Genomic DNA, 71,514 nt, shown 5'->3' with positions numbered 1-71,514 from the left:
ACATCAGAGTGTCCTGAGGTGGATCAGGCGTCCCTCTCTGTAAGCGCATGCAGCTCTCCTCACATCACGGCCAAATCAGTGTGCCGGGGATAGAGGGATGAGGGGGAAGAGGAGTGGGATCTGCAAAGAGAGCTTCTCTTCTCTCTTCTGCTCTGTCGTTCTTTTTTTCCCCACTCTTTTTCACTGTCTCTCTCTCTCTTTTTAGCTTTCCTTTTCACACCCGCGCACACAACACGCACATACACACACCCAGACACACAGAGTGGTAACATTGTTTTATCTGCTCTCTGCAGCGCGTGGCGCTCAGTCTGGAGGATGACGGATTCCTCTGAGGGGCACGCCTTGTCCCCGTCCACGTCCTCCCCCTCCGTATCCCGGGGCGACCACACTGCAGAGGAGAGGGGCACAGAGAGAGAGAGTCTGCTCGTACCGTATCGTACGCCCCCCCCCATGGACAGGGGGGTTATCTTTTACTTATACGTGTACCCCTCAACCCGTGTCACTAAAAACACGTCCCTCTCTCTCTCTCTCTTACTCCTAACTATAACTTACTACTACATTACTACTACTACCACTACTACTAGCTACTACTATGCTGTCCTCTGCTCCTCTCTCAGCCCCGTTAGTTAGTAAGTTACTGTAGTTACCAGTAGTGGTGAATGCTGCTGTCTGTTTTAATGATGACTAACATCATTGCCCATCAGAGCGCATGTAAATAGATGCTGACTGGACCTCCCTGGGCACCTTGCTGTAGTCTACTGTGCCAGGAACAGAGGAAAGGCCAGCTGTGTTTTAATTATTATTTTGTGTTTGACTTTATTTATTGTTAATGTTTTGCTGGTGTAAATATGATAAGCCGGACCAGGCCTGTGCCACTGAGGATAGGCTATGCGTGGGCTGAGCCAAGTTGGATGGTGGTGAGGGCGGTAAGGGAGGGGGTATTGTTGGGAGGGACTCTTGTGCCAGAGGGCAGCGCCAGAAGAAGAAGCAGCAGGGCAGAACTCAGGGGAGGGAGGATTATGGGTAATCCGCTCTGCTGGCATCAGAGGTACACAAAAGTTACTAGATAATGAACAGGTGTACAGGGGACGGGTGGGATGGGGGTTGGGGGCCGGAGGCGAGAGAGGAGGGGGTCTTTTTTTAAACTAGGAAGTGTACAAGCCCTGCTGTTGTTGAACTCTGTCTGGGAGTCAGTAAGACTTTGGAAGAATTGTTTTGAGTGACTCGGTAGAAGAGGGTTCAATGTCCCAACTTCAAGCACTGGATTTAAATATAAGGGAAATGGCAACATAATAGTGCAAAAATTCTGAATATGAGGGACCAATGGAGAGGCAGAACATGGCTGTCGGAGTTCTCCTGTGATAGTCATTGCACTGTTGATGAGAAAAATGAGAAGCAGCTAATTGAAGGTACTGAATTCAACTACTCCATCTGTTTTCTGCAAGAAAGCACATAGGCTTGAACTGGTACACATTCTAGTACATGCACACACAGACACAAAGAAAAACACATTTCAGGCAGCCCAATTCTGTTATTTTTTCCACTAATTGGTCTTTTGACCAATCAGACCACCTCAGAAAAAGATCTGATGTGAAAAGATCTGATGTGATTGGTCAAAATAAAAATTAGTGGGGGAGAAAAATCTGAATTGGGCTACATGTCTAAACGCAGCCAAAGAACCACACACATACGAACATAATTTGGCAGGCTGCATTTGTAGCGCTCACAGCACAGCTCACTGGTTGATTGGTTGATTAATGATAGCTATACATCATGGCTCTCTGTCTTCCAATAGAAATGTCTGCTTCCAGGTGATTCCAGGGTCGGGGGGGGGGGGTGGGGCGAGATGAAGAAAAAGAGGGAGAGACTTGCAGAGGGGCATGAGAGAGGGAGAGGCAGAGAAAAAGGGGAGAGATACTGACAGGAACAGGAAGGGTCTTCCAGGATTAGATCTGCCCCCCCCCCCAGAATGGACCGCTCTGCTCCGGAACTCTGCTGAAGATGAATGGAAGTGATTTATCTCTGTAGAACACTGCTGACATGGTGTCCTGCTAATCTGACACACATTTCCACATAGCCTTCAGTAGGCAGTTACTGTAGCATCGCTACACTAGCTACTGTCTGTAGGTTTCAATAGGGAGTTAGTATCTTTCCGCTACTGTTGTGTGGCCATATAAAGATCCATGCCATTTGCTACTCTACACATATAAGTGGATTTGTGGTTATTGGAATGTATTTCCATTGAGTGAACTGACCACCTTATGTGGAACCCAGAGCTTCCAGAACCCACAGTTGTCTCTGTGCTGCAGTGTTCAGAGTACTATTTTCTTCTCACATTTTACTGAAGGAGACATTTTACTGAAGGAGACATTTTACTGAAGGACAGTCTAAAATGATACTATGTTCTTCTATCCTTAACGCCTCTCACTATTCATCACACAAGGTTGTAGTATGTGGACTCCATCAATTCTCAAAGGCAATACAAAGTAACAGTGCAGCGTTTACAGTGCACACCGCCCTCTTGTCTGAGCTTGGTTTATTTAACACGTCTATACTTAGATAGTTTGTTTATGTCGATTTAATCGATGGTTTTGCTCTCAGGCAAACTAGGTGATCTAGATACAGTGCCTTCAGAAAGTATTCACACCCCTTGACCTTTTCCACATTTTGTTGTGTTACAGCCTGAATTTAAAATAGATTAAATTGAGATTTCGTGTCACTGATCTACACACAATACCCCATAATGTCAAAGTGGAATTATGTTTTTAGAAATGTTTACAAATAAAAAAACGAAAAGTTGATATGTCTTGAGTGAATAAGTATTCAACCCTTTTGTTATGGCAAGACTAAATAAATTCAGGAGTAAAAATGTGCTGGGACTTGTGTGCAATAATAGTGTTTAACATGACTTTTAAATAACTACCCCATCTTTGTACCCCACACATACAAGTATCTGTAAGGTCCCTCAGTCAAGCAGTGAATATCAAGCACAGATTCAACCACAAAGACCAGGGAGGTTTTCCAATGCAAGGGGCACCTATTGGTAGATGGGTAAAAAAAAAGCAGACCTTGAATATCCCTTTGAGCATGGTGCAGTTATTAATTACACTTTGGATGGTGTATCAAGACACCCAGTCACTACAAAGATACAGGCGTCCTTCCTAACTCAGTTGACGGAGGAACCGCTCAGGGATTTCACCATGAGGCCAATGCTGATTTAAAAACAGTTACAGAGTTTAATGGCTGTGATAGGAGATAACTGAGGATTGGATCAACTACATTGTAGTTACTCCACAATACTAACCTAAATGACAGAGTGAAAAGAAGGAAGCCTGTACAGAATACAAATATTGCATCCTGTTTGCAATAAGGCACTAAAGTAATACTTCCAAAAATATGGCAAAGCAATTCACTTCATGTCCTGAATACAAAGTGTTATGTTTGGGGCAAATCCAATACAACACATTACTGAGTACCACTTTTCATATTTTCGAGCATGGTGGTGGCTGCATCATGTTATGGGTTTGCTTGTCATCGGCAAGGACTAGGGAGGATAAAAAGAAACGGAATAGAGCTAAGCACAGGCAAAATCTTAGATGAATACTTGGTTCAGTCTGCTTTCCAACTGACAGTGGGAGAAAAAACCCACTTTTCAGCAGGACAATAACCTAAAACACAAGGCCGAATATACACTGGAGTTGCTTACCAAGACGACATTGAATGTTCCTGAGTGGCCTAGTTACAGTTTTGACTTAAATCGGCTTGAAAACCTATGGCAAGACTTGAAAATGGCTGTCTTGGAATGATCAATAACCAACTTGACAGAGTTGTAAGAATTTTTTAAAGAATAATGGGCAAATATTGTACAATCCAGGTGTGCAAAGCTCTTAGAGAATTACCCAGAAATACTCACAGCTGTAATTGCTGCCAAAGGTGATTCTAACATATATTGACTCAGGGGGTTGAATACTTATCTAATAAAGATATATTAGTGTTTTATTATCCATTAATAAAAGAAAAGTGTTCTAATTTTCCTTCCACTTTGACATTATAGTATTTTGTGTAGATCGTTGACAGAAAAAGCCAATTAAATCCATTTTAATTCCACTTTGTAACACAAGAAAATGTGGGAAAAGTGGGTGTGAATACTTTCTGAAGGCACTGTATCTGTAAATTTGTGCACTGCCTGCCCGTTAACTGGCACCTTGTGTGTTTTTTTTGCATTTCTGTGTGTATGTACTTTAGGATAACTATTTTTTATGATCTGGAACTCCATGCTAGATCAGCTGAGATCTATACATTGCATTGAGAGCATTATATAGAGCATTGGTCTTTATATAGATCTTTTAGTGTATTTAACCCTAGTGGCCAGTATCCTTGGCAACCATGGAGTGTGTCCAGAGCCTTGAGAGGATCAACTCAACATGGAAGCGTTCAGAAAACTCCTGATGCTTCAACATCTCTCTACTACTATATGCCGTTGAAGCACAGAGATCTTTTAAACACTGAATGAGTAGTTCTTAGTTTCTGATGGACACTAAAGAAACAGTGATTTTACAAGGCTCTGGATTCTTCATGGCTCCACAACTGGCACAAACCCTCAGTAGATTTGTTTTCCTAGTCCTTTCTGACCACCCTCTCCTCACCCATCCTTGTATCTATGCATGTCTAATGGTGGTTCCTCACAGGGAGCCAGACCCATACTGCTCCATCATCAGACTGTATTGCGACTAATACCACTCACATCATATCACCTCTCAATTCAACTCTCGCTCAATCGCTCTCGCCTCATCTTGGCCATTAACACTTTGTTTTCACAAGGGCTATCTTTCTGGAAGGGTAGACTGAACACACTGAAAGAACAGGAGGAAAAGGAACTACTATGGAATGGAACACACCCCTGAGCTCAACAACCCTCACCAACACTCCGGAAGTGGAACCCAGAGGACTGACCCCAGTACAGTGTTTGTCTGTGAAAGGAACCCTACATGATTCTGGAACCCTTAGTGATTCTCCTCCATGGTCTCTGTCTGTTGTTATAGTTGATATAACCTAGTGACTCTCCTGCTGGTTGGTTTCTCTCTGTGTGAATAAGACATAGTCATTGTCCCTCCTCAGTCCTCACAACAACACTAGTTAATGTTTTACTGGATGTGTATTACTTGAAGGATAATGTTCAGTTCAGAATCCTTTTAGTACCTGTCAGTGTTGTAAAATGGGTGTGGTGGGGGATATGAGGTGGCTTTTGGGTGTTTCAGAGGGCAGTGTTTGGGAAGGGAGGGAGAGAGGTGTTCGTAAAGAAATGTCAAACGTTCTGGGTCAAACCTTCATTCCACAGCCATATCATATCAGATACATTTTGTACGTTGTTTGTTGCACAAACTTTTCAAGAAGCCTTCTGCACTGTGTAAAGGGGTACATAGGAGGAGTGGGGAGGGGTGACCGATCGGTACAGTCCAATGGTTTTGAATCATGAACTTGTAAATACGTTTTTATACAACTGAACTTTTGATAATGTTTTAAACATACAGTGCCTTACAAAAGTATTCAGACCTCTTGGATTTCTTCACATTTTATTGTGTTACAAAGTGGGATTAAAATTGATTTCATTGTCATTTTTTTTGTCAACAATCTACACAAAATACTCTAATGTGAAAGTAGGAAAACAAAATTAACATATTTTTAAAGATTGATAAAAATTCAATAACTAAAATATAGTCCTTGCATACATATTCAGCTCCCTGAGTCAATACATGTTAGAAACATATTTGGCATTTATTATAGCCATGCACGTGCACAGATAGGGCTCTACCTGTGCAGAGCACATGCCCCTTTGCCCTTCCAGTCTCCAAAGTGCCATTTTCGGTGGTGGCAGAAATTGTTTGGTATACATTTTGTAAGCGTTGTTCTGAACCCACTGGCAGGAAGTCGTTGTCAAGAACAGATTAGGGCATACCTACGTTTATGTTATCCATATAAAATTTGATTGATCATTTTCATATTTCAGATCGTTTGGGTGGCTACTGGCTATACAGTATGTATAAAGATAAGCTGCTGTAACGTCGCACTGACTTCAATATAATGAGATGAATATGTAACATATTCTGGCAAATTTATTGCGATATTTGTGAGGAAGAACAGGGCTACCCGGCTGGCAACGAGCACTCTGCAGGCAGGCTACCCTCCAAAGTGATGCATTGGTACAGACAGTACATGCTTTCATTCCGTTCGTGCAACCTTTGCTACAAGTAGGCCTTTGCTTGCTCTGGACTCCAGAGAAGTGTCATGATATATCCATAGTTGATATTGGCTGCTAACATGAATTAATTTATTTTCCAAATGCAGGTGTAAAACGCAGTTTATTTGTGTTTTGAAAATTGATCGTTTATGGCTGTAATGGCAGGCTACATTTGCACAGCGATTGCACACGTGCTTGTGTTTGCTCACGGGTCACAGGTTTTGTAGCCTACCACTCTTTTGGGGGGTAGAGGGTCAAAAAGTTTGAAAACCACTGCGATACATGATAGTCGGTAGCAACAAATGGAGTTGGGTTGGATATAGTAATGGTAGCCCACTGGGCACACACTGGTTGAATCAACGTTGTTTCCACGTCATTTCAATGAAATTATGTGGATTAGACTTGATTGATATCTGTGCCCAGTGGGAGGCTACAGTATTTCTTACAATCTTATATTTTGAATGGAATTGTGTGGTCATTGTTAATAAGTGAAGCACTTATTCCAGTTCAAAATAGTTTTGCCAAAAACTTTACTCATCAGATTGTGCAGCTTTCCACTCTTCTTGTAATAATTGCTCAAGGAGTCTGTGACCAGGGATGCGGAAAATATTTGCCCATTATTCTTTGCTAAATTCTTCAAGCTCTGTAACTTGGCCACTCAGGAACATTTACTGTTTTCTTGGTAAGAAACTCCAGTGTAGATTTGGCCTTGTGTTTTAGGTTATTGTCCTGCTGAAAGGTGAATTCCTCTCCCAGTTTCTGGTGTAAAGCAGACTGAAGCAGGTTTTCCTCTAGGATTTTGCCTGTGCTTAGCTCCATCCCGTTTCTTTTATCCTGAAAAACTCCCCAGTATTTGCTGATGTCAAGCATACCCATACCATGATGCAGCCACCACCATGCTTGAAAATAAGGAGGCAGTTACTCAGTGATGTGTGGTGTTGGATTTGCACCAAACATAAGGCTTTGCATTTAGGCCAGAAAGTGTATTCATTTGCTGTATTGCTTTAGTGCCTTGTTGCATACAAGATGCATGTTTTTGAATATTTTTTATTCTGTATATTTGTATTCTTCTTTTCACTCTGTCATTTAGGTCATTATTGTGGAGTCACTACAATGTTGTTGATCCATCTTCAGTTTTCTTGTATCACCGCCATTGTAGCTGTTTTAAAATCACCAATGGCATCCCTGAGCAGTTTCCTTCCTGTCCTGCAGCTCAGTTCAGAAGGACGACTGTATCTTTGATGTGTCTGGGTGGTTTAATACATCATCCACAGCATCATTATTAACTTGACCATGTTTAAAGAGATAGTCAATGTCTGATTTGTTATTGCTACCCATCTACCAATCACTGCCCTTCTTTGAGGCTTTCGAAAAGCTCCCTGGTCTTTGTAGTTGAATCTGTGCTTGAAATTCAATACTTGACTGAGGGGCCTTACAGATGCTGTATGTTTGGGGGACAGAGGAAGGGTTAACTTATTATGTGATTTGTTACGCCAAATGGTTACTCTTGAACTAATTTCGGCTTGCCTAAACAAAGTGGCTGAATATTTTATTTGTGAATTTTCTTTATCTTCAAAAATATATAATTTTTCTCCCACTGACATTACAGAGTATTTTGTGTAGATTGTTGACAAAAAAAAAGTCAATTAAATCAATTTTAATCCCACTTTGTAACACAATAAAATGTGATGAAATCCAAGGGGTCTGAATACTTTTGCAAGGCACTGTATCTGTAAAAAAAATAAAAGTATGAACATAAGGCTCCAGGTTAAAAAAGGAGTGTAGACCATATATGAATTTATTTGTACACAAGAGCACTGGATTTATTTACTACTTGATTGTAACAAAAAATTAATAATCTGCCAAAGTGTTTACTCTTTTTTTCCCTCTCTGTTTTTAATTTTGTTTTGCTTTTTAACAGTAAAGCATTGCAGAATTTAGGTTGTTTATACTGTATTTAATTCTGTTAGATAGGTTTTGTTGTTTCGTATTTTAAACGAGGGGTTATCATTTAATTTATTGGTGCCTTGTTTGTGCTCCTGTATATTTGACTTGGTTCTTTCTGTTTTGGTGTTTTGTGTCTGTGAGAGGGGAAGGGGGAGGTGGGGGAGGGGGAGTTAAACTTAGCAACTTCTGTACTTACATGGAATATCTGTACTGTATGCCAAAATGGTCTCACTCACGTTTCTATGAAATCAAGCTGTTGATAAATATCTCTATATATTGATATATTAAATTTATAAAAATCGCCCAACTCTTGTTTGTGTTGCGTTGTTATTGGTACCCTCCTTGGTTCTCTCTGATTGCCCAGGTAACCATAAAGCCTCTATCAGTTGTCAAGGCCGATGGTGGGAACTAAGGTAAAGTATCTCTGTCGGTTAATGGCTGATAAAGATGAGTTCCCCCCGTGCAACTGTCAGTCAGTGTTTTCCATGCTTCTATATTGAGCGCTGTTCTCTGGAAATAGAGAGAGAGAGGGACAGACAGAGAGAGAGAGAGATAGTGGAGAGACAGTGAGGGAGAGAGAAGTGAGTGGAGGGAAAGAGAAAGAGAGAGAGACGAGTGGAGCGGGGATAGAAAAGGGTAACCCCAGTGGAAGGGAAATGACAGTTCGCTGGGGGTTTAATGGATGTGAAAGCGGAGAGGTGGCAGTGGATATCACGGCTCAGAGGGCGGGATGGTCGTTGTTGCAGGATTCCTTTTCATTGAACATGCTTCCTCATGCCCTCTTCTGTCATATCCATCCCCTAGATACCAGAAGGCCACTAAATCTATTGCAAATGTTAATCATTTTATTGGAGATTAACGACACACACAAAGCCACAATCCATGTCAGCTCAGATGCTTCCTACAGCCATGCCCAGCAAAGACAGCTGGTGAGGGGGTAGGAACAAGGTGGTTCCCCTCTGCATTGCTGCATGGCATTTCCACAGCAGTTTTCAACAGTCAGGGCTAGGGTTAAGACTAGGGTTAGGGTCGAGACTAGGGTTAGGGTTGACGTTTAGGATTGAGGCTAGGGTTAGGTTTGAGACTAGGGTTTGGGTTGAGACTATGGTTAGGGTTGAGACTAGGGTTAGGGTCAAGGGTTAGGGTTGAGGCTAGGGTTAGGTTTGAGACTAGGGTTAGGGTTAAGGCTAGGGTTAGGGTTGAGACTAGGGTTAGGGTCGAGGGTTAGGGTTGAGGCTAGGGTTAGGTCTGACTGGCATCCTCTTCCATGAAACATGAATCCACCATTTGTTTCCAAGGACCAATCCTCCCAAGCCTCGCTGTCACTGGTGATGGGAATGGGAACTGGAAAGGGATTGTGTGCTGGTAGTGAGTACAGCCATGGGGGTTTCTCTCTTCTCTCTGTTTTCCTCTTTCCTCAGCAGCATAGTGGATGGAGTCGATGGGCTGAAAGCCATTACGCGTTATTTACTCTTGGAAGTCTTCACGGTAACAAGGCTGCCTCATCACGCTGTCAGATAGAGAGCCACTGATAGGGCAGTGAAGGAATCTGCAATTCAGATTAGGAGTGTGTGTGGGGGAATGTGGGGGGATGAGGGAAATGAGAAGTAGGGGGATTTATATCAAAACATAGTATCTTTGCATTTTGCATATTACGTGTGTGCGTGTGCACATGTGTGTGCTAGTGCACATTCTCAGTTCAGCGTGAGGCCGTACTGTATGGATGATTACTGTAAATGTGCTCTTTCCTTATTGCCTCTGCTGTGCTTATATCCTTAACTGGTGTATATGGAACTGGAACTGTCAGAGAGAGAGCGACTACCCCTACGTACCCCTCTCTGTTTATCAATTGTGCCTCTCTTCTCTGGAAGCCCTTGTTAGGAATAGGGCTGATGCTGTTATGGTACTGTAGGTGGTGGAGAGCCCATCATTCACTCATTATCCTACTCTGTGTGTAGTGTGGTGTGTGTGTGCATGTGTTTGTGTGAGAGACTGAGAGAGAAAAACCATTTTTACTCATTAGCACACAGTATGGGGAGGTTGGGCGTGCAAGAGTACAGATGCATGTATGGGTCTTTCTATAAATAATGGGGCCAATGTGTGACATTGGGATCAAAATCAAAAAAATGGTTTGAAACAAAAATATAAAAGATTGTTATGCAGTTCCAGATGTATTTAGAGGAATATATGCAAATTGTGGTCCTGTGTGGCTCAGTTGGCAGAGCATGGTGTGCAACACCAAGGTTGTTGGTTCAATTCCCACGGGGCACCAGTATGAAAAATAATAGGTATGAAAATGTATGTACTCACTGCTCTGGATAAGAGCATCTGCTAAATGACAAAATGTCACCTATCCAAGAACATGGGCCTAGGACTATACATCCTTTAAGACATTGGCAAGTCAGGGTCTTTTTCAAGCACGTACAGTTGAAGTCGGAAGTTTACATACACTTACGCTGGAGTCAGTAAAACTTGTTTTTCAACCACTCCACACATTTCTTGTTAACAAACTATAGTTCTGGCAAGTCGGTTAGGACATCTACTTTGTGCATGACACAAGTAATTTTTCCAACAATTGTTTACAGACAGATTATTTCACTTATAATTCACTGTATCACAATTCCAGTGGGTCAGAAGTTTACATACACTAAGTTGACTGTGCCTTTAAACAGCTTGGAAAATTCCAGAAAATGATGTAATGGCTTTTGAAGCTTCTGATAGGCTAATTGACATCATTTGAGTCAATTGGAGGAGTACCTGTGGATGTATTTCAAGGCCTACCTTCAAACTCAGTGCCTCTTTGCTTGACATCATGGGAAAATCAAAAGAAATCAGCCAAGACCTCCAACATTTTTTTGTAGACCTCCACAAGTCTGGTTCATCCTTGGGAGCAATTTCCAAACTCCTGAAGGTACCACGTTCATCTGTACAAACAATAGTACGCAAGTATAAACACCATGGGACCACGCAGCCGTCATACCGCTCAGGAAGGAGACGTGTTCTGTCTCCTAGAGATGAACGTACTTTGGTGCGAAAAGTGCAAATCAATCCCAGAACAACAGCAAAGGACCTTGTGAAGATGGTACAAAAGTATCTATATCCACAGTAAAACGAGTCCTATATCAACATAACCTGAAAGGCCGCTCAGCAAGGAAGAAGCCACTGCTCCAAAACCGCCATAAAAAAGCCAGACAACGGTTTGCAACTGCACAATATAAATATTGTACTTTTTGGAGAAATGTTCTCTGGTCTGATGAAACAAAAATATAACTTTTTGGCCATGTTGACCATCGTTATGTTTGGAGGAAAAAGGGCGAATGCTTGCAAGCCAAAGAACACCATCCCAACTGTGAAGCACAGGGGTGGCAGCATCATGCTGTGGGGGTGCTTTGCTGCAGGAGGGACTGGTGCACTTCACAAAATAGATGGCATCATGAGGAAGGAAAATTATGTGGATATATTGAAGCAACTTCTCAAGACATCAGTCAGGAAGTTAAAGCTTGGTTGCAAATGGGTCTTCCAAATGGACAATGACCTCAAGCATACTTCCAAAGTTGTGGCAAAATGGCTTAAGGACAACAAAGTCAAGGTATTGGAGTGGCCATCACAAATCCCTGACCTCAATCCTATAGAAAATGTGTGGGCAGAACTGAGAAAGCATGTGCGAGCAAGGAGGCCTACAAACCTGATTCAGTTACACCAGCTCTGTCAGGAGCAATGGGCCAAAATTCACCCAACTTATTGTGGGAAGCTTGTGGAAGGCTACCCGAAACATTTGACCCAAGTTAAACAATTTAAAGGCAATGCTACCAAATACTAATTGAGTGTATGTAAACTTCTGACCCACTGGGAATGTGATGAAATAAATAAAAGCTGAAATAAATAATTATCTCTACTATTATTCTGACATTTCACATTCTTAAAATAAAGTGGTGATCCTAACTGACCTAAGACAGGGAATTTTTACTAGGATTAAATGTCAGGAATTGTGAAAAAAAGAGTTTAAATGTATTTGGCTAAGGTGTATGTAAACTTCCGACTTCAACTGTAATTGTAATTTTGAAGGACGTCAATATTATACAATTGTATAATTTATATAATTGTACATATAGGGCCTAATATAGAACCTCCACCAAAAAAGCCTGCCAATTAATTTTTTTAAGTAGTCCATTACCACTTTAAGAGTAATGCATTTTTTAGGCCTTGCCAATGCATTGATATTCAAATTATTATTACATTCTACAATATGTGAGAAGAATGTGGACATTGCCTGACTAAATAGATTGGACACATGCGTGCCGATTTTTCTGTAGCCTACGTGGCTGACGCAGGCACAAATAATACATCCATGAATAGCAGTAGCATTAATCTCACCATTTGAATCTCACCATCGCTGTTTTATAATGAGAAAGTGACCAAAAACGAGGTTCCTTTTTAATGGAAAGATTTGTATGGAAAGAAATCAATCACAAAAACGGATCAAAAATTAAATCACGGATAGTAATAAAGGGAGCAGGAGAACTTATAAAAATGTATTTTCAAATTGAGGAAACGTCTGATTTTCAAGGTAGACCTATTCCAGTACTTGAATATCTGAGCTCCATATTCAAGTTCAAGTAGGCTACTTCAAGCCCCTTGTATTGTTTAAAATTGCAGGTGTAACATGGAAAACAACATGTATTTGTCATGTTATTTCATTACCAGATCATATTGTGAATAAGCCAACTAGGCTATGTAATTTGTTTTCATTATATCCAGAATAATTATTTGGAAGAGCGTTGGGTGTTGCGCAACAGTCTATCCTACACAATTGTGCAAAGTAAGAGCGTCTGCTAAATGACGTAAATGTAAATGTAAATGTAAATGTAGACTCGGTGTCCAATCCAAGGCACAAAAACATATGAAAACAGGAACTAATTACCTTGATGCTTTCTCTGTTAAATCCAACAAGACCCTGCTGTAAATCAAGCAGAAAACAACAGATGATCAACATAAATTCGCTAGGGATATTAGATACAACATGGATCCAGGCACAGCTGTCTTCACCGGCATAATGAATGAGACTCCTTCAAGACTGTTGTAAAAGGATTCCAGGTGAAGCTGGTTGAGAGAATGCCAAGAGTGTGCAAAGCTGTCATCAAGGCAAAGGGTGGCTACTTTGAAGAATCTCAAATATAAAATATATTTTGATTTGTTTAACACTTTTTTGGTTACTACATGATTCCATATGTGTTATTTAAGCTTGTTGTGTACAGCAGGAAGGGGCAATTCACTCCAAAAAAGTAATTGTTGGAACATTTCTAGCCTGTCTATCTATGGGTAACATGATTGACGTGTTATGCTCAACCCGCTCAGTTTTTCACCACAAAACACCAGAATATTATTTGACTATTAGATGTTCAATGTTTCTTTTGAAACAAATATTTAAAAAGGAATAGTTTCACCAGATTAAAACAAGAGTTCAGTTCACATAACAGGGTTGACCATAAAATGAGGGACAGACGTAACTTAATCACATGAAATAAATAATAATCTTCAGAAATAACTTTGTCAAAGCAACCAAATAACTACGGGTTTACTATGGTCGTGAAAACGTGGCGTATATTAGGAGGTTAGTGGTTTAAGATCTTCCTAGAAGTCACAGACGGTTCACAGAGGGACATGTCAAAATGCTGAATTTTGGCACTTTAGCATGTGTTTATTCATATGGAAAATCAGATGTATTTAATTATCCATGTGGTCTATATTAAAGGGCACTTCATTTCATTAACAGGCTTTTAAAATTCAATATTGGTGCATTATTTCTACTTATTTCTACTTAACATGTCAAAAGGCACTCATTTCATGGAATTATATAGTATATTAAGTTCTGCCCATTGGACGTAGGTTGCAATGCTTTTGTCAAGTTTGTTTGTTTATTTGTTATGCACATGAAAGACACGGAGTCACTAAATGACCGATAATGTATCATGTTTGCATGTTTTAATAGCCTATTACAAGACTTGGAGGCATGGCTTGTTGGGGGATTTGTCTTAGTCCTTTTTGGCCTCCCATGAGACGGATTGTCATGCCAGTTAATGGGTTCTGTTGTGTTCTGTGTTTAAAGGTTAGGCTTGTCTGCAGTCTTAATGAGACTGACAGAAGTGCATGTGATACCATTTCGTTACAATATGATCTGGCCAGTTTTTTATATTTGCCTTACATTTTAATTTAAAATATGTCTTACAAATACATTTAAATCCATGTTGGAATATATTTGGAAAAAATATTCAATTGATGAACAAATGTGAAAATGTTTTCAGAATGTATTTTGAAATATATTGAATGCATTTAACATACACTGAGTATACAAAACATTAGGAACACCTTCCTAATATTACATTGCACCCCTATCTTTTGCCGTCAGAACAGCCTCAGTTCATTGGGGCATGGACTCTACAAAGTGTCGAAAGCTTCCCACAGTTGTGTCAAGTTGGCTAGATGTCCTTTGGATGGAGGACCATTATTGATACACACAGGAAAATGTTGAGCATGAAAGACCCAGCAGTGTTGCAGTTCTTGACACAAACCGGTGCGCCTGGCACCTACTGAATTGCACACATACACAATCCATGTCTCAATTGTCTCAAGGCTTAAAAATCCTTCTTTACCCTGTCTCCTCCCCTTCATCTACACTGATTGAAGTGGATTTAACAAGTGACATCAATAAGGGATCATAGCTTTCACCTGTCAGTCTGTCATGGAAAGAGCAGGTGTTGTTAATGTTTTGTACACTCAGTGTATATAGTGATATACATTTTACAGTTTTTCATATATACATTCTAAATATATTCTGTTGGAATATATTTAAAATGTATGAAATGATTTTGCGTATCCTAAATTTAGATTTTTTTTAAAAGGTAGGCTACATCTATCTATATAATACAACGTTATTGTGAGAATTTGGAAAATTCGCTTTATCTATCATTTGGGTTGCAGAACGACCCCTGTCCTGGCATGTTAACTTACAGTGTCTTCAGAAAATATTCACACCCATTGAATTTCCACATTTTGTTATGTTACAGCCTGAATTTAAAATTGATTAAATTGAGATGTTTTACCACTGGCCTACACACAATACCCCATAATGTCAAAGTGGAATTATGTTTTTCTAAATGTTTACAAATTAATTAAAAATAAAAAGCTGAAATGTCTTGAGTCAATAAGTATTCAACCCCTTCCTTATGGCAAGCCTAAATAAGTCCATGAGTAAAAATGTGCTTAACAAGTCACATAGTAAGTTGCATGGAGTCACTCTGTGTGCAATAATATTGTTTAACATGATGTTTGAATGACTACCTCATCTCTGTACCCCACACATGCAATTAACTGTAAGATCCCTCAGTCGAACAGTGAATTTCAAACACAGATTCAACCACAAAGACCGGGGAGGTTTTCCAATGCCTCGCAAAGAAGGGCACCTATTGGTAGATGGATAAAAATTAATTGGTCCTGGTGAAGATATACATTACACTTTGGATGGTGTATCTATACAGGCGTCCTTCCTAACTCAGTTGCTGGAGAGGAAGGAAACCGCTCAGGGATTTTACCATGAGGCCAATGGTAACTTTAAAACAGTTACAGAGTTGAATGGGTGTGATAGGAGAAAACTGAGGATGGATGAACAATATTGTAGATACTCTACAATGATAACCTAATTGGCAATAAAGTAATACCGCAAAAAAATGTGGCAAAGCAATTAACTTTATGTCCTGAATACAAAGTGTTATGTTTGTGGCAAATCCAATACAACACATTACTGAGTACCACTCTCCATATTTTCAAGCATAGTGGTGGCTGTATCATGATATGGAGATGCTTGTGATTAAGGACTGGGGAGTTTTTCAGGGTAAAAATTAAACTGAATGGAGCTAAGCACAGGCAAAATTCTAGAGGAAAACCTGGTTCAGTTAGCTTTCCGTCACACACTGGGAGATGAATTCACCTTTCAGCAAGACAATAAATAACCTAAACCAAGAAGACAGTGAATGTATTTTGTGTAGATTGTTGACATAAAATTATAATTAAATTAAATTAATTGTAATCACACTTTGTAACACAACAAAATGTGGAAAAAGTCAATGGGTGTAAATACTTCCTGAAGGCACTGTCCTGCTGGCATTCTGAGGATGCAGAGAAACCCCTAACTCTTGTCTTTATCCTGGGGTAACATTACCATCTGCTGGTGCAAGCTAGTTTTACACACACGCTTGCGCACACACACACACACACACACACACAAATGCACACACTTACACACACACACACACACACACACTGTAGTGGTCTGTCTGGCAGAGTGAAATTGGCTCAGTGAAGGTCTTTGACAGGTGGACAACTGCTTGTGAGGTCAACATGATACATGGTCAGCATAGAAGAAGGGAAAAAAAGAAGTATGCACATCCTTCAGAGGCTAATGCACTGTAGAGGCTAATATCCATTGGATCATCACATAATACACTTCTACCCAATCCAGTTTTAAAATGTTCCTTTTTATTTAGAAGCAATTCTATGATTTGTAAATGGTTAACATACAAGCCAATTTGATAGTAGGAATATTGCAGGTACAGCTGTTTACATCTGATTGTGATGCAGTAGTACAGTATTACAACAGTCAGTCCTGTTGACACAGTACCGTACACAGCCTTGTCCAATAAGAGACGAGCATGAACCACCCAACCAATTGACAGTCACATTGCTTATTAGAGTAGAGCAATCAGCTTATATATACCATCCAGAAGAACCAATAAATTCACATATTTATATCCAACATGATCATTGGACTATTGGCCCATGCATATACTGTATATTGTAAAAATATAACATTTTGAATAAATACTAAATATATTTAAGAGCAAATGTCAGACAATACCAGATGTATTTTTCACAATACTGTATCTACAGGTAATTATCCATATATGTATTTAACCAGTAGAGGTCAGTCTTCAGCTCCTAAACTTGGTTTCTGATGAACAGGTGAGAAAGACAACACCTCTCCAGCTGGTGAGTACAGCACATTTCCTTTAGGACTGGGTATGAAAAATCACATTGCGTCACATACCTCTTCATTTTCTGATAGGCAAGATAGGATATTCTCATTATGTCATTACTTCACACCAGTGTCCTATACTAAGCCATTGTTCAATACAGAGAAGAGGTGGGTGTGGAAGAGAGAGGTGCAATCCCCTAAAAACAACCTTTCTACTTTTCTAGCAGTGAAAGCAGCCTGTGGTGTCTGTACGGGAGAAGGGGTTGTAATATTACTAACTGACTGAAACGTTACAGAAAATGTGACAACCCCCTACTACATTATGGCCAGTGACGGATAGTAGTCTCCTGTAATGCTTCCTGTGCTCAGTGGTGTGATGTTGTTCCATAGTCCTGTAGAGATATAACAGAAGGCTGCTGAATGACACTGTATCTGGAATGTAAAATTGCCTGACATTCTCTGTGCATTTTGTAGCGATTTGGGTGCATATATTATTTTATTTGTAATCTATAAGCAGGCAGATAGAGGAAGGGATGCATTACAGTGGAGTGAGTGAGAGTGTGTGTGTGTGTGTGTGTGTGTGTGTGTGTGTGTGTGTGTGTGTGTGTGTGTGTGTGTATGTGTGTGAGGTGTGTGAGAGACAAAGAGAGAGATATAAAGAGACAGAGTTGTAAATTGTTCAGTAGAGTATTACATAGACAGTTGCTACAACATACTGCAGTTTAGTAGCGTGTGTCGATTCTGCGAGGGTTGTAAAATTGCTGCAACCTACTGTACAACCTTCATATTGGAAGACGTCTAAGTGAGTCAATCGTCAGGCCATACTGACGAAAACCAAGCATTGATATGTACGGCGTGTGTCAATCAAACAGAGTAAAACAAAGTGCATTACAAAATAAATATAGAGTGTGTATTTGATCAAACGCTATAATAGCATTCAGACTTTATGATTTAAATAAATGGCTTATGTCCAAATATAAAAGAATAGTAATGTCATCAATAACCACGTTTCCATCCAGTTTTCATGCGAGTAAAGTCATACCGTATAAAAAAAATCACGACAGCTGTGATGCAAACAGGACATTTCGGTACAATTTTATAAATGCCAACAGAGAATTTGTTTGTTAGACATGGTGGGATATTTTTGTGTCGGTAAAATGTATTTTGCGAGAAATGCCAGTGGAAACCTTTATGCGCAAATACTGATATAATAACCATTATATCGAAGCAAACTTTGAGTCATGTGATTATATGTTGTGTGGTCCTCCGACTACAATTCGGGAAACCATGCAGTTTATTAGGCAACAGATTATGTCAATTATGATGAACTTCACAGGGTGTTGAAAGTGCACGCTATGAGCTTGATGTTCCTTTCCAATAAATATTGAGGGTCTTATTCTGGTGACATGATGATCGATGCTTCACTGCCATTTGACAAATGCAAATATTCTTATCCATAATAATCTCATCATGTAGATTAACCTACCCGCACTGTATCTGCTAGCTGTTGGCTAGAGCGCATGTGCCAAAACCAGAGTAGGAATATTGTCGCCCTGGCTCTGGGGACTCTTGTATGTTGAGCCAGGGTGTTAGTTTCTTTGTGTAGTGTCTATGTTTCGTTTTCTATGTTCTGTTCTAGGTTATGTGTTTCTATGTTGGCCGGGGTGGTTCTCAATCAGAGGCAAAGAGAATCAGCTGTTGCTTGTTGTCTCTGATTGGGAACCATACTTAGGCAGCCTTTTGTGCACTTGTGATTCGTGGGATCTTGTTCCGTGTAGGTTTGTGTTATTGACCGAGGACTTCACGTATCGTTTTGTTATTTTGTTGTTGTATTGTGTCGTGTTGCTAAGTACTATTAAAGTATGTACTCGTATCACGCTGCGCCTTGGTCCGCTCATTATGACGATCGTGACAAATATTGAAAATTAAGGCAACAGTTTTTGTGTCAAAACTAGTTTAAAATGTGATGGAAACACATTGACTCAGGTCTATGAACGTTTGAACATCTTGAAGAACAATCTGGCTTTAATGGCCATGTACTCTTATAATCTCCACCCGGCACATCGAGAAGAGAACTGGCCACACTTCAGAGCCTGGTTCCTATCTAGGTTTCTACTAGGTTCCTGCCTTTCTAGGGAGTTTTTCCTAGCCACCATGCTTCTACATCTGCATTGCTTGCACATTTTCTTTATGCGGATTTTAGAATATTCGGATGAAAATCTGTTGCCAATTGGATGGAAACCTAGCTACAGGTATAAAAAGGAAGGAAAAACATATTATTGATAATAATATGACCGATTTTTAAGGTAGATCATGTGTTTAAGATTATTTTGGCCTAAATAGCTATTTTTTTATTAGAAAGCCACAATCCATCATACCTCTGTTGTCCTTCTGCCCTCTTCCTGGATCACCTGTCAATTACCACTGTCGTCACGGCTACTGGGTTTTTGAGTGTAACATTGACTGGCTACCAAACACTTGATACATTATTCCCACCCACTAAATGTTGGCAGAAATGTGAAGAATGTGTGCTATTCTGGTTCCCTGTGGCTCAGGTCCAGTAAGCCTATCTGTGAGCTGAGCTCTGGTCGGTGGGGAGATATAGGCAGTGGTGGTGAATACAGCCTTTGACTGTCCTCCAGACAGTCTGGAAAAGGGTATGGTCCATGACAGTGGCAGCTGGTGGGAGGAGCTATAGGAGGACGGGCTCATTGTAATGGCTGCATTGGAATGAATGGAACAGAGTCAAGCATGTGGTTTCCATATGTTTGATGAGTTTGATACTGTTCCATTCATTCCACTCCAGCCATTACAATGAGCCCGTCCTCCTATAGCTCCACCCACCAGCCTCCTCTGGTCCAGGGAAAGCGGTCCGGGGTATAGTGGGTCCAGGGTGGGTGGGGTAGGGGTTAGAGAGGGGCTACTGGGGGGGAAGAGAGGTGGTGGAGGGGTTGGAGGCCTGGGTGGTGGTGGAGTCTGAGTGGGACTTGAGAAGGTCAACTAGCTCAGCATTGGAGGCCGCTACCACCACCGACAGAGCACTCTGACCATCCTAGAGAGAGAGAGAGAGAGAGAGAGAGAGAGAGAGAGAGAGAGAGAGAGAGAGAGAGAGAGAGAGAGAGAGAGAGAGAGAGAGAGAGAGAGAGAGAGAGAGAATGTTGATTCACTTTTAGAGTAAACAAAAACGGTGTGGGTCAATCATGTTTGAACAGTGAACACTGTCCTCCCCACTAGCCAGAGAATGTGTGCTTTAGACTCCTCCCTCCCTCCCTCCCTCCCTCCCTCCCTCCCTCCCTCCCTCCCTCCCTCCCCCCTTCCCACAGTAGGACCAACAGGAGAAACATGAGACCTGGGTAATGAGCATACAGCTAAAACCTACACCCCAAAAAAGGTCATCTTCACAGTGGGCCAGTGGTGCAATGGATAATGCGTCTGACTACGAATCGGAATATTCTAGGTTCGACTCCTGGCTGGCTTGTGGGATGTTTTGCATTAGGGTCTCTTCATGGGTATAAATTAAGTATTGTTGAATTGAACACATAGTGAGATAAATATGGGACCAGAGTGAGAGCAGGAAAATACCATGTCAGGGCCATGGGAAAGGAAGAGCTAGAGAGCTGGATAGAGAGAGTGATATTTACAGCCTGTCTGTCTCAGCCACAACCCAGCACACATACATATGTCTGAGGTTCCAGGGTCTACATTAGCTCCTTGTCTGACTCTGCCCTGGAGGCCTAAGGTCTGATTCTAGCCATAGCCTCCGCGCAATTCACGCACAGACACCGCTACACATCCAGTACAGTGTAATACCTTCTAGGAGGGATTAGCGTGTCAAACCCAGAGAGACATCACTGCAAAACAGTCATTAACCTAGCAGCTATTTCCTACCATATCTGGCTGCCCATGCTGCTATCACTCCGTGGAGGTAAAATAGGATAGTGTGTTTCTGGTCAATTCCCTGCAGCTCAAAGGTTAGGGGATTTGACATCGTCTGAGAGTCTGTGTGCTCGTCACATTCAAATCAATTAACAAGATGCACTTCACAGTTTTAGCCAGGTAGTGGCACTGTTGTCTTGTTTTGAAATGCAACATTTTGGGAAGTCCAAAAGTAACTGTACTGTATGTATCACAGGAGGCTCATAATAATGACCGGAATGGAGCAAATGGAAATGTATTTGATACCAGTCATTACCACGAGCCCGTTCTCCCCAATTAAGGTGCCACCAACCTCCTGTGGTATGTATGTGTTAATGTTCGTGTGTATGCCCTGATGTATTTCTGTGTACAGCATGTGTGTGCGTGCGTCCCTACCTTGTCTGTGAGACTGGTGTCACAGTGTCCAGACTCCAGTAGCACCCGAGCGATCTCGGTGTGACCGTGCTCACAGGCACACATGAGTGCGGTCGAACCATCTTTGTCCTGAATGTTGAGGTCAGCTTGGCAGCTCAGCAGCAACCGCACCATGGCTGTACGACCATGGCTGACCGATAGCATCAGAGCCGTCTGCCCTGCCTAGATACCAGGAGAGAGAGAAGTAAGAGAAAAGAAAAGAAGACAGGAAGGAAATGTGAGAGAGGGAAACTATACAGTGAGGGAAAAAAGTATTTGATCCCCTGCTGATTTTGTACATTTGCCCACTGACAAAGACATGATCAGTCTTTAATTTTAATTTCAATTTGAACAGTGAGAGACAGAATAACAACAACAACAACAAAAAATCCAGAAAAACGCATGTCAAAAATGTTATAAATTGATTTGCATTTTAATGAGGGAAATAAGTATTTGACCCCTCTGCAAAACGTGACTTAGTACGTGGTGGCAAAACCCTTGTTGGCAATCACAGAGGTCAGACGTTTCTTGTAGTTGGCCACCAGGTTTGCACACATCTCAGGAGGGATTTTGTTCCACTCCTCTTTGCAGATCTTCTCCAAGTCATTAAGATTTCGAGGCTGACGTTTGGCAACTCAAACCTTCAGCTCCCTCCACAGATTTTCTATGGGATTAAGGTCTGGAGACTGGCTAGGCCACTCCAGGACCTTAATGTGCTTCTTCTTGAGCCACTCCTTTGTTGCCTTGGCCATGTGTTTTGTGTCATTGTCATGCTGGAATACCCATCCAAGACCCATTTTCGATGCCCTGGCTGAGGGAAGGAGGTTCTCACCCAAGATTTGACGGTACATAGCCCCGTCCATCATCCCTTGGATGCGGTTAAGTTGTCCTGTCCCCTTAGCAGAAAAACACCCCCAAAGCATAATGTTTCCACCTCCATGTTTGATGGTGGGGATAGTGTTCTTGGGGTCATAGGCAGCATTCCTCCTCCTCCAAACACGGCGAGTTGAGTTGATGCCAAAGAGCTCGATTTTGGTCTCATCTGACTACAACACTTTCACCCAGTTCTCCTCTGAATCATTCAGATGTTCATTGGCAAACTTTAGACGGGCCTGTATATGTGCTTTCTTGAGCAGGGGGACCTTGCGGGCGCTGCAGGATTTCAGTCCTTCACGGCGTAGTGTGTTACCAATTGTTTTCTTGGTGACTATGGTCCCAGCTGCTTTGAGATCATTGACAAGATCCTCCCGTGTAGTTCTGGGCTGATTCCTCACCATTCTCATGATCATTGCAACTCCACGAGGTGAGATCTTGCATGGAGCCCCAGGCCGAGGGAGATTGACAGGTATTTTGTGTTTCTTCCATTTGTGAATAATAGCACCAACTGTTTTCACCTTCTCACCAAGCTGCTTTGCGATGGTCTTGTAGCCCATTCCAGCCTTGTGTAGGTCTACAATCTTGTCCCTGACATCCTTGGAGAGTTCTTTGGTCTTGGCCATGGTGGAGTGTTTGGAATCTGATTGATTGATTGCTTCTGTGGACAGGTGTCTTTTATACAGGTAACAAGCTGAGATTAGGAGCACTCCCTTTAAGAGTGTGCTCTTAATCTCAGCTCGTTACCTGTATAAAAGACACCTGGGAGCCAGAAATCTTTCTGATTGAGAGGGGGTCAAATGCTTATTTCCCTCATTAAAATGCAAATCAATTTATAACATTTTTGACATGCGTTTTTCTGGATTTTCTTGTTGTTATTCTGTCTCTCACTGTTCAAATAAACCTACCATTAAAATTATAGACTGATCATTTCTTTGTCAGTGGGCAAACGTGCAAAATCAGCAGGGGATCAAATACTTTTTTCCCTCAATGTATATGTTTGTGGTAGGAAGAATGTGTGAGAGGAAGAGAATCAAGTACAGGCAAGTACTCTGGTCCTGAGTGACGGAGTGAGTAGGTTAGTATTGAGTATAGGTATTTCTTGTTAAATATATATGTATTTTTTTGGCACACAAGAAAATACAAAACAAAATTATAAAGGTTTAAAAGGTAAACAACAACAAACTTGTGCAGGAGAGGTAAGAAATCCAGAGAGGCGTGTAGGTGACTGTGTGTACAGGTGTTTCAGTGTCTATAGAATGGCTTGTACAATAGATAGCTGAGTAAATATACAGTCTGTGACTGCAGGTGTGTGTGAATATACAGTGGCTCAGTGTTAATGTGTGTCTGTGAGTGTACAATTGGTTAGAGTAAATGTGTCTACAGGGGTGTGTGTGTGTGTGTGTGTGAGAGAGAGAGATAGAGTGTGTACATGTTTTGTGTACCTGGCGGGCGCGGGCGTTGACATCTCCCTGTCTCAGCAGCTGCAGAGCCACCTCCATGTCCTCTGATCTATCAGCAGCTGTTAGGGAGGCCAGCATCACTGCTGTGTAGCCCGCCTTGTTTTGGATGTCCACCTCACACAGACCTACACACACACACACACACACACACACACACACACACACACACACACACACACACACACACAGTACACACAAAAAAAAAGTATGAGTACATGAACATACACACATACATACAGTGAGGGAAAAAAGTATTTGATCCCCTGCTGATTTTGTAGGTTTGCCCACTGACAGAGAATTGATCAGTCTATACTTTTAATGGTAGGTTTATTTGAACAGTGAGAGACAGAATAACAACATAAAAATCCAGAAAAACGCATGTCAAAAATGTTATGAATTGATTTGCATTTTAATGAGGGAAATAAGTATTTGACCCCTCTGCAAAACGTGACTTAGTACTTGGTGACAAAACCCTTGTTGGCAATCACAGAGGTCAGACGTTTCTTGTAGTTGGCCACCAGGTTTGCACACATCTCAGGAGGGATTTTGTTCCACTCCTCTTTGCAGATCTTCTCCAAGTCATTAAGATTTCGAGGCTGACGTTTGGCAACTCAAACCTTCAGCTCCCTCCACAGATTTTCTATGGGATTAAGGTCTGGAGACTGGCTAGGCCACTCCAGGACCTTAATGTGCTTCTTCTTGAGCCACTCCTTTGTTGCCTTGGCCGTGTGTTTTGGGTCATTGTCATGCTGGAATACCCATCTACGACCCATTTTCAATGCCCTGGCTGAAGGAAGGAGGTTCTCACCCAAGATTTGACAGTACATGGCCCCATCCATCGTCCCTTTGATGCGGTGAAGTTGTCCTGTGCCCTTAGCAGAAAAACATCCCCAAAGCATAATGTTTCCACCTCCATGTTTGACGGTGGGGATGGTGTTCTTGGGGTCATAGGCAACATTACTCCTCCTCCAAACACGGCGAGTTGAGTTGATGCCAAAGAGCTCGATTTTGGTCTCATCTGACCACAACACTTTCACCCAGTTCTCCTCTGAATCATTCAGCACAACACTTTCACCCAGTTCTCCTCTGAATCATTCAGATGTTCATTGGCTAACTTCAGACTGCCCTGTATATGTGCTTTCTTGAGCAGGGGGACCTTGCGGGCACTGCAGGATTTCAGTCCTTCACGGCGTAATGTGTTACTAATTGTTTTCTTGTTGACTATGGTCCCAGCTGCCTTGAGATCATTGACAAGATCCTCCCGTGTAGTTCTGGGCTGATTCCTCACCGTTCTCATGACCATTGCAACTCCACGAGGTGAGATCTTGCATGGAGTGTAGGTCTACATCCTTGGAGAGCTCTTTGGTCTTGGCCATGGTGGAGAGTTTGGAATCTGATTGATTGATTGCTTCTGTGGACAGGTGTCTTTTATACAGGTAACAAGCTGAGATTAGGAGCACTCCCTTTAAGAGTGTGCTCCTAATCTCAGCTCGTTACCTGTATAAAAGACACCTGGGAGCCAGAAATCTTTCTGATTGAGAGGGGGTCAAATACTTATTTCCCTCATTAAAATGCAAATCAATTTATTACATTTTTGACATGCGTTTTTCTGGATTTTTTTGTTGTTATTCTGTCTCTCATTGTTCAAATAAACCTACCATTAAAATTATAGACTGATCATTTCTTTGTCAGTGGGCAAACGTACAAAATCAGCAGGGGATCAAATACTTTTTTCCCTCACTGTACGTATGCATGCACATACGTATGCATGCAATCACTGGAAAATAAACTGGATGCTCTACGATCGAGACTATCCTACCAACGGGACATTAAAAACTGTAATATCTTATGTTTCACCGAGTTGTGGCTGAACGACGACACGGATAATATAGAGCTGGCTGGGTTTTCCGTGCATCGGCAGGACAGAGAAGCTACGTCTTGTAAGACGAGGGGTGGAGGTGTGTGTCTATATGTCAATAAAAGCTGGTGCGCGATGTCTAATTTTAAAGAAGTCTCGACGTATTGCTCGCCTGATGTAGAGTACCTCATGATAAGCTGTAGACCACACTATCTACCAAGAGAGTTTTCATCTATATTATTATTATTATTTACCACCCCAAACCGATGCTGGCACTAAGACCGCACTCAACGAGTTGTATAAGTGCTCATCCAGAAGCGGTGCTCCTAGTGGCCGGGGACTTTAATGCAGGCAAACTTAAATCTGTTTTACCTCATTTCTACAAGCATGTCACATGTGCAACCAGAGGAAAAAAAACTCTAGACTACCTTTACGTAACACACAGAGACACATACAAAGCTCTACCTCGCCCTCCATTTGGCAAATCTGACCATAATTCTACCCACCTGATTCCTACAAAAGCAGGAAGTACCAGTGACTCGTTCAATGTGGAAGTGGTGAGATGACGCGGATGCTACGCTACAGGACTGTTTTGCTACCACAGACTGGAATATGTTCCAGGATTCATCCAATGGCATTGAGGAGTACACCACAACAGTCAATGGCTTCATCAATAAGTGCATCGAAAATGTCATCCCCACAGTGACCGTACGTACATATCCCAACCAGAAGCCATGGATTACAGGCAACATCCGCACCGAGCTAAAGGTTAAAGCTGCTGCTTTCAAGAATCCAGACACTTATAAGAAATCCCGCTATGCCCTCAGATGAACCATCAAACAGGCAAAGCATCAATACAGGACTAAGATTGAATCCTACTGCACCGGCTCTGATGCTCGTCGGATGTGGCAGGTCTTGCAAACTACTACGGACTACAAAGGGAAACCCAGCCGCGAGCTGCCCAGTGACGCAAGCCTACCAGACGAGCTAAATGCTTTTTATGCTCGCTTCGAGGTAAGCAACACTAAAGAATGCATGAGAGCACCAGCTGTTCCGGATGACTGTGTGATCACGCTCTCCATAGCCGATGTGAGCAAGACCTTTAAACAGGTCAACATTCACAAGGCCGCGGTGGCCAGACAGATTACCAGGACGTATACTCAGAGCATGCGTGGACCAACTGGCAAGTGTCTTCACTGACATTTTTAACCTCTCCCTGACCGAGTCTGTAATACCTACATGTTTCAAGGAGACCACCATAGTCCCTGTGCCCAAGAAAGCGAAGGTAACCTGCCTAAATGACTACCGCACTGTAGCACTTGCGTCAGTAGCCAGTAGCCATGAAGTGCTTTGAAAGGCTGGTCATGGATCACATCAACACCATTATCCCAGAAACCCTAGACCCACTCCAATTCGCGTACCGCCCCAACAGATCCACAGATGACGCAATCTCAATCACACTGCCCTTTCCCACCTGGACAAAAGGAACACCTATGTGAGAATGCTGTTCATTGACTACAGCTCAGTGTTCAACACCATAGTGCCCACAAAGCTCATCACTAAGCTAAGGATCCTGGGACTAAACACCTGCCTCTGCAACTGGATCCTGGACTTCCTGACAGGCTGCCCCCAGGTGGTAAGGGTAGGTAACAACATCTGCCACGCTGATCCTCAACACGGGGGCCCCTCAGGGGTGCGTGCTCAGTCCCCTCCTGTACTCCCTGTTCACCCATGACTGCATGGCCAGGCACGACTCCAACACCATCATTAAGTTTGCCGATGACACAACAGTGGTAGGCCTGATCACCGACAACGATGAGACAGCCTATAGGGAGGAGATCAGAGACCTGGCAGTGTGGTGCAAGGACAACAACCTCTCCCCTCAGTGTGAGCAAGAAAAAGGAGCTGATCGTGGACTACAGAAAAAGCAGGGCTGAACAGGCCCCCATTAACATCGACAGGGCTGTAGTGGAGCGGATTGAGAGTTTCAAGTTCCTTGGTGTCCACATCACCAACAAACTATCATGGTCCAAACACACCAAGACAGTCGTGAAGAGGGCACGACAACACCTTTTCCACCTCAGGAGACTGAAAAGATTTGGCATTGGTCCCCAGATCCTCAAAAGGATATACAGCTGCACCATCGAGAGCATCCTGACAGGTTGCATCACCTCCTGGTATGGCAACTGCTCGGCATCCGACCGTAAGGTGCTACAGAGGGTGGTGCGTACTGCCCAGTACATCACTGGGGCCAAGCTTCCTGCCATCCAGGACCTATATACTAGGCGGTGTCAGAGGAAGGCCCAAGAAATGGTAAAGTCATAGATTGTTCTCTCTGCTACCGCATGGCAAGCGGTAACAGAGTGCCAAGTCTAGGTCCAAAAGGCTCCTTAACAGCTTCTACCCCCAAGCCATAAGACTGCTGAACAATTAATCAAATGGTCACCCAGACTATTTGCATTGACACCCTCCCCCCCCTTTGTTTTTGCACTGCTGCTACTCGCTGTTTATTATCTATGCATAGTCACTTTACCCCTACCTACATGTACAACTTACCTTGACTAACCTGTACCCCCGCACATTGACTCGGTACCGGTACCCCCTGTATATAGCCTCGTTATTGTTATTTTATTGTGGTACTTTTTATTTTATTTTTTACTTTAGTTTATTTAGTAAATATTTTCTCAACTCTATTTCTTGAACTGCATTGTTGGTTAAGGGCTTGTAAGTAAGCATTTCACGGTAAGGTCTACACCTGTTGTATTCGGCCCATGTGACAAATACAATTTTATTTTATTTTATTTGACAAGCCGCAAACGCATACAAACTCACACACAGACCATTTCAATTCAATAGCTAAGGACTCAAGGAGGAAAAAGGATGAGGAGAGAAAGGGTGCGATAGAGAGACAGAGAAAGGGGGTGAGAGAGAATTGAATTGAATTGATAGAAGAGAGAGGTGAATGATTATCCCATACCTGTGTCCAGCAGCAGTTTGACCACAGGGAAGTTGGAGTGGGACACGCTGTAGTGGAGCGCTGTGTTGCCGTTACCGTCGGCCAGGTTCACAATGTAACGCAGCAGAGTTGGAGTGGTGATGCCCACCTCTCTCAGGTAGAGGGTGACGGTGTCGGCCAGAGAATCCTTCTGACTGGACACACGGAACCACTCCTGGTACAATACCATCAGGACATGTCTCTGAGGGGAGACACAAAGACACACTGTTACACACACACACACACTCCTGGTACAACACCGGCAGAACATGTCTGTTGTACGGTGTTGTACCTAACAAGGGTTAGGGTTGCAGTAGGTTAAGGTTAGGGTTGAACGGGGATGTGGACATGAAACTAGGGTTAGGGTTAGGGTTAGGGTTAGGGTTGTGGTTGTGGTTGAGGCTAGGGTTAGTGTTGTACTGGGATGTGAACATGAAGCTAGGGTTAGGATTAGGGTTGAGGGTTAGGGTGAGGGTTGAACTGGCATGTGGACATGAAGCTAGGGTTAGCGTTGTAGTTGAGGCTAGGGTTAGTGTTGTACAGGGATGTGGACATGAAGCTAGGGTTAGGGATGTGGTTGAGCCTAGGGTTAGGGTTGTACAGGGATGTGGACATGAAGCTAGGGTTAGGGATGTGGTTGAGCCTAGGGTTAGGGTTGTACAGGGATGTGGACATGAAGCTAGGGTTAGGGATGTGGTTGAGCCTAGGGTTAGGGTTGTACAGGGATGTGGACATGAAGCTAGGGTTAGGGTTAGGGTTAGGGTTGTGGTTGAGCCTAGGGTTAGTGTTGTACAGGGATGTGAACATGAAGCTAGGGTTAGGGATGTGGTTGAGCCTAGGGTTAGTGTTGTACAGGGATGTGGACATGAAGCTAGGGTTAGGGATGTGGTTGAGCCTAGGGTTAGGGTTGAATCATACAGATAGTTAGAGCTCTCTAGTTGGATATAACCCTGTTTTTGCATGGACATTGCCATTGAGGGCTTCCATCATTTTAAAGTACTCAACTGGGTGGGGATTCCCATGGGTTGGGAGGGATCAACCAATGTCCAGAGCATTGGCTTCTTCTTTGGGTTACCTGGTTTGTAAATGGCTTTAAGTTGTATCACCACCATCTAGTAGCCACAATAAATGAATGACACACAAGAGTTGATTCAGGTGGCGGTAAATCACCATTATATCTTTATGCTTTTTTGAAACACAAAAGAAGAAGAACATTTACAACTTCAAAATGGAGATAGCATCAATGGCTCTGCCCTTGCTGTCAGACGCCATAATGGGACAGCGACAAAGATGAGCTCTCTAACTAAATCTCTATGGGTTGAACCAGGATGTGCACATGAAGGTGGGGTTAGAGTTCACGTTTGTTAGCGTTTGTACTTTTTTAAATTTAAAATATGTTTTCAGGTATTTTCCCATTTATGGAAAGGGGTACAAAAATGAGGTACATTGTGTGAAGACCAGTCGGGCTGGGATTCGTTCCCTCGCCGTTCATGGGTCGCATATGTGAAGAGGGTGTCGGCCTTAACCACGATTAACCTCAGGCACGACAGTTTGAGGGGAACTGTTCTTACCATTTCTTTATCAGGGGTCACCACCTCTGCCATACGATCCTTAATGTAGTGACACGCTTCCATGAAGCCCTTATCTATCGTCTCCCTGTGTGAACATAACATAACTTTAAGTTATCTTTCATAGCAATTCATAATGACAGACAGACATATTTTAGTGGTGGTGCAATGGTCTGGATGAAATTATCATGAACCCTAGTAGGGAAATCAAGTCAAAACATGCCAGGCCTAATCATACATAAGCATAAGCAATAAACAGATACATAAATAGCTAACATAGCCTAATGCAAAACACATTCCTTATGAAACATGATAGCTTACATCTCTTGACATTAAGTTTACCGAGACTATAAATAAAGATACAAATAAATTTATGTGATGATGACTCATCGATAGTAATAAACACACAACTGTACTTTTCCTATCTCTTCACTGTGAAACTTTAGCTGCTGTAGTAATATATAATCATGGTATGTCTGTTTTCTCATCACGATGCTGCATGTAATCATGTCAACAACAATGTAGAGCCCACATGATGTCACGCCTGCTCCTTCCTGACTAACACAGACAGAACAACAGCACACTCCCTGAGGGCCTGTTTCTGAGACAGAGCCACAAGGTCAACATATCCAACACATCCTCCCTGTAACTGAATCACACTTCAGTGTGTGCTCGTGTGTGTGTGTGTGTGTGTGTGTGTGTGTACATGTGTGTATATGTCTGGTATGTCAGCAGCAGAAGGGGCCAGACCATTCTAGGCCCCATCAGTGGGGTGGATGGCTGATATATTAAAGCTTCACTCAGCACCTGTCTCATTGTGGTCTAATTGGGCCCTGAAGGCTCTATACTGTAGGTTCCAGGCTGTATGCAGCTGGCCCTCACCTGAACAAAGACATGGATCAGGGTTCTCCCCAAAGAATTTAAGAGGGGGCTGCGCCATCTTGTGCTGGCTGCAACACTATGTAAAAAAACGTTATTTGTTATCATTTAATGTAATTTTTTGCTCTAGATGGCAGGAAATGGCAGTTACAGGTGTCAAGAAAGGGGGGTACTGGAAATCTGTCAATTTGTTGCTTGAAAAGTTATTGTAATTATTGTAGCCAATTTAGAAGTTCTCCTGCTCCCTTATAATTATCTGTGATTTAATTGTTGATCTGTTTCTGTGAGAGATGTGTCATTTGTTTCCAGGCGCTTCAATTGAAGGGTGTTGCTCTACTCTGTTGCGGTAAAACCACGTGCAGTTATTATGAGGATGACAACATCATTTCAGAAGTAATCCACTCTGGATGATATTTAATGAAACAATATGGGTAAAGAACCTTGATCAAGAACTGCCTGGTGGGTGGCCCACTGTGGGAGTTAAACAACACATGTTCTTGTCACCAACTTCACTATCTCACTACTTATATAATTATTATAATTATTTCCCCGCATATCCACACTCTCCTTCTATCCCCCAACACACCCTGCTGCAGCTGGCTGCTCCTCCAGGAGTGCCTGGCTGTTCTCTGGGTCCTGGGGGTCTTCCTGGCCCTCTGTCTCCCCAGCCTGGGCCCCTGCTTCCTGGGCCTGAGCTGCTCCAGCTCCCTCCTCCTTCTCCTGCTCCTCCTGCTGCTCCTCATTCTCAGAGCTGTCCACCTCCTCCTCCCCTGCCTCCTCCTTCTCCTCCTCACTGGATTCATCCTCACTGGAGGTAGTCTCATACCTAGACATTAACAACAGCACAAACAGCATTAGTGAGAGTACAGATGTTGGAAGAGCACTGAAATTATAAAAGAAGGCCATTCAGCCCAATGTGGTCTGGCCATTGATCTAACATAGCATTGTTGTGTAACATCTTGGAATCACTAACATCTGTGAGCAGTGAGAACATGGCTTGGTCAGGTGAAGATGGTTCATGGAAAGGTGCATGTTTAGATTGTACTTTGTGAAAAGGTATGTGTGTTTGTCACTGTCAAGGAACTTTTACATTTACATTTTAGTCATTTAGCAGACGCTCTTATCCAGAGCGACTTACAGTTAGTGATTACATATTTTTTTTATACTGGCCCCTCGTGGGAATCGAACCCACAACCCTGGCGTTGCAAACGCCATGCTCTATCAACTGAGCTACATCCCTGCCGGCCATTCCCTCCCCTACCCTAGACGACGCTGGGCCAATTGTGCGCCGCCCATGAGTCTCCCGGTCGCGGCCGGCTGCGACAGAGCCTGGATTCGAACCAGGATCTCTAGTGGCACAGTTAGCACTGCGATGCAGTGCCTTAGACCACTGCGCCACTCAGGAGCTCACACTTTTATAGGGCCCTTGATCAGAATGGCTAAGGTCAGATAGGCTAAGGTCTGGCATAGAATACGGTTCCTTCATGGATGTTTGTGGACCTTTCGTTCAGGGGCCAAAGATTTCCCAGAATTCCAGAGGGTGAGGGGCGAATAGAGGCAGTGTAAGGAGAGGTCATGGGATCAGGGTCTGAAGGAGGGAGGTCTGTGCTATGTTCTCAAGGCAATGTGTGTGTGTTCTCAAGGTTGGGTTGTGATGAGGGACAAGGAGTGTATGGATGGAGGAAACATCTGAACAGAGGTATACAGAATGCACTTCCTGGTATAGGTCAAAGGTCAGGGGCAACCATAACCTGGCCATTACATTTTATATATGACACAGTGAACCCTTTATAAAAGGTGAGAATTTTCCATTCACAGAACAGCTAATTAACAACATCAATTTAAAATAATATATTTCTAAAAATATATATGGGGGATTGGAAATCATGCAGACAATTACATTGATAGAAGCCACAATCTATTTTCAATATTAAAGCTGTTCCACTCCCTAAAAAAATAAAAATAAAAGAATATACATCAATCTTTGGAAAAGTTCATTTTGATCAGCTTCCACTATTACTATAGTTTGTTGCATCATGATAAGAGTCTCCCTTGGAGCTGTTATCTGAATGAACCTCATCAGGTAAGACATCTAAGAATCAGTACATCAGTAGATCCAGCCTGACTGTGTTATCTGTTATCGTTTTGATGAGAGGGGCAGGCTACTGTCTGCTGTCAGGCCAAGCAGTGTGTCATAGCCAGACTATAGTCATTATGTGTGTGCTGGTGGGAGGACCAGTCAGCAGCTAGTGTATTTACATTTACATTTACGTCATTTAGCAGACGCTCTTATCCAGAGCGACTTACAAATTGGTGCATTCACCTTATGATAGCCAGTGGGATAACCACTTTATTTATTTTATTTTTTTTATTTTAATTTTTAAATTTAATGTTTTTTTGTTATATCTTTTTTATAGTTTTTAATTTTTGAGTATGTTTTTAATGTTCATTTGTTTTATATATATATATATATATATATATATATATATTGTTGTTGTTTTCTTATTATTATTTTATTTTTATTTTGATATGTGTTTTTTTTAAATTATTATTATTATTATTATTATTAAATAATTATTTTTTAAATGTATTTTTTAGTTTTTGTCGTTTTTTAAATTTCTTTTGATTTTTATATATATATTTTTATATATATATTTTTTAATATTTTTGTGGTGGTGGGGTAGTGGGGGGGGAAGGGGGGGGGGGATAGAAGGATTACTTTTATACTATCCCAGGTATTCCTTAAAGAGGTAGGGTTTGAAGTGTCTCCGGAAGGTGGAGAGTGACTCCGCTGTCCTGGCGTCGTGAGGGAGCTTGTTCCACCATTGGGTTACCAGAGCAGCGAACAGTTTTGACTGGGCTGAGCGGGAACTGTGCTTCCGCAGAGGTAGGGGGACCAGCAGGCCAGAGGTGGAAGAACGCAATGCCCTCGTTTGGGTGTTGGGACTGATCAGAGCCTGAAGGTAAGGAGGTGCCGTTCCCCTCACAGCTCCGTAGGCAAGCACCGTGGTCTTGTAGCAGATGCGAGCTTCAACTGGAAGCCAGTGGAGTGTGCGGAGGAGCGGGGTGACGTGAGAGAAGTTGGGAAGGTTGAACACCAGACGGGCTGCAGCGTTCTGGATGAGGGGTTTAATGGCACAGGCAGGGAGCCCAGCCAACAGCGAGTTGCAGTAATCCAGATGGGAGATGACAAGTGCCTGGATTAGGACCTGTGCCGCTTCCTGTGTAAGGTAGGGTCGTACTCTGCGAATGTTGTAGAGCATGAACCTACAGGATCGAGTCACCGCTTTGATGTTAGCGGAGAACGACAGGGTGTTGTCCAGGGTCACGCCAAGGTTCTTTGCACTCTGGGAGGAGGACACAACAGAGTTGTCAACCGTGATGGCAAGATCATGGAGCGGGCAGTCCTTCCCCGGGAGGAAGAGCAGCTCCGTCTTGCCGAGGTTCAGCTTGAGGTGGTGATCCGACATCCACACTGATATGTCTGCCAGACATGCAGTGATGCGATTCGCCACTTGGTTATCAGAAGGGGGAAAGGAGAAGATTAATTGTGTGTCGTCTGCGTAGCAATGATAGGAGAGACCTTGTGAGGATATGACAGAGCCAAGTGATTTGTAGCACATGGGAATGTGTGGAACTTACTCCTCGGCGCAAGTGGGGATAGCGAGCTTTTCGAATGGCGGTGACTGGTAAGACGCTTCAGGAGGGTGGTCGTGTGTGCTAGCAAGGCAGAGGTCCTTGGTGTGAGCAGAATCAGGAGGAAGCAGTACTCGCTAAGTCCTTTACATATGCTAACTATAGCACTAATGCTAGGCCAGGCTGTTCTAATTACACAGACAGGAAAGAGGCCTTTGACAAGCAGGACACAGCCAAGAGCATCACACACATATGCACACACACCAACACAGTCAGAGAGAGGGCAATGTGTCTATGGGAAAGACAGAATGAAAGACGGAGCAAACAGAGAAAAGGTGACAAGAAGGCCAGAACACCACAGGTTGTGTGGGGAGTGTGAAGAAATACAGATGCGTATCTTTATTTGATCATACTGTTGCAGGAACTTTACTGCACAGCAGGAAATGCAAACTTGTAGTGTATTCAAGGTTTAAAAAGGCTTGTAATGTTTGTAATTTCCACTTGAACATATCAGACTACATTTGCCCTAATGAAAGATTAAGATTAAGATTAAGATAACTTTATTGGTCAATTGCACACAAGGTCCAACCAAAATTGTACTTCCGCTTTTAACCCACCCCTCCGAAAGACACACACATATACACATACAGTTTTTTGGGGATGGGTGTGGGGGGCTGCCACATCGGGCGCCCGGAGAGCTGTTATTGTGGGGGGTTAAGTGCCTTGCTCAAGGTTTCTGGCTCGCCTCTCTTACCGCAAGGCTACCTTACAGAAAATGTCCATTAATTATAATCCACATAACAATTCACATTTCCTGTTGCTGCAAGACTTTTTTCCTGCTGTGTGAAACTGGCAAAAATTAAGATATGGCATCTGTAGTGTTCTGTGTGTACATTTCTACAATGGGTTGGTCAAAACAAACATTGTGATTGCTTAACTGTACCTATGTTTGTCCTGTACAACCGTGGTCCTTCCGCTGGTGCTGAAATTCATACTTTTAATAAAAACTTTTAATGAATACAACCAACTTTTTCCTAATTTATGTTCCTCAACTCAGGGCGAATGCACGTGCCAATTCAATCGTAGTTTACGTAGTACGTCAATGCCGCTATGTCTCCATTTGAGCAACACAAATTAGGAAAAAGTCGGTGGTTGTATTCGATTAAAAGTTTTTATTAAAAGTATGAATATCAGCACCCAGTGGAAGGACCGCGGTTGTACAGAACAAACATACAGTTGAAGTCAGAAGTTTACATACACTTAGGTTGGAGTCATTAAAACTCGTTTTTCAACCACTCCACACATTTCTTGTTAACAAACTATAGTTTTGGCAAGTCGGTTAGGACATCTACTTTGTGCATGACACAAGTAATTTTTCCAACAATTGTTTACAGACAGATTATTTCACTTATAATTCACTATATCACAATTCCAGTGGGTCAGAAGTCTACATACACTAAGTTGACTGTGCCTTTAGCTTGGAATATTCCAGAAAATGATGTCATGGCTTTAGAAGCTTCTGATAGGCTAATTGACATCATTTGAGTCAATTGTAGGTGTACCTGTGGATGTATTTCTAGGCTTACCTTCAAACTCAGTGCCTCTTTGCTTGACATCATGGGAAAATCAAAAGAAATCAGCCAAGACCTCAGAAAATAAATTGCTCCCAAGGATGAACCAGAAAATAAGTCTGGTTCATCCTTAGGAGCAATTTCCAAACGCCTGAAGGTACCACGTTCATCTGTACAAAAAATAGTACGCAAGTATAAACACCATGGGACCACGCAGCCGTCATACCGCTCAGGAAGGAGATGCGTTCTGTCTCCTAGAAATAAATGTACTTTGGTGCGAAAAGTGCAAATCAATCCCAGAACAACAGCAAAGTACCTTGTGAAGATGCTGGAGGAAACAGGTACAAAAGTATCTACATCCACAGTAAAACGAGTCCTATATCGACATAACCTGAAAGGCCGCTCTGCAAGGAAGAAGCCACTGCTCCAAAACCACCATAAAAAGCCAGACTACGGTTTGCAACTGCACATGGGGACGAAGATCGTACTTTTTTGAGAAATGTCCTCTGGTCTGATGAAACAAAAATATAACTGTTTGGCCATAATGACCATTGTTATGTTTGGAGTAAAAGGGGGGTAGCTTGTAAGCCGAAGAACACCATCCCAACCATGAAGCACGGGGGTGGCAGCATCATGCTGTGGGGGTACTTTGCTGCAGGCTGGTGCACTTCACAAAATAGATGGCATCATGAGGAAGGAAAATTATGTGGATATATTGAAGCAACATCTCAAGACATCAGTCAGGAAGTTAAAGCTTGGTCGCAAATGGGTCTTCCAAATGGACAATGACCTCAAGCATACTTCCAAAGTTGTGGCAAAATGGCTTAAGGACAACAAAGTCAAGGTATTGGAGTGGCCATCACAAAGCCCTGACCTCAATCCTATAGAAAATCTGTGGGCAGAACTGAAAAAGCGTGTGCGAGCAAGGAGGCCTACAAATCTGACTCAGTTACACCAGCTCTGTCAGGAGGAATGGGCCAAAATTCACCCAACTTATTGTGGGAAGCTTGTGGAAGGCTACCCGAAACGTTTGACCCAAGTTAAACAATTTAAAGGCAATGCTACCAAATACTAATTGAGTGTATGTTCACTTCTGACCCACTGGGAATGTGATGAAAGAAATAAAAGCTGAAATAAATCATTCTCTCTACTATCTCTCTCTATTATTCTGACATTTCACATTCTTAAAATAAAGTGGTGATCCTAACTGACCTAAGACAGGTAATTTTTACTAGTATTAAATGTCAGGAATTGTGAAAAACAGAGTTTAAATCTATTTGGCTAAGGTGTATGTAAACTTCCGACTTCAACTGTAGGTACAGGTTAGTGTTTTCAGAATTATTAGTATTGATTGATGGTGACCATTTCTCAAAACTCAACTCTGCCTCGATATAAGAGAACGGAGTTTAGCGTTTCTCAGCTAGGAGTTCCCAACTTCCCTCAGAACAGCCTCAATTCTTCAGGGCATGGACTCTACAAGGTGTCAAAAGCATTCCATAGGGATGCTGGCCCATGTTGACTCCAATGTTTCCCACAGTTGTGTCAAGTTGGCTGGATGTCCTTTGGGTGGTGGACCATTCTTGATACACACAGGAAACTGTTGAGCGTGAAAAACCCAGCAGCGTTGACACAAACCGGTGCGCCTGGCACCTACTACCATACCCCGTTCAAAGTCATTTACATTTTTTGTTCTGCCCATACACAAAATATACAAACCACTCCATCAGAAGCTTCACTCTGAAAGCCAGAGAGATAATGACCGTCAGCGGGCATAAAGCGGAGAGCTCCCTGAAGAGCTACTGGACCCCTTCCCTGGACAGCAGGAAAAGATGGAGCAACATCCTGACAGGGTCCGACTCCAAGAACCACCCGCCAGTTACGGCTAAACTGCAGTCTGTTGACTAGGCCCCACTAATTGCATACTTCAAAGGCTGCACAATGAACGGCAAAGTGCACATTAATGTTAACAATAAATAGTAGATAATGGAAGTAAAGAAATCGTGTCAGTTTTATGATTTACAATAATTCCCCTTTCTGTAAAATGGTCCGGCAGTAGGTGTGTTCAGCACGACGGACAGTGCTATCACTGTCAGCAGCACTAGCAGTGCCAGCCCATAGCAATGATGCAAATTGAATGAACGACCAGTAGGTTTGAATGATAACGACGCCAATCGAATGAACAACCAGTTGGCTTGGCTTGCAACCATATATTTGTGTTTGAACTATATTTTAGTGGAGGGATGAAATGGTAGCCTATGAATACATTTATCAAAATAGCGTTTTATATTTCATTGGTAAAGCAATTGTACACTCAAGGTTGTGCTCGGCTCCGCCTCGTACTTATGACCGCAACACAGCCGTGCTAAAAAGTTGTTTAGCACGCCCTCTCGTGTATAATTGCTTTTGTCAACATAAATACTACAGAACTGTATAGTATTGTATGCCGAATGCTTTATGTTATACATACTATAGCATAAACTATATGCATTAGGCAAAATATGCTAAATATAGTTCTGTTATACATAATGTATACAGTATAGTAAAAACAATGTTTTGCAACTAACAGTACATGTATATAGGCTACAGCAACATACAGCACTGTACGATCTTTACCCTCCGTTGACTCCCACAAACTTTAGGTTCTTCTTGGCTCCTCCTCTGTTCCCCTGCTTGTCAGCATCGTTCTTCTTCATGATGGATTTCAGACCTAGAGAATGAGAGAGAGAGAGAGAGAGAGAGAGAGAGAGAGAGAGAGAGAGAGAGAGAGAGAGAGAGAGAGACCAAGAGAGACAGAGACAGAGACAGAGAGAGGCAGAGAGAGAGAGGCAGAGAGAGGCAGAGAGAGAGAGAGAGAGAGAGAGAGAGAGAGAGAGAGAGAGAGAGAGAGAGAGAGAGAGAGAGAGAGAGAGAGAGAGAGAGAGTCGTCAGGCCTCTGGGAAATAGGGTAGTGTGTGCTTTCATTCTTCAGGACGTACACACACCATATGGACACTAATCACCTACTGTATATACATCTGACACAGATGTGCACTTTCTGCTGGGTCAAACAAGGAGTCAAGAGCAGAAGATTCTAACAGCATCGAGGAGGATAACAACATGACATTACAACACCTGCTACAGTCACTACAGAATGGCTCTGTAATAAAGACAAACTACAGTACTTCTACTTCTTCGTACTGTAACATGCTAGTCATTCTCAAGGTCTTTAAAATGGCAGCAGCAATGAAAATGTTTACCACGTTTGTTTTTGACTCCCCTCATTTCCTCGCAGTCACTCTGGCTGAGAGCAATGTGGGCCAACAAACGTGAGAGCATGTGTGTTTGTTAGAGTGTTCATGTGTGTATGTGTGGCGTGCACGCTGTGCCCTTGTGAAGTGTGTGTTCATGTTCCTGAGTATGTGTGTTTGAGGTAGAACATGGTGGGGGGGCCTGGAAGACATTGTGGAGCATCTGGATACAATTACAACACAACTGAGCTCATCTATGGTGTGGAAACCTTGAACCCTCTTTCTCTGCTAGCTAGTTGACACACACACACACACACACACACACACACATACACACACAGGCACAGAGCTAGCTAGGGCTCCCCAGGTCCTGCGTCGGGTACATTTCACAAGGCTTAATGAGATCAATGTGAGAAAACTTCACAGCAAGGACAGAGAAGAAGAGTTACTGTGATTAATAAATACAGTTTACAGCCTAGTGAGCCTATTAAAGCCCCTGTTATTAACATGTGATTCCCAGTCTATTAAGTGCACTCTCTTAAAAAGGGTACGGTTAGGGTACAGTATTGTTCCCTGGGGTACAAAATGATCAAAATACACATAATGTACCAGAGGTACACATATGATCTCTCATGGTACTGTTCGTTATCTTTTAGGGTACATGTGCGGATAATCTACTATAATGGTACATTTTTGTACCCTATATTTTGAATATACAGTGGGGAAAAAAAGTATTTAGTCAGCCACCAATTGTGCAAGTTCTCCCACTTAAAAAGACGAGAGAGGCCTGTACTTTTCATCATAGGTACACGTCAACTATGACGGACAAAATGACAAAAAAAAATCCAGAAAATCACATTGTAGGATTTTTAATGAATTTATTTGCAAATTATGGTGGAAAATAAGTATTTGGTCAATAACAAAAGTTTCTCAAAATTACCCTTTGTTGGCAATGACACAGGTCAAACATTTTCTGTAAGTCTTCACAAGGTTTTCACACACTGTTGCTGGTATTTTGGCCCATTCCTCCATGCAGATCTCCTCTAGAGCAGTGATGTTTTGGGGCTGTCGCTGGGCAACACGGACTTTCAACTCCCTCCAAAGATTTTCTATGGGGTTGAGATCTGGAGACTGGCTAGGCCACTCCAGGACCTTGAAATGCTTCTTACGAAGCCACTCCTTCGTTGCCCGGGCGGTGTGTTTGGGATCATTGTCATGCTGAAAGACCCAGCCACGTTTCATCTTCAATGCCCTTGCTGATGGAAGGAGGTTTTCACTCAAAATCTCACGATACATGGCCCCATTCATTCTTTCCATTACACGGATCAGTCGTCCTGGTCCCTTTGCAGAAAAACAGCCCCAAAGCATGATGTTTCCACCCCCATACTTCACAGTAGGTATGGTGTTCTTTGGATGCAACTCAGCATTCTTTGTCCTCCAAACACGACGAGTTGAGTTTTTACCAAAAAGTTATATTTTGGTTTCATCTGACCATATGACATTCTCCCAATCCTCTTCTGGATCATCCAAATGCACTCTAGCAAACTTCAGACGGGCCTGGACATGTACTGGCTTAAGCAGGGGGACACGTCTGGCACTGCAGGATTTGAGTCCCTGGCGGCGTAGTGTGTTACTGATGGTAGGCTTTGTTACTTTGTTCCCAGCTCTCTGCAGGTCATTCACTAGGTCCCACCGTGTGGTTCTGGGAATTTTGCTCACCATTCTTGTGATCATTTTGACCCCAAGGGGTGAGATCTTGCGTGGAGCCCCAGATCGAGGGAGATTATCAGTGGTCTTGTATGTCTTCTATTTCCTAATAATTGCTCCCACAGTTGATTTCTTCAAACCAAGCTGCTTACCTATTGCAGATTCAGTCTTCCCAGCCTGGTGCAGGTCTACAATTTTGTTTCTGGTGTCCTTTGACAGCTCTTTGGTCTTGGCCATAGTGGAGTTTGGAGTGTGACTGTTTGAGGTTGTGGACAGGTGTCTTTTATACTGATAACAAGTTCAAACAGGTGCCATTAATACAGGTAACGAGTGGAGGACAGAGGAGCCTCTTAAAGAAGAAGTTACAGGTCTGTGAGAGCCAGAAATCTTGCTTGTTTGTAGGTGACCAAATACTTATTTTCCACCATAATTTGCAAATAAATTCATTAAAAATCCTACAATGTGATTTTCTGGATTTTTTTCTCTCCATTTGTCTGTCATAGTTGACGTGTACCTATGATGAAATTACAGGCCTCTCTCATCTTTTTAAGTGGGAGAACTTGCACAATTGGTGGCTGACTAAATACTTTTTTTCCCCACTGTAAAGGTACAATCATTGGAGGCATGGCTTTCAGTTAGTTATTTCTGGCCACCTGTGAGTGGAAGTGTTGTACCAGTTTAAGTGACCTATGGTTATGTTAATTAAAGTATGAGCATGCCCACTGCCAGTTCTGAAGTCTTTATAAAGGCTCACGTAAGAGCATGTGACAATAGAGAGTTGTAATTAATATTGTAGTGACCTTAACCCAACACTGAGCAACCTTGGCGTAATCGCTAAGGTGTTGGCCTAACAGTCGCTGGACCCAGGTTTGAGTCTTGGTTGGGGTTGCCACATGAATGGTGGCATGTACCCTAGTGGTTAAGAGTGTTGGGCCAGTAACAGAAAGGTCACTGGTTTGAATCCCCAAGCCGACTAAGTGAAAAATATGTTGATCCTTGAGCAAGGCACTTAAGCCTAATTGCTCCAGGGTCGCTGTCAATAATGGCTGATCCTTAACGCCAGGGTGAGTGGGATATGCCAAAATGCCAAAAAACGAATTTCCAGTTCACACATATAATGTATAATACAAAGTTGCACATGTGTGAAATAGGACAAATGTAAGCACCCACCTAATTATTACGTTGGTGTCAGAAGTGGGATGGCGGAGAGGCATGGGTTTTGACTAGATGGTATACAGCTGATGTCAGAATTGACTTTTTGTACAGGTTAGGATAATTTACACAGCAGGTTAGGATAATTAACATAAGATAATTAGGTTAAGTTTAGGAAAAGGGTTAGGGTTAGCTAAAATGCAAACATCTTAATCTTTTGACATCAATTTGAAATAAACTGTATCCTAATCTAGACATGACCAGAGGCTCGTACATGTAAGGGACTTGGTATAGAGAAGAGGTAAATGTTTACCACTCAAAAGGAGCAAACGTCACTGTGGTGGTACTCTAAAAAGGCAAATGTGTACCTTTTGGCTCTTGTAGCCCTTTCCTGCAGTCAAATTACCAAATCGCCCTCTAGTGGCCTCATGGGTGGAATGTTATGAGTACTTTTCATAATTCCCTAATTAATACACTTAATAAAAAAAACACAGAATATCCGAATATCTGGTGTTTCTATGTTTGTTATATTTTAGTCTTCTGTGATGTATATAAAGTGTAATATTGGGATGAAAACTCAAAATTGAATACATTTCATCTCTACATCTGACATGGTACAGGTGCCTTTTTTAAGCCCATAATCATGTGTGTGATGTGTATACTTTTGTTTCAAAGTAAATGTGTTTAAGACTACCAAGAAACACTCTGTGTGACCATGATTTTGCCCACTGCAGTAAAAGCTATGAACTGAAAGGGTAGAATTATGTGCCTATAACTAATGGTACAATGAACGTACCTTACAGGGTACCACTACAGTGACAAGTGTTTGTTGAAATTACATTTTTGCATCTACCTATCAATTTTAAGATTAGTTAATATTTTGGTCCGTAAAATAATAATAAAAAAATGTCAGAAACTTGATGAAAATATATATTTTCTTTAGTTTATCAAACTACCGTCATCAACATTTGAAACATCTGAGAAACCAGGCCTGCTATTCATAACAGACTTTGAAAAGGCATTTGATAAAGTACGACTGGAGTTTATATATAAATGCCTGGAGCATTTCAATTTTGGAGAATCTCTTATAAAATGGGTTAAAATCATGTATAGTAACCCTAGGTGTAAAATAGTAAATAATGGCTATTTCTCAGGAAGTTTTTAACTATCAAGAGGAGTAAAACAAGGTTGTCCATTATCTGCATATCTATTTATTATGGCCATTGAAATGTTAGCTATTAAAATCAGATCCAACAATAATATCAAGGGATTAGAAATCCAGGGCTTAAAAACAAAAGTGTCATTGCACGCTGATGATTCATGTTTTCTTTTAAGTCCACAACTTGAATCCCTCCACAGCCACATAGAGGATCTAAACTCAGCAAAAAAAGAAACGTCTCTTTTTTAGGACCCTGTCTTTCAAAGATAATTCGGAAAAATCCAAATAACGTCACAGATCTTCATTGTAAAGGGTTAAACACTGTTTCCCATGCTTGTTCAATTAACCATAAACAATTAATGAACATGCATCTGTGGAACAGTCGTTAAGACACTAACAGCTTACAGAGTGTAGGCAATTAAGATCACAGTTATGAAAACTTAGGACACTAAAGAGGCCTTTCTACTGACTCTGAAAAACACCTTAAGAAAGATGTCAAGGGATCCTGCTCATCTGCGTGAACATGCCTTACGCATGCTGCAAGGAGGCATGAGGACTGCAGATGTGGCCAGGGCAATAAATTGCAATGTCCGTACTGTGAGACGCCTAAGACAGTGTTACAGGGAGACAGGACAGACAGCTGATCATCCTCGCAGTGGCAGACCACATGTAACAACACCTGCACAGGATCGGTACATCCGAACATCACACCTGCGGGATAGGTACAGGATGGCAACAACAACTGCCCGAGTTACACCAGGAACGCACAATCCCTCCATCAGTGCTCACTGTCCACATTAGGCTGAGAGAGGCTGGACTGAGGGCTTGTAGGCCTGTTGTAAGGCAGGTCCTCACCAGACATCACTGGCAACAACGTCGCCTATGGGCACAAACCCACCGTCGCTGGACCAGACAGAACTGGCAAAAAGTGCTCTTCACTGACGAGTGAAGCGTTAACGTTAGGTAGTTAGTAGCTACTGTACTCTAAATGTAGCTAGCTTGTTGCTACCTGGATAGCTAACTAGACAATAGCTGGAACGACCTAGCGAACAGACACGAACTGGCTGAATCGATTCAGTGGCTGGCTTTGCACTTAACTGGCTAACAGTAGCTACTAAGGGTAAGTTATAACCTACATTTGTGTTTTGTTTTTACATACTGGTAACAAGAGTCGTTCAAGGGAATTCGGGACATGGGTGACTAGTTAATGTTAGCTTGGCTCTCTCTGTGTGTTTGTGTCGTGGGAGGAGTTTTTTTTTCGTTGGCAGAGAGCAATGGCTAGCTAGTATGCTAACTATTCTAGCTAACTAACTGGCTGAATAAGTTGACGACGGACTCACTCAAACTGTCAAAACTAACCCAAAACTTTACACAACGTTAGACACGGACACGAATGATCTGCTTGGCGTGTTAACACACTGGTGGTTTGTTGTAACCGAGTATTGGTGCTAAACCGTGTTATTAGAGGCTGGCATGCTAGTTGGCTATGGCGTCATAGGATTCGGTGCCCTGGACGGTTTTCACGGAAGAATACTGTACCAAGTTAGCTAGCTGAATAAACTAAGTTAGTCTATTCCTAGAAAACATTGAACCGCTGTAGTTTACAACAATTATAATTTCTAAAGTGGAAGTTGGGAGAGTTATATTTGAGTGTTTCAGTGAAACGTAAGTGAGGGAGGCCCCGCTCTCTCACTTTCCCAGATGTTAAGTTCATTTCATGCCGATCTCCTTTGCATTATTGTAGCCATTTTCTGTAGCCTGTCAACTACAGTGGGGGAAAAAAGTATTTAATCAGCCACCAATTGTGCAAGTTCTTCCACTTAAAAAGATGAGAGAGGCCTGTAATTTTCATCATAGGTACACGTCAACTATGACAGACAAAATGAGAAAAAAAATCCAGAAAATCACATTGTAGGATTTTTTATGAATTTATTTGCAAATTATGGTGGAAAATAAGTATTTGTTCACCTACAAACAAGCAAGATTTCTGGCTCTCACAGACCTGTAACTTCTTCTTTAAGAGGCTCCTCTTCTTTAAGAGGCTCCTCTGTCCTCCACTCGTTACCTGTATTAATGGCACCTGTTTGAACTTGTTATCAGTATAAAAGACACCTGTCCACAACCTCAAACAGTCACACTCCAAACTCCACTATGGCCAAGACCAAAGAGCTGTCAAAGGACACCAGAAACAAAATTGTAGACCTGCACCAGGCTGGGAAGACTGAATCTGCAATAGGTAAGCAGCTTGGTTTGAAGAAATGAACTGTGGGAACAAATATTAGGAAATGGAAGACATACAAGACCACTGATAATCTCCCTCGATCTGGGGCTCCATGCAAGATCTCACCCTGTGGGGTCAAAATGAACACAAAATCCCAGAACCACACGGGGGGACCTAGTGAATGACCTGCAGAGAGCTGGGACCAAAGTAACAAAGCCTACCATCACTAACACACTACGCCGCCAGGGACTCAAATCCTGTCCCCCTGCTTAAACCAGTACATGTCCAGGCCCGTCTGAAGTTTGCTAGAGTGCATTTGGATGATCCAGAAGAGGATTGGGAGAATGTCATATGGTCAGATGAAACCAAAATATAACTTTTTGGTAAAAACTCAACTCGTCGTGTTTGGAGGACAAAGAATGCTGAGTTGCATTCAAAGAACACATTTTTTACATTTTTACATTTTAGTCATTTAGCAGACGCTCTTATCCAGAGCGACTTACAGTTAGTGCATACATTACTTTTTGTTTTTTGATACCCCCAGTGGGAATCGAACCCACAACCCTGGCGTTGCAAACGCCATGCTCTACGAACTGAGCTACATCCCCTGCCAGCCATTCCCTCCCCTACCCTAGACGATGCTGTGCCAATTGTGCGCCGCCCCAGTCTCCCGGTCGCGGCCGGCTACGACAGAGCCTGGATACGAACCAGGATCTCTAGTGGCACAGCTAGCACTGCGATGCAGTGCCTTAGACCACTGCGCCACTCAACACCATACCTACTGTGAAGCATGGGGGTGGAAACATCATGCTTTGGGGCTGTTTTTCTGCAAAGGGACCAGGTCGACTGATCCGTGTAAAGGAAATAATGAATGGGGCCATTTATCGTGAGATTTTGAGTGAAAACCTCCTTCCATCAGCAAGGGCATTGAAGATGAAACGTGGCTGGGTCTTTCAGCATGACAATGATCCCAAACACACCGCCCGGGCAATGAAGGAGTGGCTTCGTAAGAAGCATTTCAAGGTCCTGGAGTGGCCTAGCCAGTCTCCAGATCTCAACCCCATAGAAAATCTTTGGAGGGAGTTGAAAGTCCGTGTTGCCCAGCGACAGCCCCAAAACATCACTGCTCTAGAGGAGATCTGCATGGAGGAATGGGCCAAAATACCAGCAACAGTGTGTGAAAACCTTGTGAAGACTTACAGAAAACGTTTGACCTGTGTCATTGCCAACAAAGGGTATATAACAAAGTATTGAGAAACTTTTGTTATTGACCAAATACTTATTTTCCACCAAAATTTGCAAATAAATTCATTAAAAATCCTAAAATGTGATTTTCTGGATTTTTTTTTCTCATTTTGTCTGTCATAGTTGACGTGTACCTATGATGTAAATTACAGGCCTCTCTCATCTTTTTAAGTGGGAGAACTTGCACAATTGGTGGCTGACTAAATACTTTTTTTCCCCACTGTATGTGTCTGTCTATCCCTGTTCTCTCCTCTCCGCACAGGCTATACAAACACCTCACACCGCGTGGCTGCTGCCACTCTAACCTGGTGGTCCCTGCACGCATGACCCACGTGGAGTTCCAGGTCTCCGGCAGCCTCTGGAACTGCCGTTCTGCGGCCAACAAGGCAGAGTTCATCTCAGCCTATGCTACCCTCCAGTCCCTCGACTTCTTGGCGCTGACGGAAACATGGATTACCACAGAACACACTGCTACTCCTACTGCTCTCTCCTCGTCTGACCATGTGTTCTCGCATACCCGAGAGATGTGTTCTCCCCTGACCCATCTGTCTATCTCCTCATTTGAATTCCATGCTGTCACAGTCACTAGCCCATTCAAGCTTAACATCCTTATCATTTATCGCCCTCCAGGTTCCCTTGGAGAGTTCATCAATGAGCTTGACGCCTTGATAAGTTCCTTTCCTAAGGATGGCTCACCCCTCACAGTTCTGGGTGACTTTAACCTCCCTACGTCTACCTATGACTCATTTCTCTCTGCCTCCTTCTTTCCACTCCTCTCCTCTTTTGACCTCACCCTCTCACCGTCCCCCCCTACTCACAAGGCAGGCAATACGCTTGACCTCATCTTTACTAGATGCTGTTCTTCTACTAATCTCACTGCAACTCCCCTCCAAGTCTCTGTCCACTACTTTGTATCCTTTTCTCTCTCGCTCTCCTCCAACACTACTCACTCTTCCCCTACTCAGATGGTAATGCGCCGTCGCAACCTTCGCTCTCTCTCTCCCGCTACTCTCTCCTCTTCCATCCTATCATCTCTTCCCTCTGCTCAATCATTCTCCCTCCAATCTCCTGATTCTGCCTCCTCAACCCTCCTCAACCCTCCTCTCCTCCCTTTCTGCATCCTTTGACTCTCTATGTCCCCTATCCTCCTGGTCGGCTCGGTCCTCCCCTCCTGCTCCGTGGCTTGACGACTCATTGCAAGCTCACAGAACAGGGCTCCGGGCAGCCGAGTGGAAATTGAGGAAAACTAGACTCCCTGCGGACCTAAATTCCAAGCATTTTCCTCTAACCCTAGGAAGCTCTTTGCCACCTTCTCCTCCCTGCTGAACCCTCCTCCCCCTCCCCCCTCCTCCCTCTCTGTGGATGACTTCGTCAACCATTTTGAAAAGAAGGTTGACGACATCCGATCCTCATTTATTAAGTCAAATGACACCGCTGGTCCTGCTCACACTGCCCTACCCTATGCTTTGACTTCTTTCTCCCCTCTCTCTCCAGATGAAATCTTGCGACTTGTGACGGCCGGCCGCCCAACAACCTGCCTGCTTGACCCTATCCCCTCCTCTCTTCTCCAGACCATTTCCGAAGACCTTCTCCCTTACCTCACCTCGCTCATCAACTCATCCTTGACCCCTGGCTATGTCCCTTCTGTCTTCAAGAGAGCGAGAGTTGCACCCCTTCTCAAAAAACCTACACTCAATCCCTCCGATGTCAACAACTACAGACCAGTATCCCTTCTTTCTTTTCTCTCCAAAACTCTTGAGCGTGCCGTCTTTAGCCAACTCTCTTGCTATCTCTCTCAGAATTACCTTCTTGATCCAAACCAGTCAGGTTTCAAGACTGGTCATTCAACTGAGACTGCTCTTCTCTGTGTCACGGAGGCTCTCCACACTGCTAAAGCTAACTCTCTCTCCTCTGCTCTCGTCCTTCTAGACCTATCTGCTGCCTTTGATACTGTGAACCATCAGATCCTCCTCTTCACCCTCTCCGAGTTGGGCATCTCCGGCGCGGCTCACTCTTGGATTGCGTCCTACCTGACAGGTCACTCCTACCAGGTGGCGTGGCGAGAATCTGTCTCCGCACCACGTGCTCTCATCACTGGTGTCCCCCAGGGCTCAGTTCTAGGCCCTCTACTATTCTCGCTATACACCAAGTCACTTGGCTCTGTCATATCCTCACATGGCCTCTCCTATCATTGCTACGCAGATGACACACAATTAATCTTCTCCTTTCCCCCTTCTGATAACCAGGTGGCGAATCGCATCTCTGCATGTCTGGCAGACATATCAGTGTGGATGACGGATCACCACCTCAAGCTGAACCTCGGCAAGACGGAGCTGCTCTTCCTCCCGGGAAAGGACTGCCCGTTCCATGATCTCGCCATCACGGTTGACAACTCTGTTGTGTCCTCCTCCCAGAGTGCAAAGAGCCTTGGCGTGACCCTGGACAACACCCTGTCATTCTCCACCAACATCAAGGCGGTGACCCGATCCTGTAGGTTCATGCTCTACAACATTCGCAGAGTACGACCCTGCCTTACACAGGAAGCGGCACAGGTCCTAATCCAGGCACTTGTAATCTCCCGTCTGGATTACTGCAACTTCCTATTGGCTGGGCTCCCTGCCTGTGCCATTAAACCCCTACAACTCATCCAGAACGCCGCAGCCCGTCTGGTGTTCAACCTTCCCAAGTTCTCTCACGTCACCCCGCTCCTCCGCACACTCCACCGGCTTCCAGTTGAAGCTCGCATCTGCTACAAGACCATGGTGCTTGCCTACGGAGCTGTGAGGGGAACAGCACCTCCGTACCTTCAGGCTCTGATCAGTCCCTACACCTAAACGAGGGCATTGCGTTCATCCACCTCTGGCCTGCTGGCCCCCCTACCACTGCGGAAGCACAGGTCCTGCTCAGCCCAGTCAAAACTGTTCGCTGCTTTGGCACCCCAATGGTGGAACAAGCTCCCTCACGATGGATAAGAGCGTCTGCTAAATGATGTAAATGTAAATGATGACAGGACAGCGGAGTCACTCACCACCTTCCGGAGACACTTGAAACCCCACCTCTTTAAGGAATACCTGGGATAGGATAAAGTAAACCTTCTACCCCCCCTTACCCCACCCCCCCAAAAAAAGAAAATATTGTAAAGTGGTTGTCCCACTGGCTATCATAAGGTGACTGCACCAATTTGTAAGTCGCTCTGGATAAGAGCGTCTGCTAAATGACGAAAATGTAAATGTAGTGTAAATGAGTCGTAGTTTAGAAGAAATGAGCGTTACACCGAGGCCTGTACTCTGGAGCGAGATCAATTTGGAGGTGGAGGGTCCGTCATGGTCTGGGGCGGTGTGTCACAGCATCATCGGACTGAGCTTGTTGTCATTGCAGCCAATCTCAACGCTGTGCGTTACAGGGAAGACATACTCCGCCCTCATGTGGTACCCTTCCTGCAGGCTCATCCTGACATGACCCTCCAGCATGACAATGCCACCAGCCATACTGCTTGTTCTGTGAGTGATTTCCTGCAAGACAGGAATGTCAGTGTTCTGCCATGGCAAGCGAAGAGCCCGGATCTCAATCCCATTGAGCACGTCTGGGTCCTGTTGGATCGGAAGGTGAGGGCTAGGGCCATTTCCCCCAGAAATGTCAGGGAACTTGCAGGTGCCTTGGTGGAAGAGTGGGGTAACATCTCATAGCAAGAACTGGCAAATCTGGTGCAGTCCATGAGGAGGAGATGCACTGCAGTACTTAATGCAGCTGGTGGCCACACCAGATACTGACTGTTACTTTTGATTTTGACCACCCCCTTTGTTCAGGATCACATTATTCAATTTATGTTAGTCACATGTCTGTGGAACTTGTTCAGTTTATGTCTCAGTTGAATCTTGTTATATTCATACAAATATTTACACATGTTAAGTTTGCTGAAAATAAACGCAGTTGACAGTGAAAGGACGTTTCTTTTTTGCTGAGTTCAGATACATTTTCTAACTTCTCTGGATTACAACCAAATTATGATAAATGTACTAAATTACGCATTTGATCACTAAAAAACACAATTTTAACATTACAATGTAGTTTACCAATAAAATGGTCTGATGGTGATGTCACATATCCCAAATGAAAAAAATTATCTCACTCCAATAACTTTTAATAGACAGTTAGCAAAAATAGATAAAATATTGCTACCATGGAAAGGTAAATACCTGTCTATTTGTGGAAAAATCACCCTGATTAACTCTTTAGTATTATTCCAGTTGACCTATTTGCTTATGGTCTTGCCTACACCTAGCAAACAGTTTTTTAAATTATATGAGAAAAAAATATTCCATTTTATTTGGAACGGCAAGCCAGACAAAATTAAATGGGCCTATTTATATAATGAATATGAATTCGGAGGACAGAAATTATTAAATATTAAAGCATTAGACTATCACTAAAAGCTTCAGTCATACAAAGGTTATACTTAAATCCGAACTGGTTCTCCAGCAAATTCTCACCCCATGTTCAAGAATGGCCTTTTTCCCTTTATTGAGATTACAACCTCTCACTTTCAGTTATTTGAAAAGGAAATAATCTCCCAAATATCACTATTTCTAAAACAAGCCATAGAAAGTTGGTTGCAATTTCAATTTAATCCTCCAGAAACGACAGAACAAATAATGCAACAAATATTGTGGTTAAACTCAAATATACTAATTGATAAAAAAAACAATTTTTTTAATAATAAAAAAAAAAGTATAATGTTCGTAAATGATATCATAGGTAGGACTGGTGGAATTATGTCACACATGCAGCTAACAAAAACATATGGAAATGTCTGCTCTACCCAAAATTAAAACCAAATATTTGCAGCATTACTGCAAAAATGGAAGAGGAAAGTGGAAGGGGGAAAAAGTAAGGAACTTGTCTGTCGGCTCTGCCTTAAAGAACATAATTGGTTAAAGAAAATTGTGATAAATAAAAAAGTATACCAGTTTCATTTAAAGACCAAAGGATTGACAGCCGTCCCATATAGATTGTTTATGAACTGATACGCAAAACGATACTTAGAATTTTTCAATTAAAACTTTTATACAAAATTCTTGCTACCAATAGAATGTTATTTATATGGGGGATACAATCTTCCCATCTCTGCAGATTTTGCTGCGAAGAGACATAATCATTAGATCATTTGTTTTGGTACTGTCCATTTGTAGCTTATTTTTGGTCACAGGTCCCGGAATGGCTGAAGGATTGCAATATTTACCTGGAGCTAACCCTGCAGATAGCACTACTGGGTGATCTGAAAAGTCATAGTCAATCGATCAATAATATAATAATACTTTTAGCAAAAATGTTTATTTTCAATGTACAATCTGTAGAAGCAATGAGAATAGAAGGGTTCAGAACTTTTGTGAAACATCACAGTACAGTTGAAAAATATATGGCAAATATAAATCTAATACGGATGGTGTTAAGAGATAGATGGGAGGTGTTGAATGGAGCTGAAGGATGGGACTAATAACAACTAATAACAACTAATAACAACAGGGTAACTAATGTAAAGCATACTGTGTCCATAATAAGTATATGGGTTATAGGTTGAGAGCTTTTGTGAAAGAGCACAGTTAGAAAGATATGGCATATCAAAGCAAACTGGATGGACATCATGAAAATGATTGGAGAGGTTGAGGGTAGAGGAAGACTCTGTCCATAAAATGTATATACAGTGAGGGAAAAAAGAATTTGATCCCCTGCTGATTTTGTACGTTTGCCCACTGACAAAGAAATGATCAGTCTATAATTTTAATGGTAGGTTTATTTGAACAGTGAGAGACAGAATAACAACAAAAAAATCGAGAAAAACGCATGTCAAAAATGTTATAAATTGATTTGCATTTTAATGAGGGAAAGTATTTCACCTCTCTGCAAAGCATGACTTAGTACTTGGTGGTAAAACCCTTCTTTGCAATCACAGAGGTCAGACGTTTCTTGTAGTTGGCCACCAGGTTTGCACACATCTCAGGAGGGATTTTGTCCCACTCCTCTTTGCAAATCTTCTCCAAGTCATTAAGGTTTCGAGCCTGACGTTTGGCAACTCGAACCTTCAGCTCCCGCTACAGATTTTCTATGGGATTAAGGTCTGGAGACTGGCTAGGCCACTCCAGGACCTTTATGTGCTTCTTCTTGAGCCACTCCTTTGTTGCCTTGGCCATGTGTTTTGGGTCATTGTCATGCTGGAATACCCATCCACGACCGATTTTCAATGCCCTGGCTGAGGGAAGGAGGTTCTCACCCAAGATTTGACGGTACATGGCCCCGTCCATCGTCCCTTTGATGCGGTGAAGTTGTCCTGTCCCCTTAGCAGAAAAACACCCCCAAAGCATAATGTTTCCACCTCCATATTTGACGGTGAGGATGGTGTTCTTGGGGTCATAGGCAGCATTCCTCCTCCTCCAAACACGGCGAGTTGAGTTGATGCCAAAGAGCTCCATTTTGGTCTCATCTGACCACAACACTTTCACCCAGTTCTCCTCTGAATCATTCAGATGTTCATTGGCAAACTTCAGACCGGCATGTATATGTGCTTTCTTGAGCAGGGGGACCTTGCGGGCGCTGCAGGATTTCAGTCCTTCACGGCGTAGTGTGTTACCAATTGTTTTCTTGGTGACTATGGTCCCAGCTGCCTTGAGATCATTGACAAGATCCTCCTGTGTAGTTCTGGGCTGAATCCTCATCGTTCTCATGATCATTGCAACTCCACGAGGTGAGATCTTGCATGGAGCCCCAGGCCGAGGGAGATTGACAGGTCTTTTGTGTTTCTTCCATTTGCGAATAATCGCACCAACTGTTGTCACCTTCTCACCAAGCTGCTTGGCGATGGTCTTGTAGCCCGTTCCAGCCTTGTGTAGGTCTACAATCTTGTCCCTGACATCCTTGGAGAGCTCTTTGGTCTCGGCCATGGTGGAGAGTTTGGAATCTGATTGATTGATTGCTTCTGTGGACAGGTGTCTTTTATACAGGTAACAAACTGAGATTAGGAGCACTCCCTTTAAGAGTGTGCTCCTAATCTCAGCTCGTTACCTGTATAAAATACACCTGGGAGCCAGAAATCTTTCTGATTGAGAGGGGGTCAAATACTTATTTCCCTTATTAAAATGCAAATCAATTTATAACATTTTTGACATGCGTTTTTCTGGATTTTGTTGTTGTTATTCTGTCTCTCACTGTTCAAATAAACCTACCATTAAAATTATAGACTGATCATTTCTTTGTCAGTGGGCAAACGTACAAAATCAGCAGGGAATCAAATACTTTTTTTCCTCACTGTAGTATGTATAAGCTGGAAGGAGAGGCCTAAGCGTTGTTGTTCACTAGTTTACTCCAATTAGGGAAGGGGTGGTGGGGCATGTATGTATATGTATGTATACGTATTTATATGTATGTATGTGTATGTATGTGTATGTATGTATGTATATATATATATATATTATTATTTTTTGCGAGAGAAAAAAAAACATATGGGGGATGGAAAGTGATGCAGACAATTACATTGATGGAAGTTACAATCTATCTGCAATATTAAAGCTGATCTACCCCCTTAAGAAAAACAAAAAAAACATTTGAATTAATTTTAACCATTTTACAATCAATAATTTCAAACCTCACTACATTACATTACACATAATTCAAAAGCCCATTTCATAGAGAATGTTACAAACTGGACTATATTTAGTAACTTACTTTGAAGAGATGGTAATTGGGTCTAAATTAGCAGAGTGTCCTGTCCTTTGGTCTGGTATGCGTGTTTGGAAACATGCAAGTGCAAGACCAAGTCAAGCTTCACCGCTTGCTCAAGACGGCGGGAAGGATAATTGGTATAGATCAAGAATCAGCCACCAACCTGTACACAAAACTCATCCTCCTAAAACTTGAAACACTTTACAGGACAGTACTCATCCCCTTCACTCAAAACTCAGTTACAGCAGCAGCCGGACAAGGGAAAAGAAACTTCTCAAAAATAAAATCAAAACAGATAGATATGGGGACTCTTTTATTCCAACAGCCATTAGGCTGTATAATAGATAGTCTGTTGGTCCCTCGAGTATACAGCATATTGCACTTTCACTTTAAATGTGTAGCTGTAGCACTTTTAATTAATTATATTGTGTAGTTTCTGTGTTTTCATGTTTTATGTACCGTCTTTTTAAGCACATGACCAAATGAATTTTCCCCTGGTGGGATAATAAAGTTGATCTGAATCTTAATCTGAATATGTTTGGTTGTCTAAATTCAGTGTCCTTGTCTTTAACTGCCATTTCCCAAAAATCTGACTCTTCCCACACGCCAACACATTTTGCTCAGCTTCAGTAGCATCTGCATCACCAAAATGTGTGTGGTTATCGATAGATATATTCTCCAGACTTGCCCAGAGGGAATTGTTGATATGTTGTAAATGTGTTATTCTAGATCAAATGTTATTTGGAAAAATGCATCTTTTGTCTTTAGTATTTTACAGATGGAAAGATGAAATCCACAATCTGCTCTGGACAAGTCCAGTCCTGGAGTGTATTTTTTGTGTGTATTTTGCCCCCTTTTTCGTGATATCCAATTGCGACCTTGTCTCATCGCTACAGCTCCCCATCCGGCTCGGGAGAGGCGAAGGTCAACTCATTCAACACCCGCCCGTTTAACCCGGAAGCCAGCTGCACCAATGTTTTGGAAGAAACACTGTTCAACTGACGACCGAAGTCAGCCTGCAGGCACTAGAGCACAATGAGCCAAGTAAATCCCCCCCCCCCCCCCGCCAAACCCTCCCCTAACCCGGACGACGCTGGGCCAATTGTGCGCCGCCCTATGGGACTCCCGGTCGGTTGTGACACAGCCTGGGATCGAACGCGGGTCTGTAGTGACGCCTTAGACTGCTGCGTCACTCGGGAGGCCTATGGTCCTGAAGTGTCTTAACAAAATGATACTAAAATATTTAGGCTGACTTCATCCAGTGTCCAGAAACATTTATTTGCGCGATATGCAAATATGTGCATATTTAATGAGTATCACCTACTTTGCATAATTTAATACAATATTTCATTCAACTGGTAAAAGTTTATTGTGAGGACTTCCGAGTGGCACTGTATCGCAGTGCTTGAGGCGTCACTACAGACCCGGGTTCATTCCCAGGCTGTGTCATAACCAGCCGTGACCGGGAGTCCCATAGGGCGGCACACAATTGGCCCAGCGTCGTTAGGGTAAAATACAAAAAATAAAAACATGTTTATTGTGATATGATTTAGGGAAAAAATTACCCAATGAGGGTGTGGTGCCTGGCTGTACAATTTGGTATCTTTTTTTCAGAGAGTGTGTGTTGTCTATACCGTATTGGAGGGACAATGAGATAGATGGGATGAGGGAGGGGATGTTGGGTTGGTTGGCTCTGCCTCTTCATGTGGTTGTAGTGGTTCTGTTTCCAATATTAAGTGGGCCCGAGCTGGGCGTTTTGTAAGCAATGCAATTTAAGCCAGACCTTTTCTCAAATGTCAGTGACGCTCTCCAGACCAATCAATAGCTGGATACACAGAGCAGGGGGTCACAATCAAATGCCACGCTGTTGTGTATGCTCTCCCCACTGAAATGAATATAAGCTATATGTGGTAGCGGACTACTACTTCTGGGCCAAAACACAACAAGGAGAAGAAGAGAGGGAGAGGGGGAAGAAGGAGGGAACGGGGAAGAAGGGAGACGGAGAAGAAACTGCATATTTGATCTGTTCTTGGAGGTCGTCCAACAATGTCATTTAGCCTGCTCCACTACACGTGTTCCACCACTAGCCATCGCAATCAATAGCCATCACACACACGGAGGCCCCTGGCCTATCAGTCAATGGAGGATCCCTGTGAGCTGACACTCTGTAGACAGAAACCATGGGCTCTTTGTGCCAAGACAGGAGACAGCTCAGTATCATGGAGATAAAGCTATTGGACCTGGGCCAGAGGAGTGATCTCATGGTAAACAACGCCTGAGCTTGATGGAAAAGAGGGTTTAAAGTGTATCAACATTTGATTGGGACTGTCAGAATATCATCAAATCAAATCACATTTTATTTGTCACATGCTTCGTAAACAACAGGTGTAGACTAACAGTAAAATGCTCACTTAGGCCCAGTCTGAGATGACATGTGAGTGAGAATCTTAAAATGACAGTGGGACATACAGTGGATTTGATTCCAGCCTGGACCACATATACTAATTTATATGTACTTACTATCATGTTAAATACATTGATACTGTACAAAAACATTGACGTACCTTGTTGTTTGCTGGCGGCTGCCTTCTGTCCAGGTGAGTAGAAGGCAGACAGGGCACTGAGGGAGCTGACCAGCTGGCTCTGGATGGAGCTAATCTTAGACAGCCCTGACTTCCCCGCTGCCTTCCCCGCTGAAGGCTTCCCCGTGGCGGGCATACCCTGCCCCTCTGCAGGCTTTTGGGCACTCGGGCTGGGGGTCTCCTGCTTGTCTGGCTTGTCCTGGCTGCCACCCAGCTGGGCCCACTGCTCATTGATCAGCCCTGTGAGGCGCGTCACCACCTGGCCCAGGGCTGGGTTAGACCCCTGGCGAGGGGCCTGAGCCTGGGCCTTCACTGGGTTGGACCCGCAACTAGGGTTCTGTGACTGGGGATGGGCCTGCTCAGACTCCTTCTGACCCATCTGGGTCTGGCTGGAAGAGGGAGTGGGTGCTACTGCTGTGCTCTCTGGGGCTGGAGATTCTATGACCGCACTTTCTGTGACCATACTCTCTGTAACTGTGGTCTTTACAACCTCGCTCTCGGTTTCCAAATTCTCTGTGACCGCACTCTCTATGACTGTACTCTCTGTGGTCGTACTCTGCGTAACCACACTTTCAGTCACTGTAATTTGTTCAACTACAGTCTCCTCTACTACCACTACTTGTCTCTTTGTTACCATACTTTCTGTGACTACATTCTCTGTGACCACATTCTCTGTGGCCACATTATCTGTGCCCACACTTTCTACAACCACAAAACTTACTGCACTCTCAGTGATATCACCATCTTTAACCACACTGCATGAGACTACACGTTCTGCTTCCTCAATTTCTGTGACCGCACTTTCTATGGCTGCACTTACTATGGCTGCACTCTCAATCTCTATTTCTGTATGTGGGTTATTGCTAGTCTCAACTCTGTCTCTCTCTGTCTCTGTCTGCTGATATGCACTCTGTGCCACCACTGTCTCTGTCACCTGGTCAACTGTACCCACTCTTTCTGTCTCTGTTCTCCTGTCCACACTGTTAGCCCTATGTCTTGCTGGTCTCACTGGACGTACAGGTGCTGTCTGTGTTTGTGTCTCTGTCACCTGTTCTACACTGACTCCTGTCTGTGTCTCTGTCACTGTCACCTTGTTCATAGTATCCACTGTCTGTGTCTCTGTCCCCTGGTCCACACTGTTAGCCCTATGTCTCGCTGGTCTCACTGCACGTTCAGGTGCTGTCTCTGTCGTCTGATCTACACTGACTACTGTCTGCGTCACCTGGTCTAAACTGTCTCCAGGCGGTGTCTCTGTCACCTGGTCCACCGTATCCACTCTCTCTGTCTCTGTTCCCTGATCCACACTGTTAGCACGTGGTCTGACTGGACATACAACTACCATCTCTGTCTCTGTCACCTGGTCTTGAGTGTCAAACTGCTCCGTCTCCGTCCCCTGGTCCACAATATCAGCCCTCTTTCTTGTTAAACAGATGACTATCCTCTCTGTATCTGTGCCCTGCTCCACCATATCAGCCCTCTCTGTCTCTGTCTCCTGACTTACACTTCCCACTCGCTCTGTCTCGGTCTGCTGGTCCACACTGGTCCTCCTACTTGTCTGTCTCTCCCCGGACACCTCCTCCGCTCCTCCTATTCCTCCTTCGCTCAGCTGTAGTATCCTCTCCTCCTTCATCCTATTCTCCTCTACCTGTTGTCTCAGGAGACTGTTCGTTCTATCCAGGTCTTCGCTAGCCTGACTTAGCTTAGCATCTAGCGCTACTAGCTTAGCCTGGAGCTGTTTGATACTATGAAGGTCCCCCTCACCACTGACACTGACTCCCTCTATGACTTGCACAAACACTCTACTGTCTAAAGGTTCTGGTGCTTTCAGTATTGTAACGTTCTCTGATTGCTCTGTTTGCCTTTCCGCTGTGTGCGCTAATGGATTCACAAATGTTTGTCTATCTGGTCCCTCTGATGTCTGTGCCTGTCTCTCTGGTTCCTGTGCTGCTAAAAGCCTATCTGGTTCTCCTTCTTGTGCGGTACTCTTTAAGGATTCCTGTTGCATTTCTGTCTCTGACCCGGTGCTCTCTGCTCTCCCGGGATCCACTGCTGCTCCAGCACCCGGCAGCTGAGAGGCTGGCCCAGGATCAGTGCTTGGGGCTGGGGAGGGCGAGGCACTTTGTGGGGGGTGTGGAGGCTGGGGTTTGGTTTGGTCCTGCAGCCTGAGGATTAGCTGCTCTCTCTCCACCCTCAGTGAGCAGATCTGGGACTTGAGCTCTGGGATGGTCCTCACCATGTCCTCCAGCTCTCTGACCCTCTTCAGGGCTGCGGTGATCTGCTGGTGCAGCCCCAATCGGTCCTGGGGCACAGCACAGACCACGTTCTCAGATGAGCCGTTCTCCGTTCTTTCGTCCCCAGACTCAGAGTCCTTCCTGTGCGGGATGGTGACTGGCATGCTGGACGTCCGGAGGAGGTTGGGCCTCCACAGGAGCTGTTCGCCTAACACCCGAGCCCCAGCACCTGCCTCCTCACTGGGCCTGGCAGAGGCTAAGCTACCCCCCTGCACCCTGCTGTTCTGGCTATGACCCCCCGATGTGCCACTACCTCCATCACTGTGTCTAAAATCCAAGATCTGCTGGACCTCGGTGACTCTGCCCCGGGGCTTGGGCCCTAGGGTGGAGGTGGAGGACCAGGTGTCCTTAGGGGCTGGCCAGGCTCCATGCCCAAGCAGGCTGAAGTTCCTGGGAAGGGTGCTGAACTTAGGAGGGCACCTGGCCTTGCGCTGGATGTGCACCCTCTTGATGGTGTTGCCTTTCTCGATATCGTCCACATACTTGAGGAAATCAAGGTCCAGGTGGAAGCCGTAGGGGGTCTCTACGGAGTAGGGCAGCTGCTTCCTCTGACTCCCATCTCCACTCTCTGCCCCAGCTCTAGGGTAGCCATTTGCTGAAACATGAAGACAGGGCTTTTAGTTTTCACAGTCATCCCCATGCATTCAGGGACATGCTGTACAGTACTGTCCGGCCTTGAGCAAAACATTAAGCTCATCCCGGGGGGGGGGCACCATAGCCACGGGAAGTCGTTCGGGGGTGGGGGTGCTTCGATTTTTGGGGGATGAAGATTTTTTTTTTTCCTGCGCTGAAGACATCTGTATTGGTCTGCTAATACAGGACTAGTGAAGGCCCAGTGCACTACTTTTGTGAAAAAATGTAAACTAAATGTATTTGAGTGTTTACCAGCATTTGTAACTTGAGTCTGATAATTATCTGTACAAAACAGTTAATCTGATAATACTTGTGGAATAAAAAAATACTGTTTTCCAGTTTCTTGAAATACTTTGCGAATTAAACTTATTTCAATGTGAAAACTGAAATGGTCTATTCATTCCTGTTTAGTAGACGCTCTTATCGAGATTATTGAGTGCATACATTTTCTTACTTGTCCCCATGGGAATAAAACCCACAACCCTGAGGTTGCAAGCGCCATGCTCTACCAACTGAGCTAAATGGGACCTTGGTACAAACCTAGATGACCAGCCTATGTACAATACAGTAATGTAAATTTACATTAAGTGGTTTGTAAGGATGGTAAATTAATACTGCACAAAAAAGTGGTTGTTTTCCATGTTATTTTATCAAGAAAAATATTTAATTTGATGTTTTGTGTCTTTGCCCATAACTTTTCACCTTTTGATGTAAATGTTTGAGGACAGGGTTTTGTTCTTTCTGGATACCATTAGAATGACAATCGCAGAGAAATGGTACAGGGCAACAACTCTTACAATTACCTTTTTTTGCCAAAGTGGAGAAGCTGAAAAAAATGTTTTGCTCGTGCTACAGACATCTATATCGGTCCACTAATACTAGTAAAGGCCCAGCGCACTATTGTGAAATTATTTTTTATTCTTATTTTTCAAGGGATGCTGCAGCACCCTCATCACCCCTACTTCCCTGGCTATGGGTGATATACAGTGAACTCCAAAAGTATTGGGACAGTGACACAGATTTGTTGTTTTGGCTCTGTACTCCAGCACTTTGGATTAGAGATGATACTATGACTATGAGGCTAAAGGGCAGCCTGTCAGCTGTAATTTGAGGGTATATTCATCCATATTGTGTGAACCGTTTAGCATTTACAGTACTTTTTGTACATTGTCCCCCCATTTTACGGGACCAAAAGGATTGGGACAAATTCATTTATATGTATATTAAAGTAGTATAAAGTTAATTATTTGGTCCAATATTCCTAGCACGCAATGACTACATTAAACCTGTGACTGTATAAACTTGTTGGATGCATTTGCTGTTTGTTTTGGTTGTGTTTCAGATAATTTTGTGCCCAGTAGAAATGAATGGTAAATAATGTATTGTGTCATTTTGGAGTCACGTTTATTGTAAATAAGAATTTAACACTTCTACATTAATGTGGATGCTATGGATAATCCTGAATGAATCGTGAATAATGATGAGTGAGAAAGTAACAGACGCACAAATATCATACCCCCCCCCCCCCCAACACCCCCCCAAAAAATGCTGGACTTCAAGTCATATATCATATTATCAAAGAGGATCATTTCACATACCTAGCATATTTATGACTGTCTGAGAAGAGCAAGCCACTATCTGGGTATGTATTATTGGCTGTCTGATGATTGTTGATGATTTATACTGGTAAAGCCAAAAGGAACTGCTAGTTGGTTTTTTATATTTGTACATAATTCCCTGCTCGGTGACGTGGATGCGGGGGAGGGTATTCGTGGCAGGTGTGCCTTCTACCCATCTCTAGGCAAGGTACGGCAGGTTCGAGAGTGTCGCCTTTCATTCCGGGTCCTTCACACAGACAATGCTGAGTAGTTGAGCACGACAAACAACTCTCACAAACCACAACCAGTATGTGTCATTGAACTGTGAGTACAAACTTTTTATCTTATAGAAGAGGATAAGAAGAGGACTCCCTCATCATTGTTTGTTTTTTATAGTTGATATTGGTCGCTAATGGCTGTGAAATGGCACCCCAATGGTGGAACAAGCTCCCTCACGACGCCTGGACAGCGGAGTCACTCACCACCTTCCGGAGACACTTGAAACCACACCTCTTTAAGGAATACCTGGGATAGGATAAAGTAATCCTTCTACCCCCCCTTACCCCACCCCAAAAAATAAAATAAAAATAATTGTAAAGTGGTTGTCCCACTGCCTATCATAAGGTGAATGCACCAATTTGTAAGTCGCTCTGGATAAGAGCGTCTGCTAAATGACGAAAATGTAAAATGTAAATGCTATCGGCTCAGTCAAACAGCCATTTTGAGTCCCTTGATTTGTTCTCTTTGGTACTTGTAGTGTTAATGGTCACGTTAATAGTTGTTGTGCTTTTTGTGCATTGCCTTTTATGCTAACTAGGTGCTTTATTGCTAGGCTTCCTACTTTTGTTAGTTTTTATGGTTTGCTTGCCATGCTATGTAGACATTGATAAATTAGCCTGCTATTAGCCTGCTATATCTTCCTATCTCCTGAGTGGCGCAGTGGTCTAAGGCACTGCATTGCAGTGCTAACTGTGCCACTAGAGATCCTGGTTCGAATCCAGGCTCTGTCGCCGCCGGCGGCCGCAACCGGGAGACTCATGGGCGGCGCACAAGTCGTCCAGGGTAGGGGAGGGAATGGCCGGCAGGGATGTAGCTCAGTTGATAGAGCATGGCGTTTGCAACGGCAGGGTTGTGGGTTCGATTCCCACGGGGGGCCAGTATAAAAAAAAATATGTATTCACTAACTGTAAGTCGCTCTGGATAAGAGCGTCTGCTAAATGACTAAAATGTAAATGTAATATCTTTGTCCTACCATGCCGCATGCTATTGCACCCCCTTTCTGGCCATTAATTGTTAACTGCTGCTATATTTATGCATGACTACCCATTTATATGCTTATTTCATTTGTCAATGATTGTCAATGATTAACAGCCAATTTAATGATGTATGTTCATTGCTGTTATTGCCCGTTATTATTTGCACCTTTGTCTCCTTTTAGATAAACCATACTGCATACAAAGCCTACAGTGTGGGAAAAAAGTATTAGATCCCCTGCTGATTTTGTACATTTGCCCACTGACAAAGAAATGATCAGTCTATAATTTTAATGGTAGGTTTATTTGAACAGTGAGAGACCGAATAACAACAAAAGAATCCTGAAAAACACATGTCAAAAATGTTATAAATTGATTTGCATTTTAATGAGGGAAATAAGTATTTGACCCCCTCTCAATCAGAAAGATTTCTGGCTCCCAGGTGTCTTTTATAGAGGTAACGAGCTGAGATTTGGAGCACACTCTTAAAGGGAGTGCTCCTAATCTCAGCTTGTTACCTGTATAAAAGACACCTGTCCATAGAAGCATTCAATCAATCAGATTCCAAACTCTCCACCATGGCCAAGACCAAACAGCTCTCCAAGGATGTCAGGGACAAGATTGTAGACCTACACAAGGCTGGAATGGGCTACAAGACCATCGCCAAGCAGCTTGGTGAGAAAGTGACAACAGTTGGTGCGATTATTCGTAAATGGAAGAAACACAAAAGAACTGTCAATCTCCCTCGGCCCGGGGCTCCATGCAAGATCTCACCTCATGGAGTTGCAATGATCATGAGAACGGTGAGGAATCAGCCCAGAATTACACGGGAGGATCTTGTCAATGATCTCAAGGCAGTTGGGACCATAGTCACCAAGAAAACAATTGGTAACACACTACGCCGTGAAGGACTGAAATCCTGCAGCGCCTGCAAGGTTCCACTGCTCAAGAAAGCACATATACAGGCCCGTCTGAAGTTTGCCAATGAACATCTGAATGATTCAGAGGAGAACTGGGTGAAAGTGTTGTGGTCAGATGAGACCAAAATCGAGCTCTTTGGCATCAACTCAACTCGCCATGTTTGGAGGAGGAGGAATGCTGCCTATGACCCCAAGAACACCATCCCCACCGTCAAACATGGAGGTGGAAACATTATGCTTTGGGGGTGTTTTTCTGCTAAGGGGACAGGACAACTTCACCGCATCAAAGGGACGATGGACAGGGCAATGTACCGTCAAATCTTGGGTGAGAACCTCCTTCCCTCAGCCAGGGCATTGAAAATGGGTCGTGGATGGGTATTCCAGCATGACAATGACCCAAAACACACGGCCAAGGCAACAAAGGAGTGGCTCAAGAAGAAGCACATTAAGGTCCTGGAGTGGCCTAGCCAGTCTCCAGACCTTAATCCCATAGAAAATCTGTGGAGGGAGCTGAAGGTTTGAGTTGCCAAACGTCAGCCTCGAAACCTTAATGACTTGGAGAAGATCTGCAAAGAGGAGTGGGACAAAATCCCTCCTGTGATGTGTGCAAACCTGGTGGCCAACTACAAGAAACGTCTGACCTCTGTGATTGCCAAAAAGGGTTTTGCCACCAAGTACTAAGTCATGTTTTGCAGAGGGGTCAAATACTTATTTCCCTCATTAAAATGCAAATCAATTTATAACATTTTTGACATGCGTTTTTCTGGATTTTTTTGTTGTTATTCTGTCTCTCACTGTTCAAATAAACCTACCATTAAAATGATAGACTGATCATGTCTTTGTCAGTGGGCAAACATACAAAATCAGCAGGGGATCAAATACTTAATTCCCTCACTGTACCAAGTCTCAATTCAAGACGAGTCGCATGTCAACAACTGTCACTCATTCCCTGCCATTTATCATCTCCATTACCTGAATCTATAAACACTCTTAATCTGAACTACATCTCTGCCTCCGCCTGTTCTTTAACTGGAGTCCCACAGTAGACCGGCATCACCATAACCCTCACCTAAACCTCAATCAATTACAATCTTGCAGGAAATGTATTAAAGCACTGTGTGTGTAACCATTTTAGAAGTACAGAAAGTAAAAAAGGAACCTCAGAGAAAATATCTGGCATGATATCCCCAAGGACAGCACGTTCAAATCAAAATGGCATCGACAAAGCTAACTAGTAGTCTAATCGATCTAGAAATGCTAACAAACACTACATGATCGAGGGATACTACAGTGTGTAGTATTCTACACAGTATACAAAATATTTAGCCCAAAGGCCGGCAGATGGCGATATTGTCGTTTCATCTTACTGTCCAAAATATGCTTACTTTGAAACACCATTTTCCACCACCATGCTAGTGGCTAATGCAACTTCCTGATGTTGCGCCCCACGTTAAACCTGATTGGCTGAACGTTATAAGCAACCTCCGGGACTAGAATTCATAGGCATTAGCACTATAGCATGGTGGCAAATTTTCAGCCTGAATGGAGAATGTTATGGATACGAGTGTATTGCCGGCTACATACACTGCTTCTGGATGGTAAGATTTAGTGTTGTCACAATACCAGATTTTTGACTTTGATACCAATACCAGGATTAGGATCATAATACTCTATACCAAAACGATACTCAATACCAAAACGATACTCAATACCGAAACGATACCGCGGCAAAATAAAACGTATAGGCTAAAGTCACAGAATAACCACTGGGCTTATTTTTTTAAAACATTGAACAATGTTAACTGGTAGAACACATACAATGTCTTCTATTCTATAATCAATTTCTTGCTAAATAATCAAACATACCTTCAATTTTCCATATGCAAAACCATATAGGAGGCTCAGAGCAGACAAAATAATTGTACAATTACATCTAAACTGTTCTAAAATGTAATACATATCAGGGTTAATTTGCTGATCTATGGCCATAATATTTGGTCAAATGACATTAGACCTATAAATCATTACAGCTAACTCATTTCATGTATTAAATGAATAGTTTAGTTCCAAAACAACATACTTTGAAGCTCATTTCTGAAGCTATGAGACTCGAAATTGAGCTCAGGTGCATCCTGTTTCCATTGATCATCCTTGAGATGTTTATACAACTTGATTGGAGTCCACCTGTGTTAAATGTAATTGATTGGGCATGATTTGGAAAGGCACACAACTGTCTATATAAGGTCCCACAGTTGACAGTGCATGTCAGAGCAAAAACCAAGCTATGAGGTCGAAGGAATTGACCCTACAGCTCTGAGACAGGATTGTGTTGAGGCACAGATCTGGGGAAGGATACCAAAACATTTCTGCAGCACTGAAGGTCCCCAAGGACACAGTGGCCTCTATCATTCTTAAATGGAATAGGTTTGGAACCAGTAAGACTCTTCCTAGAGCTGGCCATCCGGCCAAACTGAGAATTCGGGGGAGAAGGGCCTTGGTCAGGGAGGTGACCAAGAACCCGATGGTCACTCTGACAGAGCTCTATTGTTACTCTGTGTAGATGGGAGAACCTTCCAGAAGGACAACCATCTCTGCAACACTCCACCAATCAGGCCTTTGTGGTAGAGTGGCCAGACGGAAGCCACTCCTCAGTAAAAGGCATATGACAGCCCGCTTGGAGTTTGCCAAAAGGCCCCTAAAGACTCTCAGACCAGGAGAAATCTGGCACCATCACTACGGTGAAGCATGGTGGTGGCAGCATCATGCTGTGGGGATGTTTTTCAGCGGCATGGTCTGGAGACTAGTCAGGATCGAGGCAAAGATGAATGGAGCAAAGTACAGAGCGATCCTTGATGAAAACCTGCTTGAGAGCGTTCAGGATTTCAGACTGAGGCGAAGGTTCACCTTGCAACAGGACATTGACCCTAAGCACACAGCCAAGACAACGCAGGAGTGGCTTCGGGACAAGTCTCAATGTCCTTGAGTGGCCCAGCCAGAGCCCGGACTTGAACCCGATGGAACATCTCTGGAAAAATCTGTTTTTGCTTTGTCATTGTGGGGTATTGTGTGTAGATTGATGAGGGAAAAAAACTATTTAATCAATTTTAGAATAAGGCTGTAAAGTAACAAAATGTGAAAGAAGTAAAGGGGTCTGAATACTTTCCGAATGCACTGTATATTGCAGTCAACACGCCATAGAAATACAATAGAATTGACACAGCATTCTATGATTCCCAGAGTGCATTTCACTTCCCAGGGTGCCCAGGGCTGCTGGCTGGCGCTAGTGGCTATTGCTAGCAAGCCCAGACAAATGCGAAGTAGTCTAAATATATTGCTGTCAAGTTAAGTGTATTTCACATTACTTTTGGGTTGTGTAATCATATACCGAATAGAAATGTAAACTCAACAGGCAAACATTTCAACGATTTTACAGTTCATATAAGGAAATCAGTCAATTGAAATAAATTAATTAGGCCCTAATCTATGGATTTCACATGAATGGGCAGGGGTGCAGCCCTGGGTGGACCTTGGAAGGCATAGGCCCACCCACTTGGCAGCCAGGCCAACCCACTGGGGAGCCAGGCCCTGGCAATCAGAATGATTTCCCCCCCACAAAATGGCTTTAATACAGACAGAAATACTCTGGCAACAGCTCTGGTGGACATCCCTGCAGTCAGCATGCCAATTGCATGCTCCCTCAAAACTTGAGACATCTGTGGCATTGTATTGTGTGACAAAACTGCACATTTTAGAGTGGCCTTTTATTGTCCCCAGCACAAGGTGCACCTGTGTAAAGATCATGCTGTTTAATCAGTTTCTTGATATGCCACACCTGTCGGGTGGATGGATTATCTTGGCTAAGGAGAAATGCTCACTAACATGGATGGAAACAAATGTGTGCACAAAATTTGAGAGAAATAAGCTTTTTGTGCATGTAGAAAATGTCTGGGATTTTTTATTTCAGCTCATGAAACATAGGACCAACACTTTACATATTGCGTTATATATTTTTGTTCAGTCTATAATGCTCACATGAATGCCATGCTGAATATATGTGTGTCATTGTCATTAAAAAAACATTCAAATTTAGTAGAATAACGACAACGTTACAATGTAAATGTCATCTGTAAAATTGTGTTTTTTGTTTTGGAACTAAACCTCCCTTACACTGCTTTGTAACACCTTTTGCTCTGTTGTTTCGGTGGGCTGGCCCTCGTCTGGTCTGTAATCAAAGTTTTCCCATAGTTCACTTCTGGAGCCAGTTTTATCAAGCTGCGGGTGTGGAGGTATGTTTTTCGTTAGAAGCCATGCTGTCGGCATTTTCAATGTTCTTGCTTGCTTCTCAAAAGTGTCTCGCGCAAGCGCAGCCTGGCTAGCTACTGCCCCCTTGAGAAGATTTAGACAAATTACTAGACATACTCAATCATCTCAATCTGTATATGACTTGAGACAAATTTGACAGAAGTACCGAAAGTAACAAATTCTGGTACCGAACCGTTCATGTTCTAGCATTGAAAAAGTACAGAAGACTCAATATCACCACCTGCCGGCCTTTGGTCAATAAAATATAGTAAGCGCTACACGATCGAGGGATACTATAGTGTGGAGTATAGGATTCTACCGTTCACTACCATAGCATACCACCCTGCATCCCACTGCTGGCTAGCCTCTGAAGCTAAGCAGGGTTGGTTCTAGTCAGTCCCTGGATGGGAGACTAGATGCTGATGGAAGTGGTGTTGGATGGCCAGTAGGTGGCACTCTTTCCTCTGGTCCCCCAAAAATATCCCAATTCCCCAGGGCAGTGATTGGGGACATTGCCCTTTGTAAGGCGCTGTCTTTTGGATGGGATGTTAAACGGGTGTCCTGACTCTCTGTGGTCGCTAAAGATCCCATGGCACTTATTGTAGGTGTGTTTGTCCTGGCTAAATTGCCAATCTGGCCATCATCCCCAGCTTCCAATTGGCTCCTTCCTCCTCTCCTGTGTAACTATTCTCCAGGTTGAGAATGTGTTCTCAGTCAACTTACCTGGTAAAATAAGGGATAAATAAAAACTACAGAATTCTATATTAATCTAGTCTTTTTATGTGGGTTTACTTACCACTTTTCTTTTCCATCGCTGTAGTAGTTCAGGGTCATGGAATGACTTCTCTCTAGTCAGAGTTGGCAACCTGGAAAAGATAATTGAAGTCTGTGAGCCACTGAAATAACACTGAATATCAACACTGGCCAACTGGTTGAAATACAACCTCTGTTTTGTTTTAAACATATTTGTGTTGAAAAGAGATAAGAACGTAGTGAAGCCTGTGAAACGACTGTTTCTCATTGTGTTCTACCAGTGACCCGTGATAACTATTTGTTGGTAATGACAACTTCTCCCCTGTGTTATTGTCTAACAGAGAGGGAGAGATCCTCGGTGGCCATTTAAAATCACCACAACACTGACAAGGGATACAGTTTCATCCGACTAAGTAGGAAAATGTTCCATCTGGGTGCCATTTTGTGTCGTTTGTTCCAGTTGGAGCTGCCAAGAAACCAGAGCCCCTGGTTTTTATGAGGGCTTTGAATGAGGCAACAGGGATGGGAAAACTGAGATTTCAAAACTTTTAGAGGCTTATTCAAAGCTTTTAGATGTAATATCCAATAATACGAATAACACACAACCTTCAGTGTGCTTTTCATATTGAACCCATTTAAATAGCTACATTAAATCGACAGCAAAATATAAATGCCAAAGCAATTTAGCAAATAAGCACACATTCACACAATTTCCATGCAAATTTGTGCCAGTGAAAAAATACCTGCTACTTAGGAGGACACAGTCACTCAGAGCCTGGAGCATTGTTTTAATGAGAGTTTGAGTGTGAACTTGAACCTGGCAGGCGGGAATCAATTTCAGTGCAATATAAACAGTGCAACCTGTATCAATCCTTATGATTGCTTTGTCATTTTAAATGTGTTATCATGGAACACTGTAGGTTCTAAACCACTTTCATTGTCATCTCTTTGTCCGTTTCCTACCTTCACAAATCCCTTAATAATTCACAAAGAACAAAACACTTTTGAAGACTAAGTCTATGAACAAATTGCAAGTGGCAGTCTTCCCTTTGCACATTCTGCTTTGATGACTGTGGAGAGAACAGAGGAAGCATCTTTCTGCCCGGTAACAAATGTCCTGTATCGGCAAGAAGTACACACTGGGACGATGGCGCTGGGCAAAGACTGTGTGCTTAGATTAGAAGTAGGCTGTTTACCATCAGAGTATATCACAGGAATACACTACAGCACACAGGCACCGCATTGGACGGCAAGGCCATCAATTAAAATGACAGCCAATCCACACAGGAACCTGATCATGTATCCATAACAACCAGCTGGAGCACTCCATAAATAATCCCCAAACACTGACAGCAAAGCAATGTGTGATCTAGAGCAGATGAGTTTCTATCCACTGGTGTCTCTATCTTGTACAGTCATGGCTCTATCCCCAGCCATCTATCCACACCGGCCCTACTTGCCTCCAGTTCAGCCGTGAGCCAGAGACTTGCAGGGAGTGAGTTGTGACACATTGTATGACTGTCATCTGAAACACAGGATCCGACTGACAGTGTCTCTGCTACCACACAGACAGCTACTGTGGCTAGTCCCTGGGATGTCGCCATGGGAGCAGGGGCATCCCTATCCCTGACACTCCTATCCTTAATGTGACGGTGGGCAATCTGCATTCTGCTCGCTGACCTTGAGGCTTAAATAGCTCATTTGCGAGCGGAAGAATGCTGTTGATAATTGCTGAGGAAAGCGTGAGGCTGCAGACCCTACAGGCAATTACACACAGATCCTTACTAAAAACACAGGGACAGAAAATAAATAGAGAGAGGGGGGAGACGGAAAGAGAGCGACAGAGGAAGGAAAGGGAGAGGAAGGAAAGCGATAGAAGGGTAGAGAACGAGTAACATGGACAAAGAGAAACCGAGGGAAGATGAGAAACCGAGGGAAGATGAGAAACCGAGGCTGGCCAGAGCTGGACGAAGATTCTTAATGAGTCTCTCTCTCTCCAGCTGAACTTCCACCAACCTCCTTTTGAGGAATCTCAGAGCCTTTAATGGTGGCAGTAAAGTTACTTTAAAGTTGTCCTTCTCTAATGAAGGCCTTTGAGCTAAATGAGAGCAGTTCACTGTGACGTGATATTTAAAGGCATGATGTAAATGCTCATCAGTACTGGGTGACACGTAGAACATCACTTCAATATGCTCACAGGCAGGCACAGAGGAAACTAGGCCAGAGTGGGGAGCCCATCACCTCACAACAGTAAATAAGACTAACAAGGTCAGGAGTACCAGACAGGTTTATGGCTGTTTCCGTGGGTTCAAAGTCAAACACACATGTGAGCCTCTTTACAATAATGACAAGAAAACACACACACACACACTA

At 43.2% G+C, this 71,514-nt stretch overlaps 1 protein-coding gene across 1 annotated transcript; it reads right to left on the bottom strand.

The window, feature by feature from the left end:
- Positions 1-20,133: 20,133 nt before the first annotated feature.
- Positions 20,134-69,257, bottom strand: kank4 (KN motif and ankyrin repeat domains 4; the record flags this gene model as incomplete). The annotated part of the gene is made up of 9 exons (XM_084191178.1): positions 69,185-69,257; positions 57,374-60,277; positions 38,999-39,092; positions 31,765-32,004; positions 30,303-30,387; positions 28,714-28,933; positions 23,861-24,003; positions 21,525-21,725; positions 20,134-20,265 (listed from the first exon to the last, which is right to left on the bottom strand). The coding sequence occupies exons 1-9, from the start codon at positions 69,198-69,200 to the stop codon at positions 20,134-20,136; spliced, it is 4,035 nt and encodes a 1,344-aa protein (XP_084047304.1). The 5' UTR covers positions 69,201-69,257.
- Positions 69,258-71,514: the final 2,257 nt, after the last annotated feature.

The sequence above is a fragment of the Coregonus lavaretus genome, assembly GCF_964263955.1.
Source record: "Coregonus lavaretus genome assembly, contig: HAP1_SCAFFOLD_1390, whole genome shotgun sequence".
NCBI classification, from domain to species: domain Eukaryota; kingdom Metazoa; phylum Chordata; class Actinopteri; order Salmoniformes; family Salmonidae; genus Coregonus; species Coregonus lavaretus.
Note: the sequence above shows the minus strand (reverse complement) of the source record. Positions and strands in the feature narration are given on the sequence as shown.